The following is a 67,378-nucleotide window of genomic DNA, read 5'->3' on the forward strand; positions in this document are numbered from 1 at the left end:
CTCCGTGCCAGGACAGCACAGGCCTGTTGCCAAGATGAGAAGTCACAGCTCACCGGCTTCAGTGCTTCAGTGGCAATGTTTTCTGGAGCTTGTAAGATGGGACAAGAGGCTGGGGGGGGGGGGAGGAGGCGGGGGGGGGAAGGGCGGAGAGCTCTGCGCAGCATCTGACCTGACAGGTAGTTCTAGCTGCACCCGAGGCTGGATTTGGGGTGTTGAAGTTGAGCTGGGCAGGCTCTGCCTGGATACTGGTGGGAAGGGGGTTCAGTTCCCATGGGGACGGGGGAGGGGAGGGAGGAGGACTCCATCCCATTTCCCAGGATGCGACTGCATGTTGAGTGTGAGGAAAGGCGCACGAACAGGCTTGCACAACTGTGTTTATTTGCACTACAAGATGGTTCCCCTCCCCCCCCCCCAGCTCAGAGCTGTCCATCCGCCTCATCTCCAGAGCCGGCCGGGCCTCCCCTGTCAGGCCCAGGCCACTCCCCTGCTGCCCCCATGGGGCTCAGGGTGGGCTGCTCCACCCAGGCTGGGGTGCGATGTCTCCAGTCACTCCCTGAGCAGCCGACCCCTCCCCCCGGGCCCTCCGATCTTCTCTGGGCAGGGGCGTCGCCACCCCTGGCCCATCTGGCCACCTCGCCGCTGCTCTGTCCACGTGCACTGCTCCCTGGCCGTCCACCGGGGACCCCCCCGTGCGTCCCCACACCGCGTCCTCCCTGGGTCTCAGGCCAGCAGGCGGCTGTACTCTGCCAGGGCGGAGGACTTCTTCACCCCGTCCCAGATGCGGGCGGCGTAGTGGAACCTGCGAGAAGCCAGGGGTGATCAGGATGAACTGGACCACCCGGGACCCACGCATGCCCAGCACAGGCCCCAGGGGAGTGGGAAACTGAGGCCCATGTCCAATCCAGCATGACTCGGTTGCCTGGAAGCCCCTGACACAGGGACACACAGATGCTTATCTGAAGGTGCCAGGTGTACACATGGACCCCAAGCCACACCTGGAGGCCATGTCCCCCACAAACACCTAGTGTGCCTCCCGCACCCCGCCCCAGCTCAGCCCCCGGAAGCCGCATGGCCCCGCTTCCCAATCTTCCTCCTCCTCCTCGGAGGCGTCCAGGATCCACTTGCTCTGGGCCCCAGACACGGATGCCCAGTGGCACAGGGGGCTGGGGTGGGCGCAGGGGAGGGGGGAGGGGGAGGATTATGAGGGACGCAGAGCTGACTGCAGCTCCCGTGCAGCTCTGCCATCCAGAATGAGAAACCGACCTTCACACTTCACCAGGCGTCTTGGGCCTGCTCCCAGCTAAGTGGCACCTAACGGTGTGAAGGTGGGTGACTTTGCTGTGACATTTTCTTGGAGCCTAACTTTCCCCTAGAAACATCTGATGACCTAGAGTGCTGGCTCCTCAGGACTGGAAGTGCTGGGGGCAGTCGGTTGTCTGCAGGATAGGGGCCTGTGGGACAACAGCCAGCTCCACTGTTCCAGAAAGTTCCAGAAAGGTAAGGTCAGTTACACAAAGTCCTCCTTATGCAGACTCTTACTTTTTTTTTTTTTGTCAGTCATGGGGCTTGAGCTCTGGGCCTGGGTGCTATCACTCAGCTCTTCAGCTCAAGACTAGCACTCTACCACTTGGGCCACAGCACCACTTCCGGTTTTCTGGTGGTTTACTGGGGATAAGAGTCTCACAGACTTTCCTGCCCCGGCTTGCTTTGAACCAAGATTCTCAGATTTCAGCCTCCTGAGTACCTAGGATTACAGGCGTGAGCCACCAGCACTTAGTGCTGGTTTCTTTTGGTGGTTTGTTTTTGTTTTTGTTTTCTTTTCCCCCAGTCCTGAGGTTTGAACACAGGGCCTGGGTGCTGCCCCTGGACTTTTTTTTTTTTTTTTTCCAAGGGTAGCAGTCTACCATTTGAGCCACAACACCACTTCTGGCTTTTTCTGTGTATGTGGTAACTGAGGAATCGAACCCAGGGCTTCATGCATGCTAGGCAAGCACTCTACCACTGAGCCACCTTCCCAGCCCTCTTACCAGTTCTTCTCGGTGAGGATGGTGTGGGACAGCTGTGGCCGAGCCATGGACATCACCTGACTCCGGAGCTTGCTCACCAAGGACTGGAAACTGGGGTGGCCCCGGTACCCAGGCAGCAGGGAGAAAAGTGGGCTGGAACCAGGTCCTGGAAAATTGGGGTGTGCACCTCTGAGTTCAGCCCTAAGCCAGCTCTTCGGAACTCTGAAACACGCCCCCAGGAAAGGGCCCCCAAACGCCCTGGGGACAGGCCCACCCCTCCCACCACGGCCCAGCTGCCCCGGAGGGAGTGAGGGCACCTGCTCGGGGCGGGTTCTCGCTCTCCGCCTCGCTGTCCATGAAAGGCACAAGGAACAGGTTGACCTCGGAGTCCAGGAAGTCGGGCGGCAGTCCCGGGAAGACGTTGCATTGGAGCATGGACAGGGTCCCTGCGGGAGGATGTGGTCAGCTTGCCAGTGCTGGGGCTGAGGGGTGGGGGGATGGGGGGGCAGGGCATGGGGGGGGATGTGGGCTCACCCTTGTACCGCAGGTGGGAGTGGGCCATGAGCTGGTCGATCATCAGGTGCATCTGGCGCAGCTTCCGGGGGCAGAAGTCCTCCCGACGAGCCTTGTTCTGCAGAAAGACTGGGGGGTGGGGGGGGGAGAAGGGGGGGAGGCTGCAGGTATGAGGCTGGCCTTTCCTTTACCCTGGGGGTGGGGAGATGACCCAGGGGCAAGGCCTGGTTTCTGCAGGAGTCCCGGTGCCGCAGGCTGGGGGATGGGGGTGGTGGGAGGGGAGAGGAGCAAAGGTGGGGAGGGGAGGTCCTAAAAAAGCACTTGGCACAAGAATAGCAGAGAAGGTAGGGCCAGGAGGAGAAACCCGCTAGGCCACCCCAACACCCACTCCCCTGTCAGTAGCCTATACTACAGGCAGGACCAGCAACAGGCAGACATGGTCATGTCCCCTTCTGTGCAGGGACCTGCACCTAGACTTGATGGATGGAACTGGACTGCTCCTCCCCTCCCCAACGCTCCAAAATGCTCCTTCCAGGCTCCCACTCCCTGTGCCCCCCATTCCTCCCTCCCTCCTGCCCCTTCTGGTTCCGAAACAGCTCCTACCCAGGTGTGGGTAGTACTCAGTGCCTTCCTCGGAGCCCGCGGAGCTGCTGGATTCATGGCTGGGCGACGGGGTAGAGGGCTTTACCATCTCCGCCGTTTGCAGGAATCTGGGGTGCAAAAGAGTGGGTGATACTGGGGCACTGTGGCCCCTGCCACCCCCCCCCAGCCCAGATAGGCACCTCACACAATGTTGAGAGGTCAAGTACAGCAACCCCCAGAGCAATGCTGGACCAATGAGAACTGTGTGAAACTTTTTTTTGTTGATGGTTGTGGGGCTTGAACTCTGGGCCTGGGCGCTGTTCCTGAGCTCTTCTGCTCAAGGGGAGCACTCTACCACTTGAGCCACAGCGCCACTTCCAGTTTTCTGGTGGTTCATTGGAGATAAGTCTCATGGACTTTCCTGCCTGGGGCTGGCTTTGAACTGGCATCCTCAGATCTCAGGCTCTTGAGTAGCTAGGATTGTAGGTTTGTGCCAGCAGTGCCTGCCTCGCTCTGGGTGAAAGTGTAAAAGTTCTAAGATCATTTACCAGCCCCTCCCTCCCCGTTTTTTTCTTCTAAAAGAAAATGAGTGGGTGTGGTGGCATGGCCTCTTGTGGTCCCATTTACTTGGGAGGGTAAAGGTGGGAGGATGCCTGAGTTCGAGGCTAGCCTAGGTCTCAAAAGAAACAAAAACAAGTTTAAAGTTTTCAAACGGTTGCAGGTTCCCAGCAGGTTGTTTCCGTGCACCCCTTTGCCCTCCGTGCACAGCCCCCAGCCCTGCAAGCAGCATCCCCACGGGGTGCTCGGCTTACAACAGTTGTAACAGTTGCCTGCAACAATGTTTCCCCACACCCACAGCTGCCATCAGGGCTCTGTGGTTCTGGCTGGGGACACGGGACCGGATGGTTCTTACCAAAGGTGTGACTGGGAGGTCACAGCACCCCAGCATAAACTTCCCTCTCTTTCCTCCCTTGACCACAACCCCTCAACGTACCACCTTCTCTCCAGCCCTGACCACGCCCCCTGCCATGCCCCGCCCCTCACTTAGCCCTGACCACACCCCCTTCAGCCCAACTCTGGCCCCGCCTCCTCGCTGTGCCTCACCTCACCCTTCTAACCCAGGACTCACCCCTCACCATGCCCCGCCCATTCTCCCCAGCTTTAGCCTGACCCAGCTTATAACTGCACCTTCACCATGCCCCGCCCTCCCCAGCTCTGGCCCCACCCCTAGCCAGGCCCCGCCCCCGCCCCTCGCGGTGAACCACCCTTCCAGCCCCGGACACGCCCCTCGCCCCGCCTCCGCAGCCCTGGCTCTGTCACTCAGGTGGAATGGCGGGCGCAGCCTGCCACTTGGCCTGGTGTTTCAGAGCTCGGGGGCTTTGTTCCCCTCGGCACTGCGTGGTACCCCACCCCAGTCTCAGGTACCAGGTCCCCTGCCCAACCACCCAGTCAAAGACGTTTATGGGGCTTCCATAATGGGGCCGTCACGAACAAAGCTGCTGTAAGTACCCACGCTCACGTCTCCGCAAGCGGGATCGGTTTATGCAAGAAGGAAACAAGCAGAGCCGGCCGGGATGCGGGTGGACCTGCGCGCGCATGCGCACATGTGCACATGCGCTCACGCATGGACACACACACACATGCATTCACACGCACACACTGCAGCATGACACCCTCCGGGTCCAGGGGCCACCTGGCTCAAAATCAAGGCTCTTCCCGGGGCCTCCCCAGCTCATCCCCCACCTGTTTTCTTTACCCCTCTTCGCAGCACCCCGCGTGCACACTCAGACCCGGTACCCTTGCCATGTGGACGATCCTGGATCCTGGTGTGTGCGTGGCGGTAGGCCATGGTCAGGTCACCTAAACCCCCAGCCCCTCCCTCGCTGCCACCACTTCCACTGTCACCACACACAGGAAGCCACACTGCCGGCTGCTCTCTGCTGAGCAACCTGTGCATTGTCCCCACGTCCCACACAACAGTTCTGATGACCAAGAACCTGCAGCCAACGATGCCCCAGCCAGCCAGGGCTAGGATTCAAACCTAGGGCCAGCTGACTTATGCGGTATCTACTTCCTAACCTCAGCTTGTCCTCTCTCCCTCCCTCCCTCCCTCCCTTCCTTCCTCCCTTTTTCCCTCCATCCCCCACTCCCCTTCCTCCTCCTTTTCCTGGGCCCGGGCCTCATTTCATTTCCTGCTTGCCCAGAGGGTCCTGGAGACTCCCCCCCCTCCCCTCTCCCCCCCTCCCCTTCCCTCCCCCCCCCCCCCCCCCCCCCGCCCCTCACCTGTACAGACTGAGGTCTGTGAACCAGTCCTGGACCACAATCACCACATGGCAGACAGTGAAGAGGAAGGCAGCGATCTGCAGGGACTGCGGCGTGGCAGGAGGGAGGGTAGAGTTGGGGGGTGGCCCTGCCCAGACTGGGGACTCTGATGGCAGGACTCAGCCAGGGGCAGCAGCAGGACCAGGCCTCAGCCCTCTGTGGGCGCTGCGTGCTGGCCTCTCGTGGCCCTCTGGGGACCAGTGGGGCAGAGGACGCGAGGCGTGATGTGGCACTGGCAGGGAAAGCCCCTCCCACCTGGGCCCTCCCTCCAGCCCTTGGGGTACCCTGGTGCCCAGCTCCCCACCACAGCCTAGAACCCCCTCACCTGCATCTCAACGTAGGTGTGGGGAAGGTTGTACTCGGGGGGCAGCTTGCGGTCGTTGTTGATGAGGTGGTCCAGGATGGAGGGGCTCAGGATGGGCTGGAGGGAGCAAGGGGCTGAAGGTCACTCAGTGAAGGGAATGGCCCGGGTCAGCAAGGGCCCCGTGCTGAAGACAAGTCCAGGTCCTCTGCGGCCAGACCAGGCCAGAAACGGTGCCGGACACAAGGAAGCCTCTCAAAACCCTTCTGCTTTTCATTGTTCTTCTTGGGGTCTCAATACATTTACCCTTGGGCTGGGAAGGTGGCTCAGTGATAGAGTGCTTGCCTAGCATACACGAAGCCCTGGGTTCCATTCCTCAGTACCACATACACAGAAAAAGCTGGGAGTGGTGCTGTGGCTCAAGTGGTAGAGCGCTAGCCTTGAGCACAGGGATAGTGCCTAGGCTCTGAGTTCAAGCCTCAGATCTGGCTTAATAAATAAATTTATCCTTCACTGGAGGGCTCCACAGCCCTTAAAGATGCTTTGTGATGTCTCTTGTTTCATAAGCTTTCAAAGCTTTGCTATGATAATTATTTAGGTCAAAAATAGTTGGCTGCTGGGAGTTGGTGGCTCACGCCTATCATTCTAGGTACTCAGGAGGCTGAGATCTGAGGATCATGGTTCAAAGCCAGCCTAGGCAGGAAAGTCCGTGAGACTCGTATCTCCAAAGAACCACTCAGAAACTGGAAGTGGTGCTGTGGCTCAAGTGGTAGAGTGCTCACCTTGGGCTGAAGAGCTGAGGGAGAATGTCCAGAGTTCAAGCCCCAGGACAACACACATGCACGCACGCACACACATACACACACACACACACACACACACACACACACACACACACACACACACACACACACACACACACACACACCACTAATTGTATTAGTGGGAAGCTTGTGAGGATTTCTAAAGGTCATGGGGCACAGAAAATCACACATGCACGCACGCACACACACACACACACACACACACACACACACACACACACACACACACCACTAATTGTATTAGTGGGAAGCTTGTGAGGATTTCTAAAGGTCATGGGGCACAGAAAATCACACATGCACGCACGCACACACACACACACACACACACACACACACACACACACACACACACACACACACACACACACACACCACTAATTGTATTAGTGGGAAGCTTGTGAGGATTTCTAAAGGTCATGGGGCACAGAAAATCACCAGCTAGCGTCTGAGGAGGGAAAACCTGGCAAGGAGAGACCTGCCCTGCCCAGGGCGCCCCACATGTTTGGAGGACCCCTCAAGGTTCTGACTTAGGATGCTCCCGGACGGGCCGCGGTGGGGGGGGGGGGGCGGCTGGCACCTGTGTGTCCAGGAACACGATCCGCTCCTGTGTGATGAAGAAGTCGATGCCGCTGGTCTGGTTGCCCCCTCGTTCCTTCATCTCAGCACTCTGGGCCCGGAACACGTAGGCCCTGTGGAGGGAGGGGGGCAGGGGGGACCTGAGAGTGGTTCCTGACCTCTGCTGCCCGAAGGCTGGAGAGGAGAGAGGAGTGGGGTCCTGGCTTGCCCATGTGGCCTCCCTAAGGGACCTGTGCCCGGGAGCTACTTTACACCCCACACTTCACTCCTGCCACTCAGCCATCAGAGCCCGGCCAGGGAGGTGCTTAAGAGCGGGAGGCAAATAGAATTTGTGTGTACCCTGTTTCTGGGGCTTGAACTTGGGGCCTGGCCGCTGTCCTTGACCTTTTTCCCTCAAGGCTGGCACTCTACTACTTGTCCCACAACCCCACTTCTGGCTTTTGTAGTTTATTTATTTATTTTGTGGTTAGTTGGAGATAAGAGTCTCCCAGACTTTCCTGCCCTGGCTGACTTCAAAACACAATCCTCAGATCTCAGCATCCTGGATTACAGGCATGCACAACCAGTGCTCCTATTTTCTATATCTCCCCCTCCCCCCCTCCCCCCATCCTCCTCCAGTAACCATCAGAGCCAGAAGCCTTTGGCAATAGCAATCACAATGCTCAGGCCTCCTGAGCTGCTCCCCCCCCCCCCACGGGGTCCTGCCTCCCCCTGGCCTCCCCCCACACCCTGTACCCCCTCACCTCTGGTCTTCCTCTGGGGTGTTGCCTGACAACAGGGACATCACCATGGACTTGCCTGTCCCCTGGAGACCCAGGACGCCGACCACTAGCATGTCGGTGTGATCCAGCAGATACTGTGGGTGGGGGAGACGAGGGGACCATGACCCTCACAGCCAGGGGCTAGGGTCAGGGTGATGGGGGGCAGCAGGGGAGTGTGTGCCTTGTCCACCTGCTTTATTAGATAGTAAAGACAAATGTCCACGGACTCAAGCCCTCATTTGTAAAGAGGGAATATTCTGGCCCAAGCTAGGAAAGAGGATGCTGTGCTCCAGAATCTGTGGGACAAGAGAGGATGAGGAGGGACAGAGGAGGGGGACAAAGGGGACAAGGAGCAGGAGGTCGGCGGAGGGGACCATGATGATTGTGGGAATCAATGAGCGGGCATAGAGAAGTGGGCAGACTCCAAGAAGACAGGCCTGGGAAAAGAAGGGTCCCAGGGCAGCCGCCTGGCAGGCCCCCCCCTACTCCAGGTGTCGGGGCACAGGGACAGAGCCAGCCAAGGAGAGTGCTGAGCACATCCAAGCCCCACCTGGGGCTCTGAAGAGCCTTTTGGCCTCTGAGTCACCTGCACTGCTGCCAGCCACCACCAGGGGGCGGACAAGACACACCTCCAGGCTATTGGCTCCACTCAGTATCAACAGAACTTTAATAATGATGATGATGATAATAATAATCAGAGGCATGACCAAGCATGGCAGGTGGTTGTGCACCTGCCGAACAAGCTTGAGGCCAGCCTAAATTCGGGTGGGCAACTATCTCACTTGGATTTTTGTTGTTGTTGGTCATGGGGCTTGAACTTAAAAGGCCTGGGCACTGTCCCTAATATATTTTGCTCAAGGCTAGCGCTCTACCACTCTGAGCCACAGAGCCAATTCCAATTTTCTGGAGGTTAAGTGGAGATAAGAGTCTCATGGAGGGCTGGGAAGGTGGCTCAGTGGTAGAGCACTTGCCTTGCATGCTCGAGGCCCTGGGTTCGATTCCTCAGCACCACATAAAAAAAAAAAAAAGCCGGAAGTGGCACTGTGGCTCAAGTGGTAGAGCGCTAGCCTTGAGCTGAAGAGCTGAGGGACAGTGCCCAGGCCCAGAGTTCAGGCCCCACGACCGGACCCAAAAAAAAAAAAAAAAAAAAAAAGAGTCTCATGGACTCAGGAGGCTGAGATCTGAGGATCACGGTTCAAAGCCAGCCTGGGCAGATGAGACCCTGAGACTCCTATCTCCAATAAACCACCAGAAAACCGGAAGTGGCGCTGTAGCTCAAGTGGTAGAGCACTTGCCTTGAGCTGAAGAGCTGAGGGACAGCGCCCAGGCCCAGAGTTCAAGCCCCACTACCGACCAAAAAAAAAAAAAAAGTCTCATAGACTTTCCTGTCCTGGCTGGCTCTGAACTGTGATCCTCAGATCTCAGCCTCCTGAGTAGCTAGGATGACAAGATGTGAGCCACCAGTGTCCGGTTCCAGATTTTTTTTTTTTTTGGGTCCGGTCATGGTGCCTGAACTCTGGGCCTGGGCGCTGTCCCTCAGCTCTTCAGCTCAAGGCTAGCGCTCTACCACTTGAGCCACAGCGCCACTTCTGGTTTTTTTCTTTTTGCTTACGTGGTGCTGAGGAATCAAACCCAGGGCCTCATGCATGCAAGGCAAGCGCTCTACCACTGAGCCACCTTCCCAGCCCTGGTTCCGGATTTTTTAAGCCCTTAGTTGATATGAACACAGAGCCAGTGGGGTAGGCAATTTGAGGGGTGGCATGCTGTCCTGGTTAGGTTAGGCCACACTTCCAGGAAGAAAAAGCAGGATGAGGAGGCAAGCGGGCTGCTCCAAGAAGGACAGGGGAAGCGGGGAGCCCCTGCCAAGGGATGGTTTGGGGTAGGGGTGGGGGTCCACAGAGCATCTGGGATGGGAGGGAGAGCACCTTCTTTGCTTTCTTTCTCTCTTTTTTTTTGGGGGGGGGGTCCAGTCATGGGGCCTGAACTCTGGGCCTGGGCGCTGTCCCTCAGCTCTTCAGCTCAAGGTGCTCTACCACTTGAGCCACAGCGCCACTTCTGGCTTTTGTTTTTCTGCTTATGTGGTGCTGAGGAATTGAACCCAGGGCCTCATGCCTGCAAGGCAAGTGCTCTACCACTGAGCCACCTTCCCTGCTCCTCATTTTTTTTTTTTTGCCAATCCTGGGGCTTGAACTCAAGGGCCTGCCACCGCCCCTGAGCTTCTTTTGCTCAAGGCTAGCACTCACCACTTGAGCCACAGCGCCACTTATGACCTTTTCTGTGTACATGGTACTGAGGAATTGAACCTAGGGCTTTATGCATGCTAGACAAGCACTCTACCACTGAGCCACCTTCCCAGCCGCCCTCTCCCCTCTCCCCCCCGACCCCACCACTTTTTTTTGCTGTTTTAATTTTGGATAGGGCCTTGCTATGTAGCCTGGAACTTGCGGTTCTCCTGGATCTCCCTCCCACACACCGGGATTACAGGCATGCACCACTATGCCCGGCTGTGAGAACTCTCAGCAGCATGGAAGTGTTTCAACAAGCAGCACAGCTCGGCTTATTCATGGGGGGGGGCGCTCTCCTTTCAGCAGAGCAGCAGGCAGGGTGGGGGACAGGACGTTGGGGGGACAGGGGAGCCGGTACCTCGATGGCACTGTCGCACCAGTTCATCTGGTCATCCACCAGCTTGATGCTGTGCTTCATGCGCTCAGGGGGCAGCAGTTTGGCCTGGCCCACGACAGCTGTGGGGAGAGCAGGAGACAGGGCTGTGGTGAGGATCTGTGTGGGGTGGGGTGGGGGGCTTCCAGCCCGGCCCCGCGTGGCCCCCCACTCACGGTCCATGGCGGTGGGGGCGGCCGTGCCCATGCCGCGGTTCTGGATCTGGTACACAGGCTGCGTGGGTCTCTGCCCCTCCTTCTCTCCCTTGGGTGGCGCTGGGGCGGCGGCGGGGGGTGGGGCAGCGCCCTCAGGGGTGGGGGCGCCCGTGGTGGGGGGCCCCTTCCCCTCATCCCGGGCCTTCATGAGCACGATGGGCTTCTCCAGGGGGGCAGGGGCGGGGGGCAAGGCGGGGGCTGCGGGTGGGGGCGGCTGCTTGGACTGTGGGGGAGAGAAAGGGGTGGTGATGGGGAGGTCCCCCCTGCGCCCCGCCCCCTCCTCCCGCACCCCCTGTCCTCAGGGGTCCGCTCACCCGCTCTGCGGGGGGCTTGGACAGGATGATGGGCGTCTTCTGCATTAGGGCCGCGCTCGAGTCCTCACTGGCGTCCTGTGTGGAGGGAGGACAGTCACTCTGCGCCCCCCTCTCCCCCCCGACTGCATGCCGGGCTCCCCACCCAGCTTCCCATGGGTCATTGCGGCCCTCCCGCCGGACATGGACACAGAGAGGCTCTGGCGCTCTGCAGGGTCACACAGCCAATGTGCCAGAGCTGGGAAGTGACCTATGGGAAAGGGGGGTAGCGGGGGACACACGGGGTTTCCCCACCCGGGACACCTGAACTCAGGGCTCGGTCCCTGAGCCCCATTTTGCTCAAAGCTAGCACTCTACTACTTTGGAAGTGTCACGGCTCTGGGACGAGGGGGAGAAAGGGGGTCCTGGGCCGGTGCTGGGCAGTTTGCAGAGGGGTTAAAGGTAATGGGGGGGGGTGTAGGAAGATGAGAAATGGTCGCATTTGTGCTACGGCCTCAAAAGGAGGCACCGGCGAGGGGCCAGCCCCTGTGACCCATTCCTCGTGTTTGTATTTTCACCCCTCAAAAAGGGGCCCGGATGTTAAGGCGCATCTGCCTTGCCCAGCATCTCTGATGTAGGGCAACGTTCTAGAGAAGAACTGGAGGCACAGCTGGGCATGGTTGTGCATACCTGTAATCCCAGACTGCTGGGTTGGAGGCCAAGCCAAGCTACATAGCACTCCTTGGGGTGGGCATGGCTCAGACGACAGAGAGCCGGCCTCGCATGGTTCCTGGCTCAACACCGAATCCTGTAACCCTAGCTCACGCCTGCCAGGAGATCTGGGGAGGCTGAGATCTGAGGATCTCGGTTCAAAGCCAGGCCAGGCGGGAAGGTCCGTGAGACTCTTCGGGCCAATGAACTTCCAAGAACAGCTCCCAGGTGCACCCCGTCTCAGCGGCTGGCTAAACAGATTGTGTGGGACACAATGGGGACAGGAAAGGGGCATGCTTACCCGCCTCTCTCTCTCCCACGGTGCAAGGTAGTCTCTCTCGCGACCGCCAGGCCCAGAGAGATTCTGGGGGCCGATGGAGCCTGGATCCTTCCACCGCCGCCGCCGCTCCATCCCGTAGAGCCCTGGCTGACTGTGCCCCGACTCCGACATGGCTCTCCTAGGGACCAGAAGCGGGGTCAGGGAGGGGGGCCTCTGGCTCCACTCAGCTCACCCAGACCCAGGCTCTTTCAGTCAAGGCTACAGCGGCTGTTCTGATTGGCTATCCCCGTCACAGGTGGCGGCGGGGCTAGGAAACCTACCATCCCACATTCAGAACCTGGTTTGGTTGTTTTTTTTTTTTTTCTGTGTGCTGGTCCTGGGACTTGAACTCAGATCCTGGGTGCTGTCCTTTTGTGATCAAGGTTGGTGTTCTACCACTTGAGCCACAGTTCCACCTCTAGCTTTTGGTGGTTCATTGGAGATTAGGGTCTCAGGGACTTTTCTGCCGAGGCTGGCTTTGAACCATGATTCTCAGATCTCAGCCTCCTGAGTAGCTAGGATGATAGGTGTGAGCCACTGGTGTCTGGCTCTGGTCACAATCTATTCCCCATGCTCCACCCTCCTCGAACTCCATGTTTCACTTCAAATATCTCCCTACCCAGCTGGGCTCTTATCTCCAATGAAGCGACAAAATCTAGAAATGGAGCTTGTGGCTCAAGTGGTAGAGCACCAGCCTTGAGTGGAGAAAGCTCAGAGACAGTACCTAGGCCCTGAGGTTATATCCAAGTACTGGCACAAAAATAAAAGTCTCATCACCCGTACATAAGGTATTTGGTGATCTGTGGCTGCTTAATAATGTTCAGAGATCCCTGGGGGGAGCTCCCAGGTGTCTGTGCCCCCTTCTAGAAGGGTCCTTGAGCGCTAATTTACTCACTGACAACCTAGTGGCAGCCAACCTCCAGTGAGCTCAGGCCTATGGGCCACATCTGCTCTTTCCTCTGTTTACCCAGATTACAAGGGGGGGGGGCACCTGGCCACGCCCCCTCCCTCCAAAGGCAGAGGCAAAAAGTGGAGATGGAGACAGCATGGCCTGCAGAGCCTACAGTAATGACGGGGCCCTTGCAGCAAATCCGCTGACTACAGATCGGCCCCCAGGGACCCCTCCATATGGGAATTCCCATCTCATGACCTGTGACCTCTCCCCCACCCACACACTGGGTTGGAGATGGCCTTCAGACACAGACAGAGGAGCCCAAGGTGGGAGCATTGGCCGGTGCTTGTGGACGATGACTCATTCCACACTTAAATGGCTGTTTGCGTCTGGTTGGAGCTAGGGACTCCTTTCCCTGCAATTAAGTGTCTGTTCACCTTCTCTTGACTGCGTAAGTGTCCATTTACACACCCAAGAGGATCCCCTTCCCTGGCCGTGAATGCTCCTTGCCACAAGTTTCTGTGATCACTCTCAAGATCTCGGTCTATAGCTGGGCACTGGTGGCTCACACCTGTAATCCTAGCTACTCAGGAGGCTGAGATCTGAGGATTGCGGTTCAAAGCCAGCCAGGGCAGGAAAGTCTGTGAGACTCTTATCTCCCATAAACCACTCGAAAACAGGAAGTGGCGCTGTGGCTCGAGTGGTAGAGCGCTCGCCTTGAGCTGAAGAGCTGAGGGACAGTGCCCAGGCCTAGAGTTCAAGCCCCACAACCAACAACAACAACAACAAAAAAGATCTTGGTCTAGTTAACAGCCCTGAAGGTAAGCATGTCACATGAATGTCACAGCCCACTGACAAGGCAATCTGGGGGCCCCTCAGGGCTGTTTCCCAGCTCCTTTGTGGGATGGCCTCCATGAAATTTACAAAGCCAGTCTATTTAAGTGTCTACAGTCTATTTAAGTGTCTATTTAAATCTAATTTACCCATTCTTTTTTTTTTTGGGGGGGGGGTCTGGTCATGGGGCCTGAACTCTAGGTCTGGGCGCTGTCCCTCAGCTCAAGGCTAGCACCCTACCACTTGAGCCACAGTGCCACTTCCGGCTTTTTCTTTTTGCTTCTGTGGTTCTGAGGAATCGAACCCAGGGCCTCAGGCATGCAAGGCAAGAGCTCTACCACTGAGCCACCTTCCCAGCCCCAAATTTACCCATTCTTTAAGGGAAGGAACTTCCTCAGAATATAAGCATCTTGGGCTGGGAAGGTGGCTCAGTGGTAGAGTGCTTGCCTTGCATGTATGAGGCCCTGGATTCGTTTCCTCAGCACCACAGAAGCAGAAAAAGCTGGAAGTGGCCCTGTGGCTCAAGTGGTAGAGCGCTAGCCTTGAGCTGAAGAGCTGAGGGACAGCGCCCAGGCCTAGAGTTCAAGCCCTACGAACAACAACAAAAAACAGAAGAGTATGAGCATCTCTTCACACACCCCCTTTTGCAAATCTTCCAGAAAATAAATGTTTGTAAATTGTAGTTGTTTTTCCCCTATCTGTCCTGGGGTTTGAACTCAGAGCCTGGGCGTTGTCCTTGACCTTTGTTGTTTGCTCAAGGCTGGTGTTCTACCACTTAAACCATTCTGGCTTTTTGGGTAAGAGTCTCATGGACTTTTCTGCTGGCTTTTCCAGGCTGGCTTCAATGAACCATGATCCTCCTATTTCAGCCTCTGGAGTAGCTAAGATGACAGGGTGGGAGGCTGTGCCTAGTTTATGTTTGTAAATTATCTGGAGACATTCTCAGTTCCCATGTTATTAATGCATAGCCTCTCGTCACACCCCAGCATTTAATAATCTACCGCTAATTTTTGTTTTGTTTTGTTTTTTTGCTGGTCATGGGGCCTGAACTCTGGGCCTGGGCGCTGTCCCTCAGCTCAAGGCTCAAGGCTAGTGCTCTACCACTTGAGCCACAGCGCCACTTCCGGCTTTTTTCTTTTTTGCTTATGTGGTACTGAGGAATCGAACCCAGGGCCTCATGCATGCAAGGCAAGCACTCTACCACTGAGCCACCTTCCCAGCCCTACCGCCAATTTTTCTCAGCACTCTAAACACAGAGGCTTCTGGGTGAAGGTGGGGGGGGGGGTGTTCCTACCCCTGGGAATCCACCATTCTAATTTCCGTGGACACACTGCCTGTGCAGGAAATTATTTTTCCAGGTGTGGGGCTTGAACTCAAGGCCTGGGTGCTGTTCCTAAGCTTCTTTTGCTCAAGGCGAGTGCTCTACCGCTTGAGCCACAGCACCACTTCGGGTTTTCTTGTGGTTTATTGGAGATAAGAGTCTCACGGAGTATCCAGCCTGGGCTGGCTTTGAACCGCGATCCTCGGATCTCAGCCTCCTGAGTAGCTGGGATGACAGGCGTGAGCCACCAGCGCCCAGCTGGTTGCTGTTTCTTGAGTGCAGAGACTTGCGGAGGGCTTGAGCGGCAATCTCTACAAATCTGTGAGCATCTCCCAGGATGGATTTGCACATTGTTTATATTTTTCCCAATCCAAGCTCCCGCCAAACAGACTTCACAGAACCTTACAGAAACCCTGCCCAAAGCTCAGCTCCTGTTGTCACCCCGCCCACCGCTAAACAGTCGGGGCGTGGCTTGGGGGGGGACGTGCCAATAGCCACGCCCCGCCCTCGACCACGCCCCCTCGCGCGCGCCTCTCCCCGGGGCTTCTTACCTAATGCCGGCGCTGATTGGTTTGCTGGGATACGACGCGCGCTCTCCCGCGATAGGAATGGAGAGGGGGCGGGGCGCTCCCACCAGGGCCCGCTGGCCAAGTAAACGGCGTCGGGGCAGATCAGGAGTGCGAAAGAGACAGAAAGAGCGGATCTCGACCACTACGGAACCGACCTTGGCGTCCCGGAAGCGACACCTAAGGAGGAGATTCCGCTTTCGGCCGAGTAGACATCAAGTCCTGGCTCCTGCGCATGCGCTGCGGCCTAGGCGCGCGAGAACCGTCTCTCCGGCCCCGCGGGAGCAGGCGCCGAGGAGGGCGGTCTTCGGGGCGCTTGCGCCTTTCGGAGCAGGGGGCGGGAGCGCGCCGCTGTGCGCAACGCGCATGCGCGGCGGCGGGGCGGGGCCCTGGAGATGACGTAGGCAGGCTGGAGTGAGCTTGGAGAAATTTCCATGTCCTGTACGGAGTGATGACTGAGGATTCAGGAATGGTTTAACCTGACCTGTGTCCTGGAAGGGGTCCCAGCCAGTGCTGGCAATCAGCCCGGGGTCAAATCACTTCGGGAAGGGAAACTATTGATCGACAGGGAGGGACCCTCCAATCGGAGGTCCAAGCGGGGCCTGAGGACCCCCTCCTGGGATGCATGTCCCCCCTCTTCTCCCTGGGACGCAAGGTTCCCCCTCCTCGCCCTTCGATCCAGGCCCCCCTTCCCTCCCTGGGATGCAAGGCCCCCCCTTTCCCCCTAGGATGCAAGACCCCCCCCTCTTCCCCCGGGATACAAGGTCCCCCCTCTTCCCACTGGGATGCAAGGCCCCCCCTCTTCCCCCTGGGATGCAAGTGCCCCCCCTTTCCCCTGAGATGCATGATTGGGCAGCCGAGGTGGGCTAGCCAGATCCCTAACTGATGAAGACACGCGTGCTGGGGCAACCCCACGTAATAAATCTCTTGAGTCTCGGGGAGGAGGGCGGCCAGTCAAAGGCGGGAAAATTCAAAACAGCTCCGAGGCACAGCCGTGCCGGGTGCGGCCTGAAGAGGGCGCGCGCGCGCAGCCCCGGGGCGGGGAGGTGGCGACCTAGCGCGATGCTAAGTAAGCCTTGTTGGTAATGGGAAATTCCCTGGTTTTCACTGGAAATCTCACCTATGTCTGTCGGGTCTCTCTGTCTGTCTGTCTGTCTCTCCTTCAGCTCAAGGCTAGCGCTCTACCACTTAGGACACAGTGCCACTTTTTCTCCTTATGTGGTGCTGAGGAATCGAACCCAGGACCTCATGCATGCAAGGCAAGCACTCTACCACTGAGCCACCTTCCCAGCCTTCTTTTTCTGTTTTTACAGTACAGGGGGATGGAACCCAGGGTATGGTTTGCATGCTGACAAGCAAGCACTCCAGCACTGAGATACATCCCCAGCCATTCCTGTGCCTTTTTTTAAAAACTGTACTTGAGACTGGGAAGGTGGTAGAGTGCTTGCCTAGCATTCAGGAAGCCCTGGGTTTGATTCCTCAGTACGACTTACACAGAAAAAGCTAGAAGTGGCACTGTGGCTCAAGTGGTAGAGTGCTAGCCTTGAGAAAAAGAAACTCAGGGACAGTGCTCAGGCCCTGAGTTCAAGCCCCAGGACTGGCCAAAAGAAAATTGTATTTGAACAAGTAAATACATACACATACTGATGGTTAAGGAACTCAAGGAGTGAACAGTAAAATTAAGGGCTCACCTGTGGTCCCCAACTTTTTTCATTTCCAAAGCACGGCTTCCACGTTTCCTCAGGAATTTCAGTTAGAGTTGTGAGAGCATTCTCCATTTTATCTGATTTGCGTTCCTCTGCCGTGGCTCGTCATCTGTTGCTAGTTGCACATCTGAACAGCCCTCAGAAGCTAAGGGGATTCCAATGACTTCAAAAGGAAAGCATCAGTGGCTCACACCTGTAATCTGGGCTACTCAGGTGGTTGAAATCTGAGGATCACAGCTCAAAGCCAGCGAGCGCAGGAAAACCAATGAAACTCTTTAATGAACCACCAGAAAACCAGAAGTGGCGCTGTGGCTAAAAGTGGTAAATCAGTAGCCTTGAGCAAAAGAGCTCAGGAACAGATTCCAGAGGTCAAGCCCCAGGACCTCCCCCCACCCACCCCCCCAAAAAAAAGGAAAAGAAAAGGAAGCCAGGTGCTGGTGGCTCACATTTGTAATCCTAGCTACTCAAGAAGGCTGAGATCTGAGGATCATGGTTCAAAGCCAGCCCAGGCAGGAAAGTTCAAGAGACTCTCATCTTCAATTCAGCACCAAAAAAAAGCCGGAAGGGAATCTGTGACTCAAGAACAGCACACAGACCCTGAGTTCAAGCCCCCAAGACTGGTACAAAATAATAATAAATAATGAAAAGAACAGACCTGTCATAGACCTTGGGCCCATTGTGAAGCAAGCTGTTTTCCCTGACCATGATAACCTCGCCGCCATTCCTCATTTATCAGATGCAGAACTATGTCTGCAAGCATAGGCCCCGCCGCCCCCCTCAGCCCAGCCCCACCCTGTGTCACTCCTGGGCGAGTTCACACTTCCCCTCAGTACTAGGCAGCTTGCCTAGTGGTGAGTCAGGAGGTCAAACACTTAGAGAGCAGCTTACATTAGCCACATGCCAGGCGGTGGTGAGGGCTCGCCCATCTCCTGGTGGACAGACATTTCCAGCTGTTCCTATAAACATCTGTTGCCATCAGAATACTTGCGCATCAGGTGGTGTGCCCAGGGCAGAGTCATTGCAGAAATTAGCCACTGAGTGTCTGCTCTAAGGCAGAGTTACCCAACCAAGGGGCCATGTACAAGGAGAATTTTATGAATGATTGCCACATGGTCCATTCATCTCTTTCTTAACTTCTCTGTTTTTCCTCATTCATTCATATGAATGAATGGGAGAGGTGTTGGCCGCCTGATGCAAATGTATAGCTGTACATTCAAGAGGCCCAGCGTATAACATCATGACTACTTTTCATAAATTGTAGCATATCTTACAGTTGCTAAGAGGGCTGGGCGCTGGTGGCTCATGCCTGTCATTGTAGCTACTCAAGAGGCTGAGATCTGAGGATCATGGTTCAAAGCCAGCCCCAGCAGAAAAGTCTCTGTGAGACTCTTATCTCCAATGAACCACCAGAAAACTGGAAGTGGCACTGAGGCTCAAGTGGTAGAACGCTTGCCTTGAGCTGAAGGGCTGAGGGACAGCGCCCAGGCCCAGAGTTCAGGCCCCATGACCGACAAACAAACAAAACCCAGCCTGGGTGGAATAGTCTCTGTGAGACTCTTACCTCCAATTAATTACTCAAAAACTGTAAGTGAAGCTGTGGCTCACAGTGGTAGAGTGGTAGCTTGAGCAAAAGAGCTCAGGAATAGCCCCCAGGCTCTGAGTGCAAGCCCCAAAACCAGAAAAATAAGTTAATTAATTAATTAAATTGCTACAAGAATTTTTTTTTTTTGGTATATGTGTGTATGCCATCCTGGGCTTGAACTCAGGGTCTGAACACTGTTTCTGATCTTTTTCACTCTACCACTTGAGCCACAGCTCCCCTCCCTACCCGATTTTTGCTAGTTCATTGGAGATCAGAGTCTCTCATGGACTTTCCTGCTTGGTCTGGCCTCGAACTGTGATCCTCAGCTCTCAGCCTCCTGAGCAGCAAGGATGACAGGCGTGAGCCACCAGCACCTGGCTTTAGTCAGAATAGATTTCGATGTTCTCACGCCACTGGCACATAGACAGGAGGTAGCGGTGCAGGGTGTGTGGTGGGAAGAACGTTCCCCTGGCTCAGTCAGCACTGCTGGACCTGCCCGGGCCGGGGGCTGGCAACTGAAGTGGGGATGCAGAGAAGGTTCTGGGCAGAGGTTCCCTCCATCTGTGGGCCCTGTGCTTTCTCCAGGTAGCCAGGGCGAAGACGGAGTGGAACGAGAGGCCTGGCAGATGGTGTGGGCTGCAGAGGTGACTGTTGTTCAGGGTGTGGGGAACCCCCACCTCAAATCCGGTGATAGAAGCAGTTGCAACAGGCAGTGGGAGAAAATGAAACTCAGCTTGTTGTTTGTTTAACTCTGGAGGACGCAGGTGCAGGCTGGGCGCAGGCACAGACGCAGGCGCTGGCACCGGTTAGGGTGTGGGCGGATGCGCAGGCCTGCACCTACCCCAGGTCTGTCAGGGGCGCCCTTTTTCACCATCTCTCAGGCTTCTGCTCAAATGTCTCCTCTCTGGCCACCTTCTTTGACACCTTTTATCTTGGTTTTCGTGTGTGTGTGTGTGTGTGTGTGTGTGTGTGTGTGTGTGTGCACATGCTCTCGAATCCTGGAGTTTGAACTCAGGGCCTGGGCACTATCCCTTAGCTTTTGTGCTCAAGGCTGGTGCTCGACCAGCTGAGGCACAGCTGTACTTCCGGCTTTTTGCTGTTCAATTGGAGCTAAGAGTCTCTGGACTTTCCTGCCTCAGCTGGTTTCAGTCCTCCAATCTCAGCCTCCTGCATAGCTGGGATTAGAGGCGTGAGCCACCACACCCGTGCCTGACTTAAATGTTACACATTCTTGAATCTTCCAGCCCTGACTCATATTAATTTATAACTTTTACCCCTGCGGGCAAACAGTATAAACTTCTGATTGTTCCGGAGGGAAATCTTTACAATGTAAACATGAGCTCACATCGGTCCTCACAGCCCTGGTGACTCAAAGTTGAAATTTCACCTCTTTCCCTGGCCTATAAATCTGTAAGTTTTTGTGTTTTGTTGTTGTTGTTGGTGGTGGTGGTCATGCAGCTTGAACTCTGGGCCTGGGCGCTGTCCCTCAGCTCTTCAGCTCAAGGCGAGCGCTCTACCACTTGAGCCACAGCGCCTCTTCCAGTTTTCTGGTGGTTAATTGGAGATAAGAGTCTCACGGACTTTCCTGCCCGGGCTGGCTTTGAACCTTGATCCTCAGATCTCAGCCTCCTGGGTAGCTATGATTACAGGTGTGAGCCGCTGCCACCCCACCTGTCTCCATGTTTGTCCCTAAAGAATCTTGTCCCTGTCCTCCCACTGTCCTGCTCCAGCCCTTCCGGCTGCCCTGGGTCCGGTGGGGCTCACCTGTAGTCCCGGTCACTGAGGAGGCTGGGCTCACGAGTTTGAGGCCAGACTGGAAAACATAGGGAGACCCTGTCCTCCAAAATATATTCCCTCACTCTCTCTCTCTCTTTCTCTGTCTCTGTCTCTGTCTCTGTCTCTGTCTCTCTCTCTCTCTCTCTCTCTCTCTCTCTCTCTCTCTCTCTCTCTCACACACACACACACACACACACACACACACACAGATTGTGTAGCCAGGCTGGCCTCCAACTCCCTATCCTCCTACCTCAGCCTCCCAAATGCTTCCATCACACACACGAGTTATTTTTCTAGAGAATTTAAGATGCCGGCTGAGATCCATGTACTAACTTTCCAGGGCCAGTTCAAACACCACATTATACAGCAGAGATAAGTAATATATTTATTTTCCTAAAAAAAAAAAAACAACAACAAACCCACACAAGGAAATAGCCAGGCATGGTAGCATGTGCCTATAATCCCAGCACTCAGGAGGTAGAGGCAGGAGGAGGCCAAGTTCAGGCTATCCTGGGCTACAAAGCCCTAGTACTGGTACACACACACACACACACACACACACATGAAAGAGAGAAAGAAAATGTATTCAGCTAGGCCCAGTGGTGCACACCTGTAATCCCAGCTACCCAGCCAGCCAGCCAGGGCAAATCAAAAGAGTACACTTCTAAAAAGTGAAGCCAAAAAAAAAAAAAGGACCAAGGATGTGGCTCAAGGGCTAGAGCACCTGCCTAGTAAATGCAAGGCCCTGCGTTCAAACCCAGAATCGCACACCACACTTGCAAAAAGGCAAAAAAAGATGTTAACGTTGTTGTTGTTGTTTTTTGCCAGTCCTGGGACTTGAACTCAGGGTCTGGGCACTCTCCCTGAGCTTCTTTTTGCTTAAGGCTAGCGCTCTACCACTTGAGCACAGCACCACTTCTGGCTTTTTCTGTGTATGTGGTACTGGGGAATTGAACCCAGGGCTTGATGCATGCTAGGCAAGCACTCTACCACTGAGCCACCTTCCCAGACCGATGTTAATGTTTTGGAAGCAGGCCTTGCACACAAAAGTGGTGAATGTGAACCTGCCTGGCAGGAGGGGGCACAGGCTGCAGCTGGGCCTGCTGGGACCCCATGGGCCTGGGAAGATGGAAAGCTGATAGACCGGTGGGGAGGGGCCGAGAAAGGAGGAGGAGGGGGGGGGAGGCTCTCATCTCTGCGGCTGGAGTTAATAACACGAGGCTGAAGGCTGCTAAACATGGGCAGGAGTGTTACTGCCACAAGAAAATAAGTGCTGGCGTGAGTGGGCGGGGCCTATGCTAATCAGCCGGGCTGGGCTGTGCCCACAGGTGTGCAATTGCAGAACCACAGCAGGTCCCCTGGGAGACAAGCAAGGCGGGGAGGGGAGGGGACCCTCACAGCCCGGGATGATCCCAGCTACGCAGGAGGCTCAGATCTGAGAATCATGATTCAAAGTCAGCCCAGGGAAGGGAAGGCCAGGAGACTCTCATCTCCAATGCACCAGCAGAAAAGCCCAAAATGGAGCCCTGGCTCATTTGTAGAACACTAGCCTTGAGTTAAAAAAAAAAAAAAAAGGAAAAAGCCAGGTGCCAGTGGCTCACGCCTGTCATCCTAGCTACTCAGGAGGCTGAGATCTGAGGATCACGGTTCAAAGCCAGCCTGGGCAGGAAAGTCCGTGAGACTCTTATCTCCAGTAAACCACCAGAAAACTGGGAGTGGTGCTGTGGCTCAAGTGGTAGAGCGCTTGCCTGGAGCTGAAGAGCTGAGGGACAGCACCCAGGCCCAGAGTTCAAGCCCCACGACCGACAGAGGAGAGAGAGAGAGAGAGAGAGAGAGAGAGAGAGAGAGAGAGAGAGAATGGTAGCTCATGCCTGTAGTCCCAGGACTCAGGAGGCAGAAGGCAGGGAAATCTCCAAGGTCAAACAAACTAAAAAGATAAATACATGTGCGCACGCGCGCACACACACACACACACACACACACACACACACACACACACACACACACACGAATCCACAGAGCCAGCTAAGCCTTGTAGCGAGTTGCTGGTCCCTGGCACAGGGGTCTGGGGTGGGAAGGGGCCCCCCGCCTGAGGTCCTTGGAAGGGAACAAGGAGAAACAGAGGCCAGGCCCCGCCCTGCCGCCCTGGAGGGCCGAATCCACCCTGTGTGAGCCCCCCAGGCCTCCCACGCCTGTCGTGGGCGTGAGGGAGACCCAGAAATAGGAGAAGGAACTGACAGCCGTGACTCATCTATCTGCAGCCGGTGCCTGGCACCGGGCCTCCAGCAAGCCCAGAATATTCCAGAACACTGTGCCTCCTCTAACTCATCCTGACCAGCTGAAACCAGCAGAGAAGGTTCTGGAATGTGGGGCCACCCCAGATAGTCAACATGTCCATGTAGTGACATTCACGGACGCCTGATGTCTGCCGGGCCTTTGGCCTTGAGCACTTCTATAAATCCTAACACCCCGGAGGCTGAGACAGGAGGACCGGAATCCAAGGCTAGGTGAGGCTACGTAGGGAGACTCTGTCAAGCCATCCAACCAAAACGAAGCCATAGTGACCAAAAATGACAATGCGGTAGTTAGCTGGGCGGAGGGACTTCCTTGTCTTCTTATGTAGCCCAGGCTGACCTTGACTTTACCTTGTTCCTACCTCAGCTTCCTGAGTGCTGGGATTACAGGCATGAACTACTCTGCTCAGTTTTCTTCTACCTCTTTGGTACGGCTTTGGGTGGGGGGCCTTACTCCCATTCCCGGCACTCAGTTTCCTCAGCTGTAAAATAGGATCCTCAGTGCCCATTTTTCCCCCTCCTTTTGTGAGATCATTTATATGAAGATGGAGCATCATTCCTGACCCAAGAAACTTGATTGGTGGCGGGGACAGGTGAAGGTGCACGGGCCAGCCAAACACCCTGCCACTTGAACTACTGGCCAGGTCCCCAGACCTTTTATTTTATTCTTGTTTCCAGCTGTGGGGCTTGAACTTGAGGCCCTGGGCACTGTCTCTGAGCTCTTTTTAGCACTGTACCACTTGGAGCCACAATGCCACTTCCAGTTTTCTGGTGGTTCATTAGAGATGAGTCTCATAGACTTTCCTGCCCAGGCTGGCTTCTCGAACCACAATTCTCAGATCTCAGCTTCCTGAGTAGCTAAGATTACAGGCGGGAGCCACCAGTGTCTGACTTGTGTTTGTTTTTGAGATAGGGTCTCGAGTAACTTTGTCTGAGTTGACTTCAACCCCCGATCTCCCCATCTCTACTTTCTGGGAGTTCAAGCAGGGGCTGTGGCCTCTGTGGGGGGTGTGTGGGGGGGGGGGGATGGGGTGGGCAGGGGAGTGATTCTTTCCTGGGCTACTGTCCAGAGGAAGGGCTGTGGTGGCAGAGGCTGGCCAAGGCTGGATTTAGCTCTTGGAGCTGAGGTTGGCTGAGGCCTTTGAGTCAAATCCTAAGATAGCCGGGCAGGGGCAGGTGACTCAGCCCCTCCAGGAACACAGCCCCTGTGGGAAGGCAGGCAGGGGGTTCGAGGCCCAAGGCCACTGGTCTGTGACTCACCTTGGGCAGGGCAGGGATGGGGGGGGCTTGGGTCAGGCCTTACTGCTCTTCAAACCTCAGTTTCTGTGTGTGTGTGTGGGGGGGGACTACAGGCAGGAAGCGCAGAGCCTGGCATCTGTGACCCCATTCTTTTCCTCTCCAAGGCCAGCAGATGCTTTGTGCTGCCATTTCAAAGAGGTACGGCCACTGGCTCCAGTCACACAGCAAGGCTTTGTCCCCACTGGGTCTGAATTCAAGGCCTGGAAATGGGGTTGCTGGGGACTACAATGGGGGGAAAGGGCAGAAGGTCTCTTGAGCCGGGTGCCCATGGTGGCTCACGCCTGTCATCCTAGCTACTCAGGAGGCTGAGATCTGAGGATCGTGGTTCAAAGGCAGCTAGGCGAGAAAGCCCATGCGACTCTTCCCTCTAATGAACCAAGGAAAAAGCCAGAAGCGGAGCTGAGGCTCAAGGGGGCAGAGCGCCAGAGTTGAGCAAAAGAACTCAGGGACAATGCCCAGGTCCCGAGTTCAAGCCCCAGGACTGGTATGAAAAAGAGAAGAAAGCGCACACCGGGGCCGTGTGGAACGTTTATTAACAAAGTAGAAAGCGGCTGTGGACGCGCGGCGTCCTCCGGGATGACCACCAGGGGGCGCCGGCCAGGCTCTGTCCAGTTTGCCGATCCAGGGTGACCGGGACTCCTGGGAGTCCACCCCGACCCCCCAGCGCCTCCACTTCTACCTGGAGGCAGGGTCATCAGTAGCAGCACAGTGAGGTTTGAGAAGAGGGTGTTGGGGGGCGGTCGTGGTGACCTTGTGGCTATTGCCCCCCACTTTGGCCGGTCCCCCCTCCTTTGCAGCTGGTCCCCCAAGGGTCTTTGCACCTAGGGGCACCTCATCCCTGGGGCTGGTCAGGAGGTACTGGAAGGGCGCTCTTCACCCCCAGAAACTGGAGCCCGGATCCTGGACACGTAGAGATGGGGGTCCCTGGGGAGGAGGCAGTACCAGAGTGAGCAGGGGCACTAGGAACATGGGAGGGGGGGGCTGTGCCAGGCACAGGGGGACATCAGCACCCAGCCTTGGGCTGCGTGGAGAGAGAAGCAGACCAGAGGGACACAGTGCTGAGGGCTGGAGCCTGGCAGCCCCGGTGTGGTATATCCTCCCCTCTCTCCTGGCTCAACTGACAACTGTCAGAAGAGGTGGCCTTTGTCTTTAGGGCCCAGGCCTTGGGGAAGGGAGACCCCATTTCCTCGGGCAGCCTCCTCCTCACCAGCTATAGGGCCTCCTGGCTGGGTTCTGGGGGCTGCTGGGTTCTCAGGGCAGTGGAGAGCAGCTCGGTCAGGGCGTCCAGCTTCCCGGCCAGCACGTCCATCCGCTTCTCCAGAGCCTGCTGTGAGCTGCTGAGCCCCAGCTGGAGGTCACACAGGATCATGTGCATCTGGGCAGAGACACGGGTTGGGGGGGCGTCAGGGGGGCCGTGGGGGGGCAGGAGCAGTCACCTTCCTTGGTTCCTTTTTTTTTTTTTTTTTTTTGCGGTTGTGGGGCTTGAACTCTGGGCCTGGGTGCTGTCCCTCAGCTCTTCAGCTCAAGGCTAGCGCTCTACCACTTGAGCCACAGCGCCACTTCCGGTTTTCTGGTGGTTTATTGGAGATAAGAGTCTCATAGAGTTTCCTGCCCGGGCTGACTTTGAACCTCAATCCTCAGATCTCAGCCTCCTGAGTAGCTAGGATGACAGATGTGAGCCACCCGGCTTCTGATTCCTTTCTTGAGATGGGATTTTGCTGTAATCAATCCCAAGTGCCAGGATTACAGGCATATGCTACTATACCACCATGCCACCTGATTCTCAGCCACTTGGCCGGATGTTTTTCCTATCAGTGTGGGGACCTGTGGCTGTCATCCTGGCATTGGGACCCAAGGCCGCTGTTTGAATCGTCACGCACGAATGAGAGAAAGCAAAGTCCCATTGGGGAAAGGAAAGGTTGGACCAGGCAGGCCAAGGGTGTGACATCTCCGTCACTGGCCAAGACCCAGCTCGGCCCAGACAGGCCCTGGTCACGGCCTTCACAGCTGCTGCAGAGATGGAGTTTTTGGCAACCAAGGAACCCGTCTTCTTTGTGCCAGCCTGGCTCGGTTGAACGGGATTGGTTTTGCCATGGAGGTTTGAGTTTGCTTTGTACCTTCGGTTGGGTTTTATTTGCTTCGGGCTGGGGGCGTGGCTCAGCTGGTAGAGCGCCAGCCAATGAGCGCCTGCAGTCTCGGACCAAAAGAATAAATACATAAAAGAGTCTGAAGGAATTCTAGATCCTCCCGCAGGTAAGCAATAAAGATAACTTGCTGTGGGTCACGTAAAATAATATGTATCAAAGTGAACTCCAGGAAATGGAAACGAACAAGAAAACAGGGGAGTTTGCTACTAAAGTTTGGAGTTCTTTCTACCATCTTTTTTGTTTGTTTTGGGGGCTTGTTTTGTTTGGTGCCAGTCTTGGGGCTTGAACTCGAGGTCTGGATGTTGTTCCTGAGTTTTGCCACTCAAGGCTGCTGCTCTACCACTTTGAGCCACAGCTCCACTTCTAGCTTTTTTGCTAGTTCACTGGAGATCAGAGTCTCATAGGGGCTGGGAAGGTGGCTCAGTGGTAGAGTGCTTGCCTAGCATGCAGGAAGCCCTGGGTTCGATTCCTCAGTACCACATACACGGAAAAAGCCAGGAGTGGCGCTGTGGCTCAAGTGGTAGAGTTTCCTTGAGCAAAAGAAGCTCAGGGACAGGCCCTGCGTTCAAGCTCCAGGACTGGCCTGGCCTCAAACCAGGATCCTCAGATCTCAGCCTCCCATGTGGCTGGGATTACAGGCGTGTACCATGATGCCCAGCACAATGCTTCCCTCCTCCCCCAGCTCTAAAGGCTCATGCGGCACGTTTCCTAGCGTTCCCTGCCAGCCGGCGGGCGCTCCCGTACCTTGGAGATGTCCACCATGGAGTTGACTTGCTCCCGCAGTTTGCGGTGTTTCAGCCGTACCTGGCGGAACCTGGGGATGGGGGGGCTGTGGTCATGTCCCCATGCATCCCCCACGCGTCCCCCACCCCGCGCCCGGCACCCTGGGGCCCTCACGTGTGGATGGCGGCCAGCAGCCGGCGCTGGTGCCTGTGGGCTGCACGCGAGTCCTTCCTGCGCGTGTGTTTGTAATACATCCACGCCTCCTGCAGCAGCCGGGCCGCCGACTCCCTCATCTGGGGGAGGGGGCACGGGGGTGGGAATGGGCTGGGGGAGGGGACTGCGGGGGGAGGGCAGGGGCAGGCGGAGCCCGGGGATCCTGGCTCCTGTTACTGTTATTACTACTACTATAATGATCATTAGACAAAGCTGGGATTTGAACTCAGGGCCTCCCCGGCACTACCACTTGAGCCACGCATTTCCCCAGCCTATTTTTTCAGATCGGGTCTGCCTTGGTTCAGGAGCCTCCTTCCTCCCCCTCCACTCTCCAATAGCAGGGACTACAGGCTGAGGCCCAAAGAGGAGGCTGGGCGGCGCTCACCTCTTTGGTGTAGTGAATGTCCATCATGAAGTTGTGCACATGCTTCTCGGCCTTGTTGAACTCCAACTTTCGGGCTACCACGGCTACCAGCAGGGCGGTGCAGCACACCCCCTGTGGGAACAGAGCAGGAAGGGTGGATTGGGGGGCTGGGGGGCTGGGGGGGGGAGCTACCGGCTCCCCCCAGTGGACAGAACCAGAGACTGTCAGAGAGGCAGCGCAGAAATCATTTGCTTCATGCCCGTAATCCCGGCCACTCAGGAGGCTGAGAACTGAGAATCACGGTTCAAAGTTAACACAGGCTTCAAAATCAACCCCAAAAGTGGCTGGAGGCGTGGCTCAGATGATAGCATAGTTGATCAGCAAGAGGGAGCCTCTAGGTTCAATTCCATGCAAGTCAGAAAAAAGGGGGAAAAATAGGGATGTGGGGCTGGGAAGGTGGCTCAGTGGTAGAGCGCTTGCCTCACATGCATGAGGCCCTGGGTTTGATTCCTCAGCACCACATAAGCAGAAAAAGCCAGAAGTGGCGCTGTGGCTCAAGTGGTAGAGCGCTAGCCTTGAGCTGAAGAGCTGAGGGACAGCGCCCAGGCCCAGAGTTCAAGCCACGTGACTGACAAAAAGAAGAAGAAGAAGAAAAAAGGAATGTGGAGGCTTGGAGTAGGTGGGTTCTGAGGAGGGAATAAGTGAGGTTCTGGTGAGCTCAGACCTTGCCCTGTGGATGGGGTCTCTCTGAGGAGCGGGACTCACCATGATGCCAGTGCAGAGGCAGACGATCTTGCCCCACATGGTGCCCGGCACCACATCACCGTAACCGATGGTCAGGAACGTGATGGGGATGAGCCACAGCGTGTCCGTGAGGTGGCCGGTGGCGTTCACAGCCTGCCTACGGGCAGGGAGAGGTGAGTTCTGGGACCCCATCCTGGGTGTCACCCTGTTCCTTTCTCCTCTCCCCTCCCAGCTGCCTCCTCCGTCTGAGCGTGGGTGGCCCCGGAGGGGTGCCCAGCCAGCCACGTCCCCGTGGGATTCGAACCTGGCTCTGATTCCAAAGCCTGTCTGGTTCTGTGGTTGAGTTTGGTGGGACAGACCCTGGGGCGGGGCAGAGGGAGGCTAAAGAGGGTACCACCTATGAGGGGGGAAATCTCCCTGGAGCAGACAGGAGAACTTCCAGAAAGGCTCCTAGTTAGGTTGGGGGGGGGGGCGGGGAGGGAATGAGGTAGGGACGCTCCTGCTGTAATCTAAGCTATGAGGAGGCTGAGATCTGGAGGATCACAGTTGGAGGCCAGCCTGGGCAGAGGCTCACAGAGCAGAGTCAGAAGCTCTGTCTGTCTGTCTGTCTCTGTCTCTGTCCCTCCCCCTCCCAGGAATCTAAGTCCATCCCATCTCCCCCCCTACCCCCAGCAAGCATGGATCCAAATCAGACAGTGCTGAGATTTGAACCCAGGGCCTCAGTGTGCCTGGGCTAGCTCCTCTTCCCCCCTCCCTCCCTGCCCGGGGAGGGGAGACCCCCTCCAGCCCCAATCCTCAAGTCAAGGTTGGGGAGGCCACTCCAGGAGGAGCAGATGCTTGCGATCCTGCCTCTGAGGCCCCCAGGCGGGGTGGGGCTTCCTGGGGGTGCAGAGACTAAAGGCGGGAGCTGACGGGCTGGTTCCTCCCAGGATGAGGGCGGGCGTCCAACCTGCCAGCCCCGGGGGCCGGATGAGAGAGGATGGGAAATGTGAGCCTCCACCGGGAAGCCTCCCTGCCCCGGCCTCCGCTCCCTCCCCCGGCAGCGCCCTCACCTCTCGGCCACGGACAGCACCCAGGCGGTGGTGAGCCACAGGCCGAGCGTGAGGCCGAGCAGCAGGCGGCCGGGGTGCGTGTTCATGTACAGCTTGGCCACGAACCAGTGTCGGAAGCGGACCTGGTTGAGCGCGCCGATGCTGCGGTAGGAGGCGTTGAGCAGGACGCCGCTGCGCAGCAGCAGCGCGCGGGGCACCAGGTAGAGGCGCAGCAGCATGGCCAGCGACAGCAGCGCCTCGGCCTGGCCCAGGAAGCCGGGCCGCGCGCCCAGCCCCGGCCCGCACGCCGCGCCCCGCGCCGGCACCGGGTGCAGCCCGCACACCGCCAGCTCCAGCGCCACCTGCAGCGCCTGGCGGCGGGTCAGCGCCACGCGCCAGTCCCGCAGCCCGTTGTCCGTCATGAACAGCTGCAGACGGGGGGAAAGGGTGGGGGGGTCAGGGGCGTGCCCGGCCTGCACCCCCAGATAACACGGGGCGTCCACCCAGCCTGCAAGAGGGAGAGATAGCATGCGGGGGGGGGGGGACTGAGGAAGGAGCAGGGGCACCCCCAGCCTGCCAGCCTCCTCCCCACACCCCTGCCCCACACCCCCTGCCCCACACCCCCTGCCCCACACCCCCTGCCCCACACCCCCCTGCCCCACACCCCCCTGCCCCACACCCCCTGCCCCACACCCCCTGCCCCACACCCCCCTGCCCCACACCCCCTGCCCTCCTGCCCCACACCCCCTACCCCACACCCCCTACCCCACACCCCCCTGCCCCACACCCCCCTGCCCCACACCCCCTGCCCCACACCCCCTGCCCCACACCCCCCTGCCCCACACCCCCTGCCCTCCTGCCCCACACCCCCTGCCCCACACCCCCTGCCCCACACCCCCTGCCCTCCTGCCCCACACCCCCTACCCCACACCCCCCTGCCCCACACCCCCTGCCCTCCTGCCCCACACCCCCTGCCCTCCTGCCCCACACCCCCTGCCCTCCTGCCCCACACCCCCTGCCCTCCTGCCCCACACCCCCTGCCCTCCTGCCCCACACCCCCTGCCCCACACCCCCCTGCCCCACACCCCCTGCCCTCCTGCCCCACACCCCCTGCCCTCCTGCCCCACACCCCCTGCCCTCCTGCCCCACACCCCCTGCCCCACACCCCCGGCCCCACACCCCCTGCCCCACACCCTCTGCCCTCCTGCCCCACACCCCCTGCCCCACACCCCCTGCCCCACACTCCCTGCCCTCCTGCCCCACACCCCCTGCCCCACACCCCCTGCCCTCCTGCCCCACACCCCCTGCCCCACACCCCCGGCCCCACACCCCCTGCCCCACACCCCCTGCCCTCCTGCCCCACACCCCCCTGCCCCACACCCCACACCCCCTGCCCCCCTGCCCCCCACACCCCTGCCCCACGCCCCCTACCCCCCACACCCCCTGCCCCACACCCCCTGCCCCACACCCCTGCCCCACACCCCCTGCCCCCCATCCCCCTGCCCCCCATCCCCCTGCCCCATGCCCTCGGCCCCACGCCCCCCTGCCCCACGCCCCCCTGCCCCACGCCCCCCTGCCCCACACCCCCCTGCCCCCCTGCCCCACGCCCCCTGCCCCACGCCCCCCGCCCCCCTGCCCCACACCCCCTGCCCCACACCCCCCTGCCCCACACTCCCTGCCTTTCTGCCCAGCCCAGAACGTGCCTGGCACAAACAGACGTGAACATGAATGCAGCAACTACTATGTGCCCAAGCCCAGCCGGCCCCGCTGTCCTGGGGAGGGGAACTGTGTCTGTCTGCCTGTCCATCTGTCTGTCTCTGTGTGTCACTGCGTTGGTCTGTCTGTGTCTGTCAGGCTGTATGGCTGTCGGTGTATCTACCTGTCGGAGTGTCTTGTGTGTCTGTCCATCTGTCAGTCTGTCTGTGTGTCTATCTGTCTAGGTCTCTGTGTTTCTCTCAATCTGTGTGCGTCTGTGTGTCTGCATCTCTGTCTGTGTCTGTCAGTCTGTATGGCTATCGGTGTGTCCACGTGTCTGAGTGTCCTGTGTGTCTGTCAGTCTGTGCCACTGGGTGTCTGTCAACCTGTGTGTCTGTCAGTCTGCCTGTCTGTCAGTGTGTCCATCTGTCTGAGTGTCTGTGTGCCTGTCTGTTTTTTGTTTTCTTTCTTTTTTTGGTTGGTCGTGGGGCTTGAACTTGGGTCTGGGCGCTGTCCCTCAGCTCTTCAGCTCAAGGCTAGCGCTCTACCGCTTGAGCCACAGCGCCACTTCCGGTTTTCTGGTGGTTTATTAGAGATAAAAGTTTCATGGACTTTCCTGCCGGGGCTGGCTTTGAACCGCCATCCTCAGATCTCAGCCTCCTGAGTAGCTAGGATGACAGGCATGAGCCACGGTGGCTGGCTCTGTGTGTTTGTGTGTCTGTTTGCCTGTCTGGGTATCTGGGTGTCCGGCGGGGCGGGGGGGATGTGGGGCCCCCTCCTGGTGTCACGCGGGGCGTGGGCTGTGGGTGGGGTGGCTCCTACCTGGACCTCCCTGGCGTGGAAGGCCACGATGAGGCCGAGTAGCAGCGCAGTGGACAGGCTGATGAGCCACTTAACCAGGAGCAGGTAGAAAGCCCACTGTGGAGGAGAGCACGCTCAGCCAGTCCCACCTCCCGTCTAGCCTCAAGCCACCCCCCCCACGCTGCCTGATCTCTGCATCCCCACTGGACAGCCCCAGGCCCACACCACCCACCCGCTCCTTGCAGGGGGACCTTTGAAACTCACATCCCTCCTTCCTCCCCTCCCCCACCCTCAGTTAGGTGGGTGTCGGGATGGCTAGAAAAAGTCACCTGACCTCTAAAAAGCACCCCACCCCCTTGCCTGACCATCCAGCAGTTTCTCTGCCCCCGAAATCACCCCCCGTCCCTGCCCCTATTCCAGAACTGTCTAGAAACTTCCATCAAACTCCCCAAGAACAAATGAATGACACCATCTCTATCTTGAGGACTGGATCCCCGAGATCTCAGGCCTATTTCTGAGAAGGGGGGACTTCCCGTCCCCCCCCCCCCGCCTTGTTTTCTCCTGCACCCTCTCTGGGCTGGAAGCCCAGATCTGGCCGGAAGCATGGGGCCTCCAGAAACTACCAGAAGTTTTCTTTTTCCTCTCTTTGTGTAGCACTACCTTGCAGGAAGGTAGAATTTGGGAGGGAGGGTTTTGAGGGCCCTGGGACTGCTGAGTCCCCTGAGATGGGCTGCGGGGGGGCCCCTGTTTTGGGGGAGGAAGTTGTCAGAGACAGGAGGGGCGGCGTCTGCTCCCCCCCCATGCACCTGCTTCTCCTGGGACCAAAGGCCGGCTTCCCTGCTGCGCCCCAGTCAGGGCTGTGCCCCAGAGTTGGGGAAAGGGGGGGTGGCGAGGGCAATTTCCTGCCCCGGGGGGCTGCCCCCACCCCTCCCCGAACAATGGCACCCTTGTCCCCTGCCCTCCCCCACCCCTGCACCCTTCAAGGGCTCCCCATTCCCGCTTCCCTCTCCCGCCTCAGTTCCTACCCCACCTCCATGGCCTTCTACCCATAATGCAATGCGCATCTAGGGGACACCCCCTTGCTCTTCTCCCTCCTCTCCTCTCGCCCCCTCCTCTCCTTCTCTCCCCCCTCCCTTCCCTCTCCTTGCCCCTTGCCAACTGACCTCTCTGTCTCTGTCTCTGTCTCTGTCTCTGTCTGTCTGTCTGTCTCTCACACAGGCTCTGGCAGTAGAGTCCAGGCTCTGCCTTGTGAGCTCTCTGCACAGCCCTTGGCTGGCCTGGAGTTCAGTGACTGTAATCCTGGCTTCTCAGGGCCGGGATTACAGGCGTGAACCCCGGAGCCCGGCTGGGAGGCTCTCACGTGGGCCTTTCTGTCTCTGTGTGTGTTTCTTCCACTGGTGAATTTCCTCAATGGTGCTGGTGTCTGTCCCCTCCCCCTCCCCCAGCCTCACTTCGCTCTCTTCCACTCCCCAGGGTTTCCCTTCCCCTCCCCCTCCCCCTCCTCCACCTGGAAGGGGGTTGTTCAGATAGAGAGGGGTGTGGGCATAGCTGACCGGGGAGGGGGAGGGAGGAGGGGCCTCAAGCAGGGAGGCCCTGGGTTCAATCCCCGGGACTACAAAAACTAACCACAGAAACTTTTGTTCTAGAAGAGGGAGGAGCCACCGCACTGAGAACCCCGTCTTACCACTGGGGAAACTGAGGCTCCGAGAGAATGACCATAGCTCCCCCCCTTCACAAGCCGGCAGAGGGAGGGGGCCGGAGGGGGGCGGGCATGGGAGCGGCGGGCCGCCCCGGCCACGCTTCCTGTTGGCAGCGCCACGCGGCCCCGCGGCCCCGCCCCCGTGCCAGCCCGCCCGCTGCCCTGCGCTGACCCCCGCGCCCCACGGCGGGGGCCCTTGCCCATCCCCCCTCCAGGCCTACAAGCCCCTCCCTCCCCTGTTCCCCCTCAAACCACCCAGGGGACCCCAAGTCCTTCACCCTCCTCCCTCACTGTCCTTACCAGGGGCTGGAATGTTCCAGAGGCCTGCGGGGACCTGTCCCTGCCCCACCCACCCCACTGGCCTCCAAGTCGGCCATCTCCCACCCCCCCCTCCAGCCTCTGCCATCCACCTCGGAGCCCGGGCCTCCCCCCCCCCGCCCCTGAGACCCAGACACCACAGCTGCACTCCAGGGGAAACTGAGGCTCCACGGGGAGGAAGTGAGGGGCACCAGGTCCCCCCATCTCTCACCCTCTTTGAATACAACGGTTCTCCCCCCTCGGCTCTGCCACACCCGCCACGGCGCAGCCAGCCGACGCACAGGTGCAGCACGGCCCCAAACTCCTGCTGCCGCCACTACCATGCCAGGGCCAGGCCCAGCCTCCTCCCTCAGACACAGGGGTCCAAGCACAGCACAGCCTCCTCCCTCAGACCCAGGGGTGCAGACCCCAGCCCTTCTCCCTCAGACCCAGGGATCCAGACAACAGCCTCCTCCCTCAGACACAGGGGTCCAAGCACAGCCTCTTCCCTCAGACACAGAGATTCAGACCTCAGCCTCCTCCCTCAGACACAGAGGTCCAAGCACAGCCTCTTCCCTCAGACACAGGGGTCCAGACAACGGCCTCTTCCGTCAGACCGAGGGGTCCAAGCACAGCCTCTTCCCTCAGACACAGGGGTCCAGACAACAGCCTCCTCCCTCAGACCCAGGGGTCCAGACAACAGCCTCTTCCGTCAGACCCAGGGATCCAAGCACAGCCTCCTCCCTCAGACCCCGGGGTTCAGAACTCAGCCTCCTCCCTCAGACCCAGGGGTCCAGACAACAGCCTCTTCCGTCAGACCGAGGGGTCCAAGCACAGCCTCCTCCCTCAGACCCAGGGATCCAGACAACAGCCTCCTCCCTCAGACACAGGGGTCCAAGCACAGCCTCCTCCCTCAGACCCCGGGGTTCAGAAGTCAGCCTCCTCCCTCAGACCCAGGGTTCAGACCTCAGCCTCTTCCCTCAGACTCAGGGGTCCACACCCCAGCCTCCTCCCTGAGCCCCGGGGTGCGACCCCCCCAGCCCCTGCCCCCCACTCACCAGGCAGCCCCCGAACCACAGCATCTCTGCGTGCAGCACCATGAGCGCCACTCCCAGCGCGGCCAGCGCCAGCGCCCAGCCCGCCAGCAGCTTCTCCTGCTCCAGAAGCCACTTGCGACGCCGCAGGGCCCCCAGGCCGGCCATCGGCTCCCCGCCCATGGCCCCCGAGGTCTTGGGGCTCAGCCAGCTTCCTGTCCAGGGCCCCCCACCTCTGAGCACGCAAATAGCTGCCAGTTTGGTAGCAGGCAGCCCGGCGAGCGCTCCCAGGCCGGTGCCCTCCGTGGGGAGGGGTGGCGGCCCGCGGGGAGGGCGGGGAGGGGCGGGGAGGGCAGAGGGAGGGCAGGGAAGGGAGGCTCCCCCAAACCTCCCCACCCCAGGCCAAGGAAGCGCTGGGCGTGTCCGGGGCAGAGCAGGGAAGAGCTGGCCACTCACACACGTGGTGGCAGTCGTAGGGTCCTAGCGGAGGGGACACGCGGGGGCCCACGGTGACTCACCCCCCCATGCCACACCCAGACATGCACACGTGAGACACACGTCTACAGGCTGCAGGACACACGCGCCCACCCCGACCCGGCCACACACAACCAACCGCCTCTTCCCTCACAGCGCTGACGGGGAGCCACGCCACCGCGACTCACACACGCGATCAGACACACACCAGTGACACACCACACCAGGGTCACAGCCTCCGCACCCCTCCCTCCCCACGGGGGCGACTGTGGTCCCCACACAGTGTGAGTGTCCTCATTCAAACACATCCTGAGCCGACGGCCCTCGCGGCTCACGCCTACTCAGGAGGCTGAGATCTGAGGATCAAGGTTCAAAGCCAGCCTGGGCAGGAAAGTCTGTGAGACTCTGATGAACCAGTAAAAAGCCAGAAGTGGGGCTAAGGCTCACGTGGGCAGCCTCCAGTGAAAAAGCTCAGGGACAGCGCCGGGGCCCCGAGTTCAAGCCCTGCATTTGGTGACTGTGATCCAGGAAAGAAGGGACCGCGCCCCGAGGTGACACGCAGATCTGCGCAGGTGACCACTCGTGGCCGTGACCCCTCAAGCAGCCACGCGTCCACTGTGAGACACCGCGAGAGACGCAGACAGCACCGCACATGCCAGCCACAGGACGTGACACACTCTGGGATACGCAGTCCTGGCAACACCCAGAGACACCAAACCACACACACAGACACGCCCAGTGACAGAAACACAACCCGTGTGGGGAGGGGGGCTCCGACCCGTCATCCCCACATGGGGACACGCCCTGGTGCGCCCACACCACACGTGGGTCACCCCAGAGAAAGTGCTGCCCCAGGCACTGTGGGCGCTGCCTCCCCCTCCTCCCCCTCCCCTCCCCCTCCCCTCCCCCTCCCCCTCCTCCTCCTCCTCCTCCTCCTCCTCCTCCTCCTCTGTGCCCAGCCCTGAGGCCTGTGGTTTTGTCTCCTTCTCTGTCTCCACTTCTTTCCCTCCTCTCTCTCTCTTTTTTTTCTCTCTCCCCCCACCCCTCGTCTCTGCCTCTTAGCCTCCATGTCTCTTTGATTGTCTCCATCTTCTCTGAGCTGTTACTAGGACTTGAACTCAGGGCCTGGGGCGCTGTCCTTGAGCTCTTTTTGCTCAAGGCGAGCACTCTACCGCTTTGAGCTCCACCGCCACTTCCAGTTTTCTGATGACTCATTGGAGATGAGAGTCTCATGGACTTTCCTGCCCAGGCTGGCTTTGAACTTCAGTCCCCAGATTTCAGCCTCCTGAGTAGCTAGGAGGGCAGGTGTGAGCCACCAGTGCCTGGCTTATCCCTGAGCTTTTGTGCTTAAGGCTGGCACTCTACCACTTGAGCCACAGCCCCACTTCCAGCTTTTTGCTGGTTCATTGGAATTAGAGTCTCAAGGATTTTCCTGCCCGGGCTGGCTTTGAACTGTGATCCTCAGATCTCAGCCTCCTGAGTAGCTGGGGTTACAGGCATGAAGCCTCCTGTGACTAGCTCTTACCTCTAGTCTGAAACTCTGACACTGGGGTTGGCTGGTAGGAAACCTCTCCACTGCCCACTCCCCCCAGTGCAGGGAGGGGCTGAGCTGGGTTTGGGGGTGACTCAGGGCCCCAGAACTTCCTGTGACTCAGCCTTAGCCTCAAACCCTGGAACACAGTGGAGAGAGAGAGGGGGTCTCTGTCAGAAGGGGGGGTAGTCTTGGTGCAGAAGAGAGGCCAGGAGATGGAGGTCTGAGGGAGGAGGCTGGGACTGTTCCCCCTGGGTCTGAGGGAGGAGGAACTGGGGTCTGGATTCCTGGGTGCAGGTAGCACTGGATCCTGCCATTCTGCTTCAGCCCTGGGAACAGGGAAGAAGGTTCCAAACCTTTCCCTTGGCCCGGTCCCAGGCCCTGTCTCCGGGCCTGGAAGGGACCCAGGTACCCAAGGAGGGCACAGCCGGAAAGGGCCAAGGACAAAGGGTTGTTGAACTGGGCCTGGTGGCGAAGGGAAGGAAGAAGAGGGTGTCTCAGGCGGAAAGGTCACTCGTCGCCCCGGGGCCTGGGCGCTGGGAAATCCTGAAAATCAGGGCAAAGCCAGCAACCATGGTCTCCTGGTGGCCAAGCCTGGGAGTTGCTTGGGAGGACACTGCCACCTCGTGTCCACTGTGGAGAACTGCAGGCTCTCTGCTTCCCTGTTATGGTTACCACTGGCCTCTCCCCATGGGAGCGAGCTCCGGGTGGTGCCAGACCCCTGATCTGAGAACTGGGGACAGAGCAATGAACAGAGGGAACATCTCTTGTCTATGTGTCCTGTCACTTCCAGACCAAGGGACACAGGCCGTGTGCTTTTGTCAACCTGAAGATCTCGTGTTCAGTCTGTTTCGAAGTCACTATCAGCCTTTATGTCTCCTGGTCTTCATTTCCCACTGTGGGCCTCAGTCCCTTCTCCTTTTCCTTTCTTTTTTTTTTTTTTTTAAATTTATTTTCATCTTTATTTTCTTATCAGTCGTGGGGCCTGAACTCAGGGCCTGGGCGCTGTCCCTGAGCTTTTGCACTCTACCCCTTTGAGCCACAGCGCCACTTCCAGTTTTCTGGTGGTTTATTGGAGATAAGAGTCTCACGGATTTTCTCTGCCTGGGCTGGCTTTGAACCATGATCCTTAGATCTGATTCTCCTGAGTAGCTAGGATTACAGGGGTGAGTGTCACTCAAAGGTTGACCAGCTATGAGAATTTTGAGAAAAAATATGTATTCAAATCTTTTTCAGATTGAATACTTTAGGGGAGGAGGAGGAGGAGGAGGAGGAGGAGGAGGAGGAGGAGGAGGAGGAGGAGGAGGAGGGGGAGGAGGAGGAGGAGGAGGAAGGGGAGGAGGAGGAGGAGGAGGAAGGGGAGGAGGAGGAGGAGGAAGGGGAAGAGGAGGAGGAGGAGGAGGAGGAAGGGGAGGAGGAGGAGGGGGAGGAGGAGGAGGAAGGGGAGGAGGAGGAGGAGGAGGAGGAGGAGGAAGAGGAGGAGGAGGAGGAGGAAGAGGAGGAGGAGAAAGAGGAGGAGGAGGGGAGGAAGAAGAAGAAGAAGAAGAAGAAGAAGAAGAAGAAGAAGAAGAAGAAGAAGAAGAAGAAGAAGAAGAAGAAGAAGAAGAAGAAGAAGAAGAGGAAGAAGAGGAAGAAGAAGCAGCTGCTATTATACTCCTGCAATCTTTTGTAGGCTCCAGGTTTTCCACAATCAGATGTACTCAGGTATGTGAATCAATCATGGAAATGTTGCTCTGTAAATTGCAGTCTGTCATTTTGCTTCGATTTGCCTCTGAGTCTTTCTCAGTTAATCTGTGCAAGTCTCTTTTCTCCTACTCGCCCTCCTCTTCCTCCTCCCTCTCCTTCCCTGTCTCCCCCTCCCCCCTCCTTTCCCCTTCCCCACTGCAGGAGGCCTTGCTGTGTTTTGAGACCTGTCCTTGGTGCTGACCGAGGCTTCCACTCTGTTGGTCTAGGGAGGGCCTGAGGATCCTGTGGATGGACAGCGTCTGGTGTTGGGTACAGGCAGTGGGTTGTGGTCACTGCTGAGGAAAGATGGCACCTGTGTACCCAAGGGGGGAGGCGTCTGTGACCTCAGTGGGTATCTGGCCTGTCAATTTCCATATACACATACATATTCTCTGTGTGTTCGCGTGTGTGTGTATGCTAGTATGGGGCCTGGGTGCTGCTCCTGAGCTTTTTCCTTCAAGGCTGACACTCTACCATTTGAACCACACTTCCACTCCCAGTTTTTTTTGGTCAGTCATGGGGCTTGAACTCTGGGCCTGGGCGCTGTCCCTCAGCTCTTCAGCTCAAGGCTAGTGCTCTACCACTTGAGCCACAGCACCACTTCGGTCTTTTTCTGCTTATGTGGTGCTGAGGAATCGAACCCAGGGCCTCATGCATGCAAGGCAAGTGCTCTACCACTGAGCCACCTTCCCAGCTCCCAGTTTTTATTTATTTATTTATTTGGAGACAGGGGTCTCACAGATTTTTCTGCCTGGGCTGGCTTTGAACAGTGATCCTCAGATCTCAGCCTTCTGAGTAGCTAGGATGACAGGTGTGAGCCATTGGCACCTGGCTAATCATTTCTATTTTAAAGTTGCCTTTTAAATGTATTCTTCACATCTCCCTTCTTTTTCCTTTTTCTTCTTTTTGGCACCAAGAAAGATTTTTTTTTTTTTTTTTTTTTTTTTGCCATGGGGTTTGAACTCTGGGCCTGAGCACTGTCCTTCAGCTCTTCAGCTCTAGGTGAGTGCTCTATTACTTGAGCCACAGCATGACTTCTGTGGTTTTGAGTGGTTTATTGGAGATAAGAGTCTCATGGACCGGGGCTGGGAAGTTGGCTCAGTGGTAGAGTGCTTGCCTTGCATGCATGAGGCCCTGGGTTCGATTCCCTAGCACCACATAAGCAAAAAGAAAAAAAGCCAGAAGTGGCGCTGTGGCTCAAGTGGTAGAGAGCTAGCCTTGAGCTAAAGAGCTGAGGGACAGCGCCCAGGCCCAGAGTTCAGGCCCCACGACTGGACCCCCCCCCACCCAGAAAAAAAGAGTCTCATGGACTTTCCTACCTGGGCTGGCTTTGAACCACGAATCTCAGATCTCAGCCTCCTGAGTAGCTATGATTATAGGCGTGAGCCACTGGTGCCCGATGGCACCAAGAAAACTTAAAAAAAATCTCTTTGATTGAAAACACTGAACGTGTGTGTGAAAAAGGGCCAGTCATAAGTAAACATCACCAAGTTCTCAGACCAAGTAACTGTGTGTGAACCCCTAGAACCCCCTTCCCGCTTCTAGCCATCAGTCCCCAAGGATCATTTTTTTTTTTTTTTGGTCGGTCGTGGGGCTTGAACTCTGGGCCTGGGCGCTGTCCCTCAGCTCTTCAGCTCAAGGCGAGAGCTCTACCACTTGAGCTACAGCGCCACTTCCGGTTTTCTGGTGGTTTATTGGAGATAGGAGTCTCACAGTCTCTCTTGCCCAGGCTGGCTTTGAACCACGATCCTCAGATCTCAGCCTCCTGAGTAGCTAGGATTACAGGCATGAGCCACCAGCGCCCGGCTTCCAAGGATCATTTTTATGGAGATGACCCATGCCTCCTCCCACAGACCAGGCCTCCATGCCTCTTCTCTCAGACTAGAGTCATCTCCTTTTCCTTCCTCCCTCCCTCCCTTCTTCATACTTTAGTTGTAAAGAGGGGGTTCACTGTGACACTTCCACACACATACACATGCATTCCCCATCTCCTCTTTTTTTTTTTTTTTTGTTTTTTTTTTGGGTCCGGTCGTGGGGCCTGAACTCTGGGCCTGGGCGCTGTCCCTCAGCTCTTCAGCTCAAGGCTAGCGCTCTACCACTTGAGCCACAGCGCCACTTCCGGCTTTTTTCTTTTTGCTTATGTGGTGCTGAGGAATCGAACCCAGGGCCTCAGGCATGCAAGGCAAGCACTCTACCACCGAGCCACCTTCCCAGCCCCGACATTATTTTTTTTTTTGTGGTACTAGGACTTGAACTCAGATCTTTCCCACCAGCCAGGTGGGCGTTCTACCATTTGAGCCATGTCACCAGTCCTTTTTGCTTTAGTTTATTTTTCATACTTTTTTTTTTTTCAAACAGGGACCAGCCTCAGACCTCAGTCTTCCTACTTCCACCCACCAGGTAATTGTGCCAACCCAACCTAGCTTATTCTTTGAGTTAGGGTCTCACTATCTTTTTCTTTCTTTCTTTCTTTCTTTCTTTCTTTCTTTCTTTCTTTCTTTCTTTCTTTCTTTCTTTCTTTCTTTCTTTCTTTCTTTCTGTGCTGGCTTTGGCCCATTGTCCACCTATGTTTCTGCCTTCTGAATAGCTGGGATTATAGGTGTGCACCACCTCACCTGGCCCCACATTTCTGTCATTTTTGTACAAAAAACCTTTCATGCTTTGCTCAAGTGGATTAGTGTAACATGTTTTCCTGGGTGCCTGTTACTATCCTCAACCCTCTGTGCTGAGATTTGTCTGTGCTGTTGCATGTTGCTGTGGACGGCTCATTTTTGGTCGCTGTATACTATTCCATCAGGTGCGTGGGCCACAATCACTTTGCGTGTTTGATTGCTCATGGGGATAGATATAGGGTTGTTTCTACTTGGTGACTGTTATAGACGGTGGTCCTGCTAGGGACCCTGTATAGTCCATGTGTTTTGGGGGAATGGTTAGTTAGTTCCGGTAGGGTGTGGAATTGTTGGCTCCTAGGATGGGTGCAGGCTCTGCTGCAGGCTGATCCTGAAACTGAGGTGTTCACTGTGGCTGTTGTGGTTTGGATAAGAAAGAAGCGTCCCCATCCTGAAGCTCTTTTCTCTTGCTCCCCAGCTGGGGAGCTGGGGAGGGGGGGGCAGGGTGTGGCCCTTTCTCCCTCTCCCGGGCTTAAGCAGGGGACAGTGGGGAAGGAGGGGGAGGGGTGGGGGTCATGGCCACTCCTGGACCATTGCCCCCCCCCAGTGAGCAGATGATCGCAGCGAGGAGAAAGGGGGTGCGGGGGACTCTGCCCCCAGCACCCTGGTGTGTGTGTGGGGGAGCCGTCTAAACCATGAGCCGCAGGGGTCCCGCCATAGCGAGGGCCAGCAGGGGGGCGGCGAGGAGCAGGGCCAGGCCGTGGGGCGCCCGCGGCGGGGCGGCCGAGTGGAAGGGCTGGGCCACGGAGCCCGCGTTGCACAGACGCCCCTGGCAGCAGGAGCCCTGGAGGTCGATGGACGTCCAGGGGCTGGTGGTGCCCATGGTGGTGCAGGCGGGCCGGTGGCACGTCCGGATGTACACGGGCACCGAGAAGTTGCCTGCGGTGGGCAGGGCCGGGAGGGGTCAGGCCAGGACCAGGGCCCGGCCTCCCCCCGCCCGCACGCGGTGCTCCGCCCTCCGCCTGCCCTGCCCGCCCCGTCCACCCTTCCAGGCCCTCACCGATGTTCATCCGGCCGCTGCCCTGGAAGCAGGCGCTCTGGTCCTGGTGACACTGGACTCGTCGGGACTTTTCGGGGGAGCAGTCCTCGGGGTTCACCCCCACGCAGGCGTAGCACTCGGTGCCGCTGAGCCGGGGCGGGTCCGGCGCTGGCCAGAGGGCAGAGGCCCGTCAGGCCCGGGAGGCGCGCACTGAACGCCCCGGCCCGGAGCGGGAGGAAGGTGCTGGCGAGGCTCCGCCCACCGCGAGACCACGCCCACACAACGTGAGGCACGCTCCGCCCACAACGGGCCCCGCCCATCACTCGCTCTCCGCGGGCCAATTCAGCTATCTCTAGGCCGCGCCTCTGCCGCCCCGCCCCGCCCCTCCTGCCCAGCCGGCCCCGCCCCCGCCCGCCGGCCACGCCCCCGCCGGCCACGCCCACCGTGGCTCAGGTTGGGGAGGCTGTCGTGGGTCCTGAGGTCCACGTTGCAGAAGTCGGTGGCGCAGCCGCGAACCACCGCGTAGTCCGGCGGCAGCGCGTTCTGGTTGGTCTGCATGGCGCCTGTGATGGGGCCCGTCCAGCAGCCTTTCCTCACCATGGTCACCGTTGCCCGGTACCCTGCGGTGGTAAGAAGGGAGGAGTGGAGGGGAGGAGGAGGAGGAGGTGGGAGGAAGAGGAGGACAGGCAGAGGGGAGGGAAGAGAGGACGAGGGGAGGAGGGGCAGAGGGGAGAGGAGGGAAGGAGAGGAAGAGGGGAGGGGGAGAGGAGAGGAGGGGGAGGATGGGAGAAGAGGAGGAGGGAAGGGGGAGGAGAGGAAGAGAGGAGGAGGAGAGAAAGAGGGCAGGAAGAGAAGAGGGGAGGAGGGGGAGCCTCTGTTGTCACCTCTCTTTTCTCCTCCCCTCTGCTGTCACCCACCTCTTCTCCCTCCCTCCTCCTCCAGCCCTCCACTCCAGGCCTGTCTCCCTCCCATCGGCTTTTCTGTCTTTCCTCCTCTTCCTCTTTCCCTCTCTCCTCTTTCCTTTCTCTTCCCCCTTCCCTCTCTCCTCCCTTATCCCTTCTGTCCTCCCATTCTCTCTATCCTTCCCTACCCTTCCTCTTATCCCCAATTTCTTTTCTTTTCTTTTCTTTTTTGTCAGGCATGGGGCTTGAACTCTGGGCCTGGGTGCTATCCCTCAGCTCTTCAGCTCAAGGTGAGCGCTCTACCACTTGAGCCACAGCGCCACTTCTGGTTTTCTGGTGGTTCATTGGAGGTAAGAGTCTCACAGACTTTCCTTGCTTGGGCTGGCTTGGAACCACGATTCTCAGATCTCAGTCTCCTGAGTAGCTAGGATTACAGGCATGAGCCACCAGTGCCCAACTCCTCCCCAGTTTCTCAGCCCTGGCTCTCTCCTCCCCTTCCCTTCCCCTCCCCTCCCCTCCCTCTTCTCACCCTCCCAACTCCTCACCAGTGTCCAGCGACAGCAGCACCTCGGAGCAGCCCTGGGCACAGGACACGTTGGGAAGACGCTTGGCGCTGAGGTCGAAGGGCCCAAAGTAGGTGTGCTCAAAGCTGTAGCATTGCAAAGCTTGGGACCCTAGGAAGGAGAAGGGCTGGGTCAGGGGAGCAGGGGAGAGCCTGGCCTAGGACTTCAGGGTGCCACGTGACCGGATCCTCTGCCCAGGGCCCGTGACTGTGGCCCATCCCAGCTGAGCCAGGGGCTGTGTCATGGTGGGGCTGCTTGTCCAGTTTTTCCCTCCTGACTGTTCCCAAACTCCTCCTCGTCCAGGTGATTTAGATAAAGAAGTGACTCACACATGTGCTTCCCACCCCTCCCCAGCTCCACGGAGGAGGCACACCTGTGGGAGACAGACATCCCCCCACCACAGCCTGCACACACAGCCGGGCCGGCCACACATGCGCACCACGCTTGAACACAGGGCCATGCACATCCCATCAGGAAAGACACAACTGAGCCTTGTGAACCCACATGGCTGTCCTGTGGACACCCAAGTGTGTGGCTACCACTGCGATTTGACATGGGTGACACACAGAGGGATCTGAAACACAGGAAACCCAGAGAAACGACACACATGAACCACTCGTGAACCACACACATCACAGTTTAGCGAGAACACATCATTGTTACAAAATCACCAAAATCCAAGCCATGATAGTTCAGTTTCAAATCATAGAGGACAGCCAGGCATGGGTGGCTCACGCCTGTCATCCTCGCTACTCGGGAGGCTGAGATGTGAAGATTGAGGTTCAAAGCCAGTCTGGGTAGGAAAGTCCATGAGACTGATTTCCAATGAACCACTGAAAAACCAGAAGTGGAGGTAATGCTCAAGTGGTAGAGCACCAACATTGAGAGAAAGAAAAAACAACAAAAACTATGGGACAGTGCCCAGGCCCTGAGTTCGAACCCCAGTACTGGTACACACACACACACACACACACACACACACACACACACACACACACACACACACACACACACACACACACACACACACACACACACACACACACACACACACACACACACACACACACACACACCCCACACCATGAAAACACACACAGACTTAAATACAGGTCTCCATCTCATGAAACATAGACCAGTGGAACTGTGCACCCATCCATTTAGAGTTTCAAGATGAACAGACCCTCAAATTCACTTTTGAACTGGCCCTGATATGGAAACATGGCCCAGGGGCCCACAGAGCCCAAGCTGGCCACAGGTGAGCGCATGCACACAGTTCTCGCTCAGGAGCAGCCGCCTTGCCACTGCTCCAGGGCCCAGAGGCCTCTTCCACTGAGACCATGGAGGGGCTTGGGGGAGAGTGCGGGGGGGGGGGGAGAGCTGGGAAGAAGGCAAACCCTGCCAGCTTGGAAAATGGCCCCTGATGGCTCCCAGAAATATCCTCAGGCAAGAGGAAGGAGGAGGCGGTGGCCAGAAAGAGTGACTGATGATAGAAGAATGGAGCAGGGGAAGAGAAAGGAGGTGGACTGTCTCCACAACCTCCTCCCTCAGACCCAGAACTCCAGGCCCCAGACCTCCTCCCTCAGACCCAGAACTCCAGACCCCAGCCTCCTCCCTCAGACTCAGGGGTCCAGACAACAGCCTCCTCCCTCAGACCCAGAACTCCAGACCCCAGCCTCCTCCCTCAGACCCAGGAGTCCAGACCCCAGCCTCCTCCCTCAGACCCAGGGGTCCAGACACCAGCCTCCTCCCTCAGACCCAGGGGTCTAGGCCCTTCATCCTCTTCCTGTCAGACTAGAAGGTCAGGTACCTGGCAGGCAGAGGACAGTTCCTAAAAGGAAGAGCAGGATGTGTCCGGGGAGCCCCATGGCGATGAGTAGCACTGAGCTGCAACTCCCTCTCTGTCGGCAGCCCCTGAAGCTCTGGCTTGCTGTCTGGCTGGTTCTCCCTGAAGATCCCTAGGCATCCGGATTCCTCCGCCCCGCCCTGGCCCGGGTGGGTTGGTCCCCTCCTAGGTAATTGGGATGAGGCCCCGTGAGTTTTGGGCCTGGAAGGAGGAGGGCGTGGGGGCCTGCCCTCCCGGGGTGCAGACCTGTAACCCTTCATCTTGGTGACATTGTGTTTCCTGGCCTCTGTCCTTCACCCCACCTTCTGTTCTGGTGTCAAGTGGGCTTGTCTGTGTCTCTTCACCTTCTTCACCCCAACATACAGCACCCACATTAACACACACACACAGAGCTCCCAATCTTGGGGCCATATCTCTAGACTGAGCCACCCATCAACCCCCTCCCATCCCCCCAGCCTTCCAGGACCAAGGACTCCTCATTCTGCAACTCATCTACAGCCTCAGAGACCTGCCTGTGTCCTCTTGGGGACATCCTAGAATGTCCCCAATGAATGGATGAACAAATGAGCCATGAGTAAATGGATAAATGGATGGGTGGTGGATGGATATATGAATGGGTAGATGGATGAATGAATGGGTAGATGAATAGATGAATGGATGGGTAGATGGGTGGATGAATGAATGCCTGAATAGATAGATGAATGAATAAGTTAACAGAGAGAGAGAAGGATGGATGCTGGTGGCTCACACCTGTAATCTTAACTACTTGGGAAGCCGAGATCTGAGGATCATGGTTCAAAGCCAGCCTTGGCAGAATAGTCCATGAGACTATCTCCAATAAACTACTCAGAAAAATCCAGAAGTGGTGCTGTGGCTCAAGTGGTAAGAGCGCTAGCCTTGAGCACAGAGAGGCTTAGGGACAGTGCCTAGGCCCTAAGTTCAAGCTCAGGACCAGCAAGAAGAGAGAGAGAGAGAGAGAGAGAGAGAGAGAGAGAGAGAGAGAGAGAGAGAGAGAGAGAGAGGACTACACATGATTGGATTTGTACAAACCAAGAGGGGAAGGGGGTCCTATGGTGGACAGGGATGCCCACACATCTTGTGAAAGTTCCTAAGTATTTATTAAGTAAACAAACTATTGCTTGCTGGATCTGTGCATAGATTTAACACTGATAAAGACTTGATAAAGTAAAGGCCCTGTGGTTGCTGTCTGAGGCAGAGAAGGATAGCTGACAGCTACAGTGGGGTTTCTAGGCGCTCCCAGCCCTTCACCGGTGCTTGAGACAGAGCCAAGGGTGGTAGGGTGCGCAGCGCTGCCATTTCTGGTTCTGCTCTGACAAGGTTGAGATGGCGGCTTGGGATGAGTTTGGAGCCATGCTTACTTATACAAAAGATCTTTCATTCATTTATTTATCAATGTATTTTGTTGGTTGTTGTGGGCTTGAACTCTGGGCCTGGGCGCTATCCCTCAGCTCTTCAGCTCAAGGCTAGCGCTCTACCACTTGAGCCACAGCGCCACTTCCGGTTTTCTGGTGGTTCATAGGAGATGAGTCTCATGCCCTTTCCTGCCAGGGCTGGCTTTGACCGGTGATACTCAGATCTCAGCCTCTTTTTTTTTTTTTTTTTTTTGCTGGTCATGGGGTCTGAACTCTGGGCCTGGGCACTGTCACTCAGCTAGCTAGCGCTCTACCAATTGAGCCACAGCGCCACTTCCAGCTTTTTCTGCTTATGTGGTGCTGAGGAATTGAACCCAGAGCCTCATGCATGCAAGGCAAGCACTCTACCACTGAGCTACCTGCCCAGCCCAGATCTCAGCCTCTTGAGTAGCTAGGATGACTGCTGTGAGCCATAAGCACCCAGCTCACACACAAAGAAAATCTTTAAAACGTTTTATAGACTGCTTACATGTAGGCAAACAGTCATATGTGAAATTATTATTATCATTATTTTGTGGTAGTAGGGATGGAATGCCGGGAACCCTCTGCTCTACCACCGAGCCACCCCACTCCACCCCTGTGTGCAATAGAATAAACAAAACATTGTGTTGTACACACGGGATGCAAAGAGGATGGCAGCAAATGTGGAGGAGAGGTAGGAGACAGGACAGACAGCTGGAGGAATCCCCCTGACCCTCCCTGACACATGCAGGTAGATCGGGGAGGCTCAGACTTTTGAGCTGGGTCATCTGCTGCTTGGAGTCAGACTCTCTCTCCTATTACAGGGCAGGAAGAGCCCTAAGCACGTGCCGAGATCTGGGGGTCATGACCCACACACCTGGGCAGGATGTAGTCATCATACCAGCCGAGACTAAGGGTCCTCTGAATTGGAATGTGTTTTGCACAGTTTTCTCCTTGATTGTAGGCCTCTTGGCCTCCAATTTCTCAGAGGACTGCTAGGGTTTGAACATGTCTCCCTCTCCCCCCAAAGTTCTTAATTTGGAAACATGACCTCCCCCCCCATCAATATGTGGCTGGTCTTTAGAAGGTGACACCTTGGGAGGGTAATTAGGATGAGATGAGGTCCTCAGGATGGGGCCCACAGCATGGCTTTAGGAGAAGAAAGCTGAGCTAGAATACTTGCTTTGCCTCACCCCTGATGAACTCCACCATCTTTTTTTTTTTTTTGGTCAGTCGTGGGGCTGACTCTGGGCCTGGGCGCTGTCCCTGGTCCCTGAGCTCTTCAGCTCAAGGCTAGCACTCTACCATTTGAGCCATAGCGCCACTTCTGGTTTTCTGGTGGTTCATTGGAGATAAAGAGTCTCACAGACTTTCCTGCCCTGGCTGGCTTTGAACTGCAATCCTCAGATCGCAGCTTCCTGAGTAGCTAGGATGAGAGGAGTGAGCCACTGGCGCCTGGCTACACTCTGTCATCTTAAAGTGCCGCAGGAAGCTAGGCACAGTGGTACATGCCTGTGATCTGCGCACTTGGTATTACTTTCTTTTTTGGGGGGTCCGGTTGTGGGGCCTGAACTCTGGGCCTGGGCGCTGTCCCTCAGCTCTTCAGCTCAAGGCTAGTGCTCTACCACTTGAGCCACAGTGCCACTTCTGGCTTTTTTCTTCCGGATTTTATTCTTTTTGCATATGTGGTGCTGAGGAATTGAACCCAGGGCCTCAGGCATGCAAGGCAAGCACTCTACCACTAAGCCAACTTCCCAGCCCCTGGCTTTTTTCTTATGTGGTGCTGAGGAATCGAACCCAGGGCCTCGAGCATGCAAGGCAAGTGCTGTACCACTGAACCACCTTCCCAGCCCCGATCCGTGCACTTGGGAGACTGAGGCAGGATGAACACAGAAAAGGTACAGCAAAGTCAGTGCCAGTGGCTCACACCAGTAATCTTCACTACTTGGGAGGCTGAGATTGGTGGAATCGTGGTTTGAGGCCAGCCTGAGCTTACATGTGAGTGCCATTCCCCTCTCCCCACTCTGCCCCCAACCCTCAGCTGGGTATAATAGTGCATGCCTGCCATCTTAGCTAAAAAAAAGAAAGCCTAAAATATAGGTGGATCACAGTCTAGGCATGCACTAGGAAGTGAGAGCCTATCTCAAAATTAACCAGTCAAAGGAAGGCTAGAGCTCAGCACCAGTGTCTCACACCTAGCTACTCAGGAGGCTGAGTTCTGAGGACTGAAGTTTGAAGCCAGCCCAAGCAGAAAAGTCCGTGAGACTTTTTTTCCCCCCAGTGGTGGGAGCTTGAACTCAGGGCCTGGGCACTGTCTCTGAATCTCTCTGTGCTCAAGGTTAATGCTCTACCACTTGAACCATAGTACCACTTCGTGTTTTTTGTTTTTGTTGGTTGTGGGGCTTGAACCCTGGGCCTGGGCACTGTCCCTGAGTTCTTCAGCTCAAGGCTAGCGCTCTACCACTTGAGCCACAGCACCACTTCTGGTTTTGTGGTGGTTCATTGGAGATAAAGAGTCTCACGGACTTTCCTGCCCGGGCTGGCTTTGAACCATGATCCTCAGATCTCAGCCTCCTGAGTAGCTAGGATGACAGGCATGAGCCACTGGCACCCGGCTACATTTATTCTTTATAAATGATCTATATAATGACTATAGATTCAGTCACCATAACAGAACACAGACCCCTACAACCCTCATTTGAGAAAACTTGACTTTGTCCTTTCTTTCTCCACCCCTTGGAAATGGAGAGACTTATCTGAAGTCCTCTAGCTAGCTTTCTTTTCAACCTTTCTCCAGGACCAGGGAGCCAAGTCTTTGGTGATAGAATCGCCAGACATGGTGGGAGGTAACAGCTTAACTTGGATAAGCAAGCAGGAACTGACACAGTGGCCTTATCAGAGAGATAAACTTTAGCCTCTCAGGATACGTTTTGTGGGCCACCCTTTCCTATTACCCACCCCCTACCCCGTACTTTTCCACTAGTGAAAGACCCTCCTAAGGGTGGTTCCCAGGGAGTTGAGTTTAGTCTCCCTGTCTTATGACAATAATCTTGAATAGAATCTTCCTTACTTGTTTAACCTCGTCTGGTGCAATGGTTCTTAGACAAGAGGCATCCTCACCCTCTACTCTATCATCTGGCCCAAATCTCTGCCCCTCCCATCAGCTCTTACTTCCTGGAATAATCCCAGAACATGTTATGATCCAAATTACTCTTCCTGCTTCCATAGTTTCAGCTCAGGGCCTCTGAAGAATGGAGGTTTAGTTGTCATCTTTTCTTTCTTTCTCTCTTTCTTTCTATTTCTCTCTTTCTTTCTTTCTTTTTGTGAAAATACTATACGAGGGGCTACAATTATATGGGCAAGATAATGAGTACATTTCTTTCTTTCTTTTTTTTTTTTGGGTCCGGTCGTGGGGCCTGAACTCTGGGCCTGGGCGCTGTCCCTCAGCTCTTCAGCTCAAGGCTAACGCTCTACCACTTGAGCCACAGCACCACTTCTGGCTTTTTTCTTTTTGCTTATGTGGTGCTGAGGAATCGAACCCAGGGCCTCAGGCATGCAAGGCAAGCGCTCTACCACTGAGCCACCTTCCCAGCCCTAATGAGTACATTGTCAAGCATTGTAGCCTCCTCCTTTGTTTCCCCTTCCCATCCTTTCCCATCCCCCTCCCCACCCTCTTTCTTTCTTTTCTTTTCTTTTTTTTTTGGTCTGGTTGTGGGGCCTGAACTCTGGGCCTGAGTGCTGTCCCTCAGCTCTTCATCTCAAGGCTAGCGCTCTACCACTTGAGCCACAGCGCCACTTCCGGCTTTTTTTCTTTTTGCTTATTGGTGCTGAGGATTGAACCCAGGGCCTCATGCATGCAAGGCAAGCGCTCTACCACTGAGCCACCTTCCCAGCCCCTCTTTCTTTCCTTCCTTCCTTCCTTCCATTCCTCTTCCTCCTGCTCCTCTTTCTCATTCTTCCTTCCTCTTCTTCTTCTTCCTCCTCCTCCTCCTCCTCCTCCTCCTCCTCCACATTGGGGGTTGAACTCAGGGCCTCATGCTTGCTAGGCATGCACTCTGTCATCTGAATCACACTTCCAGCCCCTGTTTTTCCTACTTGATAGATGTCTAATAGGGTTAGTACTTTATTTTATTATTTTAGCATCTTAACACATGTAGGTCACAAAGCCATTAGATCTTAATAACAGTTTTTCTTTTCAGTACTAAGAATTAAACCTATAGCCTTGTGCATGCTAGGCAAGCACTGTACCATGTGAGCCACACCTCCAGCCCTAGAAGTTTATTTTTACACTGATAAAATTTCTAAAGCAAGAACAAACAACCATGATAATATTATAACAAACTGATGATTGCATAATACTCCTTAATTTCTGCCCACTCAAATTCCATGGGCATTATTCATGGTCATTGGTGTTAGTTAACCTGTAATGAAAAGAGGTGTAGATGATTTAGATTTGGAATGCAGCAAACCCAGTCTGACACAGTAAACTACCATCTGAAAGGGTGAACCAAAATATGAAATATCAAAAGCAGCCAATGGGAAGATACTAACAGAGATATTTGTGTATGTACCAATACTAAGGTTTGAATTTAGGGTTTGGGTGCTGTCCCTCAGCATTTTTGCTGAAGACTAATACTCTACCACTAAGCCACAGCTCCACTTCCAGCTTTTTGGTAGTTCACTGAAGATAAGCATCTCATAGATTTTCCTGCCAGGGCTGGAAACCTTGAATCTTCCAACCTTGATCCTCAGATCTCAGCCTCCTGAGTAGCTAGAAGCACAATTGTGATCCACCAGTGTCCAGCACACCTGAAAAAAAAAAAAAAAAAAAAAAGAAATGAGGATGGGCTGGGAAGGTGGCTCAGTGGTAGAGTGCTTGCCTTGCATACATGAGGCCCTGTGTTCAATTCCTCAGCACCACATAAACAGAAAAAGCCGGGAATGGTGCTATGGCTCAAGTGGTAGAGTGCTAGCCTTGAGCTGAAGAGCTGAGGGACAGCGCCCAAGCCCAGAGTTCAGACCCCACGACTGACAACAACAACAACAACAACAAAGAACCAAGACAAGCCAAAAAAAAAGAAAAGAAATGAGAATTTTGCTGTTTGTTTCACATTCTGCTGGGGTTGCATCTCCTTTTCACTTGTTCTTAGCCATAGGCAAATCTAGGCCCACATACTAAACCCACAATTTACGCTGTCCTTCATTACTTTAGCGAATGTGACGTTCTTTCATACTCTCTCTTCATAAGTCTTTTACTTCCATATTTCCAACTTCTGACATGTGTAAAAATAAACAATAAAAAAAAAAGCAAAGTGAGAAAACAAGCATTTAGATTGCACCTGCTAATGCTACAGAGAAGAGCAGGCTGGAGGGAAGGCCTTACAGAGGGTCCTGGGAACCGTAGTCCCGCCTCTTCCGGTGGCTTGGAGCACTTCCGCCCCCGGAAAAGCTCGAGTTGGGTACTTGCTACACTGGAAGAATTAATATAATGTATTTATATATAATATATTATAATTATACAATATAGTTATTATATTATATTAATAAAAGATACTGGCATCAGCAGTGTGAGGACAAGAATCCAAAGCCTGCTCTCCTAGGGGCTTCTGGGAAACCTGCCGTTGTCTGCCCTTCCGCCTGAAGGGGGGCGGAACAACGGGGGGTGGCGTGTGGAATTCTGGGAACTGTAGTTCCTTCCTCCCCTCGCCGCCCAGGCACTTCCTGGGATCCTTTCTGAGGGGTGAGCAGCCTCGGGGAGCTCGCAGTTTCTTTGAATATTTAGGACCCGGTCGTGGGGTCAGCAAGGCTCTCGCAGTCGGAGTCACCGGTAGGCGATGACCTGGCCAGCGGTGGTGTGTGGGGTAGAAGGGCAGGGGCAGTCCCCAGCCCTCACACAGAAGGAACCTCTTTTTTGGGTGGTGGGGTGGGGAGGTGTGTGGTAAGGTCGGTGATCCAAGGAGCGAGGCTTTTATTTCGCGCCAAGCATCGAGAATCAAACTGACCAGTCAGGGCCATCTCTATGGAGAGAGCCACCCCGCCTAGTCTTACAGGCTAGTTTTTATAGGGCAAAACCACCAATCATAAACTAACTGTAAGCATGTAGCTAATCTTACTCTTATTGGTTAAAACAGAAGGGTTACATATGTGCTTTCTCCTGATTGGATGCCTCTGTTGTGCCCAGGTCGCAGGATCCCCACCAAGAAGACCATCCAGAGTCAGACTCTACAGCTGTTTTAAGGTTTTATTTAAACGGGCTGCAGCTCGGGCCTCGTCCTACACTCCGACACAGAGGAGCCTAGGAGGAGAGCCCCGAGCTAAACATTTTCAGGGTTTATAAAGGCACACAACCAACCAGGTGTTTGGATTACCACCACGTGTTGCTCTGCTACAAACAAGCAACAAAACCTTAACCCTTCACCTCCACCTGGCCTGTCCCGATCTTGCTTTTTGGCTTTATCTCTGGGAACTAGCCATTTTTTGGAATTCCACCCCCTTTTCTTTCTTACAGACAGGGTTTGCTTGCCCTTACTGCACAAACAACAGATGCAGGCAGGTCAGCTCATACTTATGCTTTACAAACTAAATGGCTGCTTGTACAAAATGGAGTTACTTTGACTAAACTGGTCCTAACTTTCCACCCTTATCTTTGAAACTGAGTCAATGCCTTGACTCTTCAGCCAATTTTTATGTCCTCCTGTTGTAAGGGGTTATACTGGGCCTGTAGGACTAACATTTTTACCGCTCCAAGTTTCTTTTGTACAAATGACATTAAGGTATTTATAATACAGAGGGCAAAAAGCAATATTAGTATTAATATGACCAGGAGTCCTGCTATTGCTGATATTAGGGATGTCATCCATGGGGACCAGCTGAATAAGCTTTTATACCATTCTTGAGAGTTTTTGCGCCATTGTTTGCATTTATCTAGTCTCTTTTTCATAGCTGCCAAACTGTTTTTGATGACCTCCATGTAACCCCCCCAAATTTCCCCCCAGGCCTACACAGAGCCCCCCTTTTTCTTTCTTTTTCTCTTTATTCTTTCTTTCTTTCTTTTTTTTTTTTTTGTCAGTCATGGGGCTTGAACTCTGGGCCTGGGCACTGTCCCTCAGCTCTTCAGCTCAAGGCTAGCGCTCTACCACTTGAGCACCACTTCTGGTTTTCTGAGTGGTTTATTGGAGATAAGAGTCTCATGGAGTTGCTTTCCCCGGGCTGGCTTTGAACCACGATTCTCAGATCTCAGCCTCCTGAGTAGTTAGGATTACAGGCGTGAGCCACCAAGGCCCTGCAAGTCCCCCCTTTTCTAGAAACAATATATCAAGTCCTCTTCTGAATTGTAATACTACTCCAGCTAAAGAGCTCAAAGAATCAGTTACCTTATCTAAATTTTCATGCCTGTGGCGTAAGTCAGCATCTACCTGAGATCCAAGGACCTCAAAATCTTTTTCCTTTATTAAAGCTGCTGTTGGGGCTGGGAAGGTGGCTCAGTGGTAGAGCGCTTACTTTGCATGCTTGAGGCCCTGGGTTCAATTCCTCAGCACCACATAAGCAAAAAGAAAAAAAGCCGGAAGTGGCGCTGTGGCTCAAGTGGTAGAGCACTAGTCTTGAGCTGAAGAGCTGAGGGACAGCGCCCAGACCCAGAGTTCAGGCCCCACGACTGGACAAAAAAAAAGAAAAAAAAGCTGCTGTACCTACTGCTGTGAACTCTGCTATCCCCGCCATAACTAGCGCGGGGCTCAGGATGTGAATTGCAAGTTTTGTCCTTCCCATCCCAGCAGTAAGATGTTGGAATCCCTTGGGTCCTCCCTAATAATCTACTTGGGGAAGAATGTGGGCAGTTATACAGAGCTCATTCCAGGAAGAGTTTTTAAACAAAGCAAGGTTAAGGCATGGTGTAATTCCCGAGTTGCAAGCAAACCAAGTCCCTGTGTGGGCCTTAAGGAAGTGAGTTGGAACAGTAGGGACTATTATGGTGTGACATAGGTCTCGCTATGGGGAAGCTCATTTCCCGTCTGTGTTGTCAGGCAGAGCCCCTTTTCTTTTAGATCCCCTAAGGTTAGCCTGGGCACCTTTTCCCATTTACATGAGTCATAAGAACTCTCATTTTTAATTTGGCCTTTTTGAGTCTCTATGGTCAGGTTAGTTTCTATTTTAATATAATATAGAGGCTGAGGATTTAAGCATAACCACAGTCTCGAGTTATGTTGGGGTCTGAAACATTTAAAAAGCTAACATTGACTTTACCAATGGAAGTAGAACTTCAGTGGTGTGATTATCGCTGATACTGGACTTATCTGGGGCGAAGGTGGTGGGAGCCTGTGTTGGTTCTGATGACCTTGGGGAATTTTGGGCCGGATTTGGCCCTATAGGTCGGGGTGGTTTTGTAGTTTCAACGTTTGGATCGTGAACATCCCACCATTGTCTTTGCCACCTTTATAGTATCTGAGACCCCAAATTTTTGCCATATTTCCAAAGCAGGTCTCTGGGATTTGTTATTACAATGTTTAGTTTAGTACAAGAAGTGTCCGGCCTTACCCTCCAAGCAGAAGTTCGGCATGGCCCTTGGGGTACCCAAATATGGAGGTCAATGTGGGATGAGGTCCCGCCAGTAGCCATTGTTTTACAACCCTATTCCCGAGGCTAAATTTAAAGTCCTCTCAGTTGTCCATTGATGTCTTTCTGTGCCATTTGCCTCTCATACTCAGATCTTTTCTCCAGATAGTTTTGTTATAGGCTTTAGTAACGATGAAAATTGGACTCCCATGTCCACTAAAAAGTCAATTGATTTTCCCTCCACCTCAATCTTTTTTTTGGGGGGGGGGTCCGGTCGTGGGCCTGAACTCTGGGCCTGGGCGCTGTCCCTTGGCTCTTCACTTCAAGGCTAGTGCTCTACCACTCGAGCCACAGCACCACTTCTGGCTTTTTTTCCCCTGCTTATGTGGTGCTGAGGAGTCGAACCTAGGGCCTCATGCATGCAAGGGAAGCACTCTACCACTGAGCCACCTTCCCAGCCCCTCTCCACCTCAATCTTAACCTGAGGTTCGGGGAGGGGCTCCGAACCATGGCCCCCTCAGTCTCTGTTGGCCAGTATTGTCATTTCCTTTTTAGGGCACTCCTTGGCCCAGGGTCCCTTTTCCTTGCAGAAAGCACACTGATCTGAATCTAAGTCCTCCCGCTTGTTCTTTCTGCCCTTAGGCTTTTCCCTCCACTATCCACCTTCTATCTGCCTTTTTCCTTTAGACTGACCTCTTTTTCCCTGATTCTTTCCCACCTCATGTAATGCCAGAGCCTTTCAATCCTTTTATTCTGTCTCTTATCCTCTTGTACATTCCTGTTGTTGAACACCTTTTTTGCTATGCCCACTGACTCAGTTTTTTTTTTTTTCCTTCAAACCCCTCAATCTTCTGAAGCTTCCTCCTTATGTCTGGGGCCGACTGGCTAGTTAAGGCAAGGTTAATAGTTCTCAGATTTTCGGGGGCCTCAGGGTTGATCGGGCTGTACATTTTATAGGCCTCCAGGAGCCTCTCCAGAAAAGCTCCCTTCCCCCGGGGGACTCATCCTTACCTTGAGTCACCGTGCTAATCTTAGATTTATGGGCCTCCTTGCAGCCTCACGGAGTCCCACCAACAGAGTCTGGCAGTAGACATGGAGGCTCTCCTTACCTTCATTGGTGTTTGGGCCCCAGTCAGGGGGTTCTTTGGGGCAGTAGACTTCCATTCTCTGGGGCACTTGTCCTAACCTCTCAGCTATCACCTTATGTGTTTCCCTCATAATGCGATCCCTCTTCTCCGTGTTAAAGAGGGCCATAAGAAGCTGTTGGATGTCCACCCAGGTGGGCTGGTGGGTAAGGAAGACAGTTTCCAAGAGACCAATCAAGTCCTGGGGGTGGGCAGAGAAAGACTTAATGCTAGGCTTTCCAATTATAGATGTCAGAAAAAGAGAAAAGAATATGATTAGGTGAGGGTGCCCCCTGCTGTCCGGTGGAGCAACCTAGCAAAGAGGCAGCAATAAGCGCTGTTGGAAACGAAGGGGGAGAAGGTGGCAGAGGAGGATAGAGGGAAGAAGGGGAAGGAGAGGGACCGGGGTGTGGGGTAGGAAAAGGAGAGGGTGAGAGACCGGGGCAAGGGGAATCCTCGCGATTGGCAGCCCCATGTGCAAATCCTGAGCGAGTATGGGGTGAGCTAGTAAGAGGAGTACAGGGTTGGGGGCTGAGTCTAGAGGAAGAGTAAGGTGGGGGGTCCAGATCCTCTATGTTGATAGGGGTAGAACAGTCTTTTAGATTTTTCTTCTTGTTCTGATTTTCTTTTCTTTTCTTTTCTTTTTTTTTTTTGTTGGTCATGGGGCCTGAATTCTGGGCCTAGGTGCTGTCCCTCAGCTATTCAGAATAAGGCTAGCACTTTACCACTTGAGAGACAATGCCACTTGCAGCTTTTTCTGCTTATGTGGTGCTGAGGAATCGAACCCAGGGCCTCATGCATGCAAGGCAAGCACTCTACCACTGAGCCACCTTCCCAGCCCGTTTTGTTCTGATTTTGGAGATCTGACCTGCTTCAGAGGGAGAGAAACAGTCTCGTTAGCAGGAGGAAGGTGAGGCTTTAACCATGATGGTGGCTCTTCCACAAGGTATCGCCAGGCCACGATGTATGGTATCTGGTCCCAATGGAAGTCAAAGACTTCCAGAGTAAACTTTGGGTAGAGTAGATTTGGGCCAAGACAAATGTTCCTTCTGGTGGTCATCCTGTAAAGAAAGTGGGCCACTCCAACTGGCTCAGTCCTCCTCATTTGATCCCGGACGAGCCCCCATCTGATAAAGTCTGTGATCAAAGGAACGAGGCTGACACAAAGCAAAAGTTAAGCAAAGCTTTTATTTTGAGCCAAGCATCAAGAATCAAACTGACCAGTCAGGGCCATCTCTATGGAGAGAGCCACCCCGCCTAGTCTTACAGGCTAGCTTTTATAGGGCAAAACCACAAATCATAAACTAACTGTAAGCATGTAGCTAATCTTACTCTTATTGGTTAAAACAGAAGGGTTACATATGTGCTTTCTCCTGATTGGACGCCTCCATCTGGCCTGTCCCGACCTTGATTTTTGGCTTGGTCTCTGGGAACTGGCTGATTTTTGGAAATTTTTTCTTCCTTTTTTTCTTACAGACAGGGTTGGCTTGCCCTTACTGCACAAACAACAGATGCAGGCAAGGTCAGCTCATAAGCATAAGGCTTTACAAAATAAATGACTGCTTGTACCAAATGGAGTTACTTTGGCTAAACTGGTCCTAACATGGGGGAGCTTGTCTGGTGAGTCCCCAAGGGGACCTCACAGGCTCCCTGCTACCCAGCCTGTTGCCCCCCCCATCTTTCTCATGCCCTGTCAACTCTCCATTTTTGTGGTTGAAAGTATTGAGTCTTGGGGGGGCACTGAGGCAAGTGAGTCCTGAGTTCGAGGCTGGCCTGGACTACATAGTGCCTTTAAAAAGAAGAGGAGTGAGAGAGAAGGAAAGAAGGAGGGGGAAAGAGGAAGGAAGAAAGTAAAAGAGGGAATGAATGAGGGAAGGGTTGGAAGGAAGGAGGGGGAAAGAAGTGAAGCTGGGTAGGCTAGGCTAGGCTAGGGAAAAATGAGGAATGGTAAGCTTACAGCAAATACAGGAGGTATTCATTGCCTTAAGATGACCAGAGGCGCCAGGCGCTGGTGGCTCACGCCTGTAATCCTAGCTACTCAGGAGGCTGAGATCTGAGGATCGTGGTTCAAAGCCACCCCGGGCAGGAGAGACCGTGAGACTCCTATCTCCAATAAACCACCAGAAAACCGGAAGTGGCACTGTAGCTCAAGTGGTAGAGCGCTCGCCTTGAGCTGAAGAGCTGAGGGACAGCACCCAGGCCCAGAGTTCAAGCCCCACGACCGACAAAAAAAAAAAAAAAAAAAAGATGACCAGAGGCTGGGAAGGTGGCTTAGTGGTAGAGTGCTTGCCTAACATGCCTAACCTGCAAGTCTTGGGTTTGATTCCTCAGTACTACAGAAAAAACTGGAAGTGGCACTGTGGCTCAAGTGGTAGAGTGCTAGACTTGAACAAAAGAAGCACAGGGACAGTGCCCAGGCCCTGAATTTAAGCCCCAAGACTGGCAAAAGAAAAAAGAAAGAAAGAAAAAAAGATTAAGGGACCGAAGTCATTTAGGGGGAAATAAGGCAGTATAATTTGAGGAAAATGAGGCCTGGTGAAGGCAACTCAAGAACATGGTATTTAGAAACATAGAAGTGCCATCTTTGCTTCTAAGAGAGACAACAGGATACATTGTTTCCTAACAGGATGTATGTCACCCTGAGAAAACTGCTTCCCCCAAACTTAAGCCATCTCCCACTTGAAATGCAGGGTGCCTTATCTCAAGGATAGGATCTGTTTTATAAGATGCATTCTTACCTGGAAGAGATGCCCCAACCATCCAGAAACTCAGAAAGTAGCACCAGGAGTGATCAGAGCAAAGCTGAAACCCCTGTCAGACCTCCTACCCTTTCCATATGAATACCCTAACAGCCAAAGAGCTGTGGGTCTATCTCCCTGTGAGAGTACCCACACTCTTTTTTTTTTTTTTTGGTCCGGTTGTGGGGACTGAACTCTGGCCCTGAGCACTGTTCCTCAGCTTTTCAGCTCAAGGCTAGTGCCCTACCACTTGAGCCACAGTGCCACTTCCGGCTTTTTTCTTTTTGCTTATATGGTGCTGAGGAATCGAACCCAGGGCCTCAGGCATGCAAGGCAAGTGCTCTACCACTGAGCCAACTTCCCAGCCCACTCACACTCTTTAAGAGTGTGCCCCTGCCCTTCTGCTTATCTGTCTGCTTGCCTCCTTGCATATTTGCTCAATAAAGCACTGCCAAATTGTCTTATCCATCGCGACTAGTCTAGAAATTCTTATTCTGCAGTAAAAGTCAAGGACCCTAAGCGAAGAGTTCCTACACTTAAAGGGAAACTTCACAAACCCTTACCTGCATCAGGTGATACAAGGAAGTAGTGGAGGGCCAGGTAACAGTGTCTCATGCCTATCATCCTAGTTACTCAGGAGGCTGAGATCTGAGGATGACGGTTTGAAGCCAGGCTAAGCAGGAAAGTCTGTGAGAATCTTATCGCCAATAAACTACTCAGAAAAAAGCTGGAAGTGGCGCTGTGGCTCAAGTGGTAGAGCACTAGCCTTGAGCTGAAGAGCTGAGGGACAGTGCCCAGGCCCAGAGTTCAGGTCCCACGACTGACAAAAAAAAATAAAAACACATAAGAAGAAAGTCTCGAGTTCTGCCATTTCTCCTATGAAAACCTGTTTTCTTTTGTCCCCTTGTCATATGCCATCCCAATGATCTATTTGTAGCCATTGTGGGGAAGATAGCCTGGATTATAGGTATGTGCCACCATGCCTATCTTACACCATACATCTCTTTTTATTCTTTTTTCTTTGTGCTGCTACATGGGTTTGAACTCAGGGCCTGAGTCCTGACCCTTAGCTTTTTCTGCTCAAGGCTGGTTCTCTACCACTTGAACTACACCTCCAATTCCTGCTTTTTTGGTGGTTATTTGAAGAGTCTCCTGGACTTTCCTGCCCGAGCTGGCTATGCACTGTGATTCTCAGAGATCAGCCTTCTGAGTAGCTAGGATTACAGGTGTGAGCCACTGGAGCCCGGCTAATGTGCATCATCTTGAGGTTGCATACTCATTACCATTGCAATTTTCATTGTCTACGTGGACAGTTGTTAGATAAGTGGAGTCACCTGTGTAGCAGGTGACAGGAAAGTTGAGTGTCCTCTCTCAGCACCAGGAAGGGCTGACCACACATTCTTTCCCAGTGGCCATTGCATGTGACCCAGGCATGTGTTTGCGGTAGCAGGAGGTGATGACATCAGGGACATAGATGTGGTCTTCAGCAAAGAGGAGCTGTGGTGGCTGGCTGCTGCCTGGATAAAGTCCTTGAGTTTCATCCCCAGCACTGGGGTTAAAAAATAAAACTAAGGGCTGGGAAGGTGGCTCAGTGGTAGAATGCTTGCCTTGCATGCATGAGGCCCTGGGTTCAATTCCTCAGCACCACATAAGCAAAAAGGAAAAAGCCGGAAGTGGTGCGTGGCTTAAGTGGTAGAGCGCTAGCCTTGAGCTGAAGAGCTGAGGGACAGCGCCCAGGCCCAGAATTCAGGCCCCAGACTGGCCCCCCTCCCCCGAAAAAAAAGTAAAAGACAGGCGCCGGTGGCTCACGCCTGTCATCCTAGCTACTCAGGAGGCTGAGATCTGAGGATCACGGTTCAAAGCCAGCCTGCGCAGGAAAGACCGTGAAACTCCTATCTCCAATAAACCACTAGAAAACTGGAAGTGGTGCTGTGGCTCAAGTGGTAGAGCGCTCACCTTGAGCTAAAGAGCTGAGGGACAGCGCCCAGGCCCAGAGTTCAAGCCCCATGACCGACAAAAAATAAAAAAATAAAAAATAAAAACCACACCATACTGAATCAAAAGATTTTATTAGTGATGTGGCTCTGTGGCAGAGGGCTTTTCTTGGGTTTGAAACTCAGGACTAACCCCCTCCCCCCCACAATTCATTATGAGATGAACTAACTGACATTTCTCTGACCTTTCTCTCCAGGCTAACAATGCCTATTTTGTAAATGAACTGAAGATAGTAGTTGCCTTCCCTCCCCTTAGTGGGCATTTTCTGGGTCTTCATGTAAAACCCCTTTTGTCTGCTGGGTCTGGATTAGAAGTTAGGGTTTGACATGGTGGAGGTGTGTGTGGGGGGGGATGGCGGCTGGTGGTGCTCTGCATTGATCTGTTGGCTTTCTCAGGGCATCCGGCCACTGGCCAGGGTGGTTTTCCTGTGTAAGAGGGGAGCCTGGCTGTGGGTGGGGAAGATGGCCACCTAGGGCTTCTCAGGGGAGAATTGGGAGGCTGAGGCTGTCCTGCTTCTGGTCACCACACGGTTTTGGCTTTGGTCCCCACCCCACGGTGTTATTTTATTTTTCCAGTCCTGGGGCTCGAACTCAGGGCCTAGGCACTGTCCCTGAGCTTCTTTTTGCTTAAGGCTAGCACTCTCCCACTTTGAACCACAGAGCCACTTCTGGCATTTTCTGTGTATGTGGTACTGAGGACTTGAACCCAGATCTTCATGCGTGCTAGGTAAGCACTCTACCACATTCCCAGCCCCAAGATGCTCTTTTAATGGTGCATGGATTTGAACTCAGAGCCTCCTGCTTGCAAGGCAGGCTCTCCACACATCTACATTTGTTATTTTTTAAATAAGTTCTCAGTTTCTGCCCAAACTGGACTGTGATCATACTATTTGTGTATTTCATTGTGGCTGGAATGGCTGGTGTATGCCACTGTGCCTTGTCATTGGTCAAGAGGACATCTTGTGGGCTAGTCTTAAACTTTGACCTTCTGATCTCCCCCTCCTTCCATCCCTTCTTTTCCTTTCGTTTAAGAATTTTTTTTTTTTTTTTGGTACCAGTCGTAGGGCTTGAACTCAGGGCTTAAGTTCTGTCCCTAAGCTTCTTGACCCAAGGCTAGCACTCTACCATTTTAGCCACAGCTCCACTTCTGGCTTTTTGATGGTTAATTAGAATTAAAAGTCTCACACGGGGGCTGGGAAGGTGGCTCAGTGGTAGAGCACTTGCCTTGCATGCATGAGGCCCTGGGTTTGATTCCTCAGCACCACATAAGCAAAAAGAAAAAAGCTGGAAGTGGTGCTGTGGCTCAAGTGGTAGAGCGCTAGCCTTGAGCTGAAGAGCTGAGGGACAGCGCTCAGGCCCAGAGTTCAGGCCCCACGACCGGACCCAAAAATAAATAGATAAATAAAAGTCTCACAAGTTATCCTTTTCCAGCTGGCTTTCAGCAGGGATCTCTGGCTCAGCCTCCTGAGGTGCTAGGATGACAGGTGTGAGCCACCAGTGCCCAGCTTGAGAGATTTGGTTTGAAATGAGTTTTTTCCTGTGTACTGGACCTGGTATTTGAACTCAGGGCCTGGATGTTGTCCCTGAGCTTTTTGGGCCTCACGGCTAGAGTGCTACCACTTGAGCCCCAGCTCTGCTGCAATCTCCAAATTCTCCTTATTTTAGGAGACGAGGACCTCAGGGAGATGGAGGTTGTCCAGGAGGTGGGATGAAGGCCCCTACCACATGAAGATCTTTTCTGCTCCCCAGGCTGGGCAGCAGGTGATGCGGGAGCTAGCTGGGTTCTGCAGTTCTGTGGGAAAGACTCGCGTGGCTGGCTTTCCACCGAGAAACGGCAATGGCGCCCCCCAGCCTCCAGGTCACATGTGGTAGGAGACCCCACGGAGCTGGGCAGTGTGCGCCACATGGGCCCCTCGTGTTCAGCTAGGTTCCCCGGGGGGAGCCCCAGTAGGAGAGGAAGCCCACAGACGTGAGAGATGCTACAATCAATTCTGTGGCTTCTCTAGTCATCACGTCCACTAGCGGGTCCACGGCGATGGGGTCCCACAGACCCCATGATGTGAGTGGGCTCTGGTGGCCTTCAGCGAGTCCCCACTATAGAGAATGCACGAGCATGACTGGGGGGCACAGGGACACCCCAGGAGAGACAGTATACATCTCAGCTGCATCTCCTCTGCTAGACTCATGCTTCCACGCCCACCTGAGGGATCCACAGCAAAAAGCAGCCTCACACGTGCCCCGGGTGGGCAGGGTCCCCGCGTGGGGTCTCACCCGCAGGCTTATCAGATGAGCCACAGCGGGGCACGCGGAGTGCAGGAAAGGCTTCAACCAGAGCTCCAGTCTCACCACCTGCCCGCACATCCACGCCCACAGTGAGGCCCAGGCCTGCATTCCATATCGCAGGAGTCACACAGCAAATAAACACAGGAGCCCCACGCCGGCGGCCTCTGTCTGCCATCCTAGCAGCTCAGGCTGAGATCTGAGGATCACAGTTGGAAGCTAGTATGGGCAGGAAGGTCCATGAGTGTCTTATCTCTAATTAGCCAGCAAAAAGGCAGAACTGGAACCGTGGCTCGAGTGGTACAGTGCCAGCCTTGAGTGCAAAAGCTCAGGGATGCCAGATGGACACCATGTCCATCCGTGCAGTGTGCGCATGCGCTCCCTCCGGGCTCTGGGATGGTCCTGGATGTCACATTGTTGGCCAGGAGACAAGTCATAAATAATTCCCCGGGTGCTATCAGGGCCCAATGGAAAAAAGTGGAACAAGAATAAAAGAAACCAGAGAAATCACACAGACACACGGCTTCCGAACAGCTTTCAATCAGTTAGCCAGGGAGGAAAATTTGAAGTTTAAATGAGAACACAACACAACGGGACCTGTCAGGTAGGGCTGGGCTGCAGCTGAGATAGTTCTAAGAGGGAAGTTTCTAGCTGAGAGAGCCCACACTGGAAGAAAAAACAAAAAAAAGACAGTGCAGGTGGCTCATACCTGTAATCCTAGTTACTCAGGAGGCTGAGATCTGAAGATCATGGTTCAAAGCCAGCCCAGGCAAAGTCCATGAGACTTTTTCCTTTCTTTTTCTTCTTCTTCTTCTTTTTTTTTTTTTTGTTGGTAGTGGGGCCTGAACTCTGGGCCTGGGCACTGTCCCTCAGCTCTTCAGCTCAAGGCTAGCGCTCTACCACTTGAGCCACAGCACCACTTCCGGCTTTTTCTGCTTAGATGGTGCTGAGGAATCAAACCCAGGGCCTCATGCATGCAAGGCAAGCGCTCTACCACTGAGCCTCCTTCCCAGCCCCTCGTGAGAACATGAGAATGGAAATAGACCAACCCACAATGAGCAGTCACAGCTAAACAGAAATGCTCTCCCCCGACCTGACCCATGACCCCGCCATTCCACATCCAAGAGTCGACAGTGGGGCGTGGGGGGAAGGGCATAGCTGCACAGACACCACTTTGTTCATATACGAGTGCCGTGGACTGTCACACAGCTATACAAAGTGCAATCGTGCATGGACTCTGAACATATTGAGACAAGCTGAGCTCCGAAAAGAAAATGCCTGCTTCTGCTCATATGTGGAAGCTAGATGAATAGACAAATTCATGGATAAGTACGTACCTATATATGTCTCTATATGTATCAATTTGTATATACACATTTGCATATATAATATATATTTTTTACAAAACTTGGTTTTTTTGGGTCAGTCATGGGGCTTGAACTCTGGACCTGGGTGCTGTCCCTCAGCTCTTCAGCTCAAGACTAGTACTCTACCACTTGAGCCACAGCATCACTTCCGGTTTTCTGGTGGTTTATTGGAGATAAAGAGTCTTAAGGACTTTTCTGCCCGGACTGGCTTTGAACCTCAATCCTCAGATCTCAACCTCCTGAGTAGCTAGAATTACAGGCGTGAGCCACCGGCACCTGACTTACAGAACATGATTCTAACTATGGAATTATATCCAGAAAGATAAAGGAAAGGAGAAGAAAAGGAAGATGGTGAATAATTTGAAATTCATTGCAACTATAGGATACAGCATAAAGGGTGTTCATGAAAGCTGGTGAAATGAAGGAAAGCAGCAATGAAAAATGTTGCAAGTAAAACATAACATATGCAGTGAAACCCTGTGGTGCAATGAACACACACACACACACACACACACAGAACCAGGTACTGGTGGCTCACACCTGTAACCCCAGCTACTCAAGAGGCTGAGCTATGAGGATCCCAGTTTGAAATGGGCCTGGGCAGGAAAGTCTGTGAGGCTCTTTTCTCCAGTTAGCCAGCAAAAGGAAGTGGAGCTGTGGCTCAAAGTGGTAGAGTGCTTAGGGCTGGGAATGTGGCTCAGTGGTAAAGTGCTCGCCCAGAATGCATGAAGCCCTGGGTTCGATTCCTCAGTACCACATACACAGAAAAAGCTGAAAGTGGCACTGTGGTTCAAGTGGTAGAGCGCTAGCTTTGAGCACAGAGAGGCTCAGGGACAGTGCCCAGGCCCTGAGTTCAAACCCCAGAACTGGCAAAAAAAAGTGATAGGGCGCTAGCCTTGAGCAGAAAACTCATGGACACTACTCAGGCCCTAGGTTCAAGCCTCAGCTCTTTCTCTCTTACACACACGGGCGCGCGCGCGCGCGCGCGCACACACACACACGTTTTGCTGAGTGTGGCTCATGCCTATAATCTTAGCTACTCAGGAGGCTGAGATCTAAGGATTGTGGTTCAAAGCCAGCCTGGGCAGGAAAGTCCGTGAGACTTTTCTCCAATGAACCACCAGAAAACCGGAAGTGGCGCTGTGGCTCAAGTGGTAGAGCTCTAGCTTTGAGGTGAAGATGAGGGACAGTGCCCAGGCCGAGTTCAAGCCAGGACTGGTATCAACACACACACACACACACACACACACACACACACACACCCAAAAACCCTATTTTTGCTCCAGAAAGTTTTCCACTGTCCCCTTACACACCTTCGTTCACGTAGCAGGAAGTACAGGACAGGGCAGCTGCTGTGAGCAGGGGAAGCCCGTGGAGCTCGGGCGTGGCCATGCGCCCAGGCCCAGCCCCAGCCGTAGGCAGAGCGCGTCCTTCCTGCTGGGGTTTTGCATCCTGGCTCGCTGCCCTGGCTTTGCGGCCTCTGTCCGGGCACCCTCTCCTGGCGTCCCGCTGTTGAAACGTTGGATGAGAACACCCCGTTTGCTTGTTTCTTGGCTATGTTGAGAGTGAACTCGGGGCCAGGCAGGCGCTGCGCCTCCCCAGCCACGCTCTCAGTCCCCCCTTTTTTGCTTTTTTCCTTTTTCAAATACAGTCTCCTGTGTTCGCATGGGCCGGCCTTTGACTATGATCCTCACGTTAATGCGTGCCTCCACGGCCGGCTCGTTGAGATGGGGTCTCCATGGCATTGTGCCTGGGCTGGCCCTGCGGACACGCGTGGATTTTTGAGAAAAATCTTTCTTATTTTGGCTCTGCTGGTGATGGGCGAACTTCAGTTGGCACCTGAGGACCGTGGCTTGGGGGCCGGCTGTCCGGGGCTGGCAGCGGGCGGGGGTCCCCGCCGGCCTGGTCCCCGCGGTGGGCCCGCTGGTGGATGAGGAGCCCGGAGCCCCAGCGGAAGCCCTTTCCGCACGCGTCGCAGGTGTAGGGCGTCTCGCCGGTGTGCAGCCGCTGGTGCGCGCGCAGGTTGGACCTCTGGCTGAAGCCCCGGCCGCACACCGGGCAGGTGAACGGCCGCTCGCCCGTGTGCACGCGCAGGTGCGCGCGCAGCCCCGAGCCGCCGGCGAAGGCCTTGCCGCACTGCGCACAC

The 67,378-nt window shown here is 55.1% G+C and overlaps 4 protein-coding genes and 2 long non-coding RNA genes across 8 annotated transcripts in view; 1 reads left to right on the plus strand and 5 right to left on the minus strand.

Annotated features, from left to right (window-relative positions):
* Positions 1-425: 425 nt before the first annotated feature.
* On the minus strand, positions 426-15,960 carry LOC138813783 (nonsense-mediated mRNA decay factor SMG9). Its single transcript, XM_070002207.1, has 14 exons — positions 15,677-15,960; positions 12,061-12,217; positions 11,073-11,147; positions 10,720-10,981; positions 10,529-10,626; positions 7,868-7,980; positions 7,126-7,237; positions 5,749-5,844; positions 5,385-5,470; positions 3,123-3,229; positions 2,541-2,648; positions 2,324-2,452; positions 2,028-2,172; positions 426-799 (listed from the first exon to the last, which is right to left on the minus strand). The coding sequence occupies exons 2-14, from the start codon at positions 12,208-12,210 to the stop codon at positions 721-723; spliced, it is 1,560 nt and encodes a 519-aa protein (XP_069858308.1). The 5' UTR covers positions 12,211-12,217; positions 15,677-15,960; the 3' UTR covers positions 426-720.
* An 8,903-nt stretch (positions 15,961-24,863) lies between these two features.
* LOC138811800 (intermediate conductance calcium-activated potassium channel protein 4-like) lies at positions 24,864-35,562 on the minus strand. The gene is made up of 9 exons (XM_069999649.1): positions 35,121-35,562; positions 32,088-32,183; positions 29,592-29,998; positions 28,561-28,696; positions 27,817-27,927; positions 27,393-27,511; positions 27,240-27,309; positions 25,556-25,723; positions 24,864-25,272 (listed from the first exon to the last, which is right to left on the minus strand). The coding sequence occupies exons 1-8, from the start codon at positions 35,277-35,279 to the stop codon at positions 25,559-25,561; spliced, it is 1,263 nt and encodes a 420-aa protein (XP_069855750.1). The 5' UTR covers positions 35,280-35,562; the 3' UTR covers positions 24,864-25,272; positions 25,556-25,558.
* Positions 35,563-41,048: 5,486 nt separating this feature from the next.
* On the minus strand, positions 41,049-45,845 carry Lypd5 (LY6/PLAUR domain containing 5). The gene is made up of 5 exons (XM_070002221.1): positions 45,750-45,845; positions 43,922-44,050; positions 42,918-43,094; positions 42,496-42,642; positions 41,049-42,374 (listed from the first exon to the last, which is right to left on the minus strand). Exons 1-5 carry the CDS (start codon positions 45,805-45,807, stop codon positions 42,124-42,126), a joined length of 762 nt encoding a protein of 253 aa, XP_069858322.1. The 5' UTR covers positions 45,808-45,845; the 3' UTR covers positions 41,049-42,123.
* On the plus strand, positions 43,655-46,062 carry LOC138813798 (uncharacterized). Its single transcript, XR_011367864.1, has 3 exons — positions 43,655-43,726; positions 43,925-44,009; positions 45,851-46,062. It is a non-coding gene; the product is annotated as an uncharacterized lncRNA (long non-coding RNA).
* A 5,262-nt stretch (positions 46,063-51,324) lies between these two features.
* Positions 51,325-52,722, minus strand: LOC138813795 (uncharacterized). The gene is made up of 3 exons (XR_011367863.1): positions 52,387-52,722; positions 51,821-51,988; positions 51,325-51,600 (listed from the first exon to the last, which is right to left on the minus strand). It is a non-coding gene; the product is annotated as an uncharacterized lncRNA (long non-coding RNA).
* An 11,661-nt stretch (positions 52,723-64,383) lies between these two features.
* LOC138813803 (zinc finger protein 112-like) overlaps positions 64,384-67,378 on the minus strand; it is a 14,605-nt gene continuing 11,610 nt past the window's right edge. For all 3 annotated transcript variants that reach the window (XM_070002263.1, XM_070002272.1, XM_070002252.1), the window contains one exon: positions 64,384-67,378. This exon is cut by the window's right edge and continues 1,468 nt beyond it. In XM_070002263.1, the coding sequence (XP_069858364.1) occupies positions 67,030-67,378 (349 nt within the window). In that variant the 3' untranslated portion in view covers positions 64,384-67,029.

The sequence above is a fragment of the Dipodomys merriami genome, unplaced genomic scaffold, assembly GCF_024711535.1.
Source record: "Dipodomys merriami isolate MVZ:Mamm:240054 unplaced genomic scaffold, mDipMer1.0.p SCAF_106, whole genome shotgun sequence".
NCBI classification, from domain to species: Eukaryota; Metazoa; Chordata; class Mammalia; order Rodentia; family Heteromyidae; genus Dipodomys; species Dipodomys merriami.

What these genes read in the sequence shown, in the direction of transcription:
- LOC138813783 (XM_070002207.1), bottom strand. Translation starts at nt 12,210, where the DNA reads ATGTCGGAGTCGGGGCACAGTCAGCCAGGGCTCTACGGGATGGAGCGG. An exon ending in CGTGGGAGAGAGAGAGGCGG is followed by an intron (nt 11,148 to 12,060) that starts GTAAGCATGCCC and finishes CCCTCCACACAG; the next exon opens with GACGCCAGTGAGGACTCGAG. An exon ending in CGAGAACCCGCCCCGAGCAG is followed by an intron (nt 2,173 to 2,323) that starts GTGCCCTCACTC and finishes CCAATTTTCCAG; the next exon opens with GACCTGGTTCCAGCCCACTT.
- LOC138811800 (XM_069999649.1), bottom strand. Translation starts at nt 35,279, where the DNA reads ATGGGCGGGGAGCCGATGGCCGGCCTGGGGGCCCTGCGGCGTCGCAAG. An exon ending in GTGCTGTCCGTGGCCGAGAG is followed by an intron (nt 28,697 to 29,591) that starts GTGAGGGCGCTG and finishes CCCTGCCCGTAG; the next exon opens with GCAGGCTGTGAACGCCACCG. An exon ending in CTGCTGGCCGCCATCCACAC is followed by an intron (nt 27,310 to 27,392) that starts GTGAGGGCCCCA and finishes CCCCATCCCCAG; the next exon opens with GTTCCGCCAGGTACGGCTGA.
- Lypd5 (XM_070002221.1), bottom strand. Translation starts at nt 45,807, where the DNA reads ATGGGGCTCCCCGGACACATCCTGCTCTTCCTTTTAGGAACTGTCCTC. An exon ending in GCTGCTGTCGCTGGACACTG is followed by an intron (nt 43,095 to 43,921) that starts GTGAGGAGTTGG and finishes TTACCACCGCAG; the next exon opens with GGTACCGGGCAACGGTGACC. An exon ending in CCTCCCCAACCTGAGCCACG is followed by an intron (nt 42,643 to 42,917) that starts GTGGGCGTGGCC and finishes CCCTCTGGCCAG; the next exon opens with CGCCGGACCCGCCCCGGCTC.